The sequence below is a fragment of the Myotis myotis genome, unplaced genomic scaffold, assembly GCF_014108235.1.
Source record: "Myotis myotis isolate mMyoMyo1 unplaced genomic scaffold, mMyoMyo1.p scaffold_m19_p_1, whole genome shotgun sequence".
NCBI lineage: Eukaryota > Metazoa > Chordata > Mammalia > Chiroptera > Vespertilionidae > Myotis > Myotis myotis.
The window spans coordinates 204,266,465-204,337,648 of record NW_023416313.1 but is presented as its reverse complement, the minus strand read 5'-3'; the positions used below and the strand labels follow the sequence as shown (position 1 = coordinate 204,337,648).

Sequence of the window (71,184 nt, the reverse complement as noted above, 5' to 3'; positions counted from 1 at the left end):
CCTCCTCCATCACTCAAGGAGCACCCCCCTAGACTTGGGACCCCAGCCATTTAAAGAAGACTGGGCTTTCTTTCTTTTTTAAAATATATTTTTATTGATTTCAGAGAGGAAGGGAGAGGGAGAGACAGACAAAAACGTCAATGACAGGCTGCCTCCTGAACGCCCGCCTCCCCCTCCCCGCACTGGGGTCCAAGCGCACAACCCAGGCATGTGAGCTTGACCGGAATCAAACCCAGGACTGGTCAGTACGCAGGCTGACGCTCTATCCACTGAGCCAAATCGGCTAGGCTGGGCTTTCTTTTTGAATTTGTTCTTCTGATCATGTAACTAACACATGGTAAGTGTAGGAAATTTGGACAATGCAGAAAAATATGTCAATCAAACTGTGATAATCTCACCACCCAGAGAAAGCTGCCATTAGTTAACATGTTAATGAGTATTCTTCTGGAGATATGTAGAAATAGATGAATATTTAGATAAACAAACACATACAGATATACATTGACATATTTTTTGGTTTGGGAAACTGACATCAGTCAGCATACACGCTTTGGTGGTCCACTTTTAAAAACCCAACTGCAACAAAAATATATTTATGGCATTATTTGTCCAAGTGTCTCTCACTTCCTCACCTGTGAGCTTCTCAAAGGTCAGTCTCCACTGCACCCAGCAAAGAGGTGATGGGACTGGCACTGGGACGGGTGAGCAGGCAGGAGCAGTGACCCCTGAGGTCCGCTGGCCACTCTGATGGGTCTCCTCAACCTGGGTCTAAGCTTCCTGAAATCTTGGGGGAGAGGCGTTGTGGAGCCTTTCAGTTAAAAAAAGACTCCACTGAATAACCAGGTGCAAGTTCGTTGAATTTCATCAAAATGAGTCACACTGAAGGTGTGAAGGAGTGACAAGGTGGACGGGGTTACCACTTCCTGGGTACACACCAGCACATCATGCTTTTGCCAGCGACAGAGGCGCTTCCAGAATGGGGGGAATCCAGGCAGCAGTCACAGGCACTGCTGCTTTATCTCCAGGTGTGACCATGCCTTCCCCCTAAAAAAAAACCCCACACATCAGCATCCTTACTTTCCGACCCCCTCCATCATTGTTGAATGAGCTTCAAACCTTAAAAAAAAAACCCACCTGAAAGTACAGTGGTGCTTGAGTTGGGTCTTTAAAAAGACGCTGTTCACCAGGTGAGAAGAGGGGGCATCCACCACCTGGATTGATAAGCAAGACTTGTTTCATTCACCGGACCAGATGGCACACGGCTGGTCCCCTAAGGAAATTCTCTTTGGCCTGTGCTTTGTAGTGAGACAAGTCTGGTTGTGAATCAACTCTATCACTTTCTAATTGTGTGTCCTTGGGCAAGTCACACAATCCCGGGCATTTTAGGATAGGGCAAGGAGGAAACGGAACAGTGTGGGGGAAACATCTGCTGTGCAGTCTGGCGAGAGCGTAGGATGAGAGGAAGACAGAGCAGGAGGGAGCTAAGGGGTGGCCTTGAATGCCACACCCACCCGGGAAGGCCACCAGGAGCCCTGGCACTGGCATCTTCCCTTTCTATCTGGTGAAGAAATTGACCATTATTGGCTCCCAGGTGCAGCCTGGAGGGTTCCCCACCCTGACTCTCCATCCCAGTCATGCCCAGCAAACATTTCCAGTGAACGTGGTCCGCTCTCTCAGACCCACGTGGTCACACTCACAGCTCAGATGGTGCTTCTCAGTCATGCTTGAGCCTAGCCAACCCGGGGGAGCGGGATGCAGAGGGAGAGAGAAGTAAGCCAGAGGGAGGAAAGGAAAGAGTTCTCCTTTCCTGGCAGTTGGGGGCATCTGGGCCCTGATGATCAGAGGCAATGTCTCCCAAGAGCTCAGCACACCCAGGCACCCACCTGCTCCGCGGGCAGGGAGAGTTAGGGCGGAGCCTTTTGCTCATGCCTCTGCTGCAACAGGTATTCCGTTCTGCCTTCTCTGCTGCAGTGGGGAGGCAGCCCAGCCAGGGAAGAAGCCAGTCATGTGGGCTGAAGACCAGGGTCTGAGTCCTGCCCCTGTCCCTGCCAAGTCCATCACGGTGGGCAAGCGATGTCAACCCTCTAGGCCTCAGTTTTCTTGCTTGCCAAGTGAAAAATGATATAATTTACAAATTCTTGGATTGTTGAAAGACTTCCATGAGATAAGCAGCACTCAACACATCCACACTAGGATTATCATGACTCATATCAGTTGCTTTGTTTTCCTATCTCTTCCCCTGGACTGGAAGCTTCTTGGGCGGCCAGAATCATATCAGATCCAGCTTCCTGTGATAAGCAGTGTGCACAGCGGCCGGGCCCATGATACTTTCAGGAGACCATGAAAATGTTTTAATTTCTTCTAATATCAGAAGGAAAATACGAATATACCCCAGCTTTGGTTACTGTTGTCTATGCCCATGCGGTTGTAAAAATACGATTTATGTATATATTTTTTTTAATGGAGGAAGGGGCGCACTAAGGTAAAGTGCCTTCAGCTCAGGAATGTCACCGTGTGACCTTGAGCGCAAGGGCATGGAGTGGCACAGATCAAGCTTGGACCCAGCTCTACCACTCAGCTAAGAATGTGGCCTGGAGAAAGGCACTTAATATTTGGGGGCTCCAGTTTCTTCACCTGAAGAAGTGGTCATCTGAAAAATCCTACCTGTGGGTTCATTGAATTCCACTCCTTTTTTAAAAAAAAAAAAAGTCACTCGTTACATCTCTAATTCAGTGTCCATCTTTCCCCACTAAGCTGTAAGCTCCGTGAAGGGAGGATCTGTCTGACTTCATGATTCATATGCATAATAGCTACAGGGCTCCTATTATGTGCTGTGCATTGCTCTAAATGCTCTGAATGAGTGACAGCAGATATGAAGGGTTTTAGCCCCATTCTACAGAAGAGGAAGAACCTAAGGCTGAGTGTTTAAGTGACTTGGCCAAAATCACCTGCTAGGAAGTGGCGGTGTGTGTGTGTGTGTGTGTGTGTGTGTGTGTGTTGGCACCTGGGACCTGTGCCCTTGGCTACAGCCTCTAGCTGTGAAGCTCAGCCCAGAGCCTGGCAGACAAAAGGGGGAAAGGAGCAGGTATCTGGGCTGCCTGGCCCAGAGAAAGCCACCACTCAACACGGTTCTGATAAACGGAAACAGGGCTTTGTTCCTGAGTAGGTGGCTGTGAAATCGAGAGGGTGGGGAGTCATCAGGGAGAAGTCTTCCTAGCAGACAGGTGTTTTCCATTCACCACGGGGAAGAGTCCAGGTAGAGAGGATGATCTGACCACATCAAGCGCGATGGCGGTTCTCGCCGCAGAGGATCGAAGGCTCGGTCACCCTGGGAAGCCGGTCACCTGGGCTCTCCCTGAGGTTGGGGAACTAACGAGAGCAGAGGGGGCTCCCCAGAGTTCAAGTGTCATCCAGGCTCAAGCTGAATGAGCAGCACGTGCTGCTCAGCTGGACCCTCCTTGCCTGCTCACTTTATGCAGCTCTCACACATATGGAGGAATCGGATTTTTGTACTATTTTTATAATTATTATCTTGATTTTTATAATAGTATTTATTTATATAATAATTATCTTTTTTTTCCTGCTGACAAAATAACACACAAATCTTCATCTTAGAGAAATTGGAAAATACAAATAGACAGGCACTGATCATCTCACCGGGCAGGAATAACCTTGTTTAATATTTTGGCATATTTCTTCCTGATCTTTATTCATGGCATATGAATACATAGTTCCTCCTGCACCATTGAGATCATGTGTAATACAGTTATTTTTTTGTAAACAATTTGGTAGAAGCTTTAAGAAAAATAATCAATAAAACAAAATGATCATTACAATTAAAATGTATGAAATAAAATGTAACTCTGGGTTTAGCATTCCTTACTTTCTCTTGCACGTCAAAGGCTGTGGCCATGCCCATGAAACAGGCGACGACAAGGAGTCACAAGTGAGCACTTTGGCTCTTATCACGTCTCTGGAATTGATGGAACTGACCTTCGTTTCTGCCAAGAGCGAGTGGAATCCCGGAAGTTACATGTGGTGGCCACACTAGTCAGCTGCTCAGCAAACCCATTTCCCTTTCCTCTTGGGGACACAGCAAGACTATATTTTCCAGCCTCTCTTACAATTAGATGAGGCCATGTGACTGAGTTTTGGCCAATGACATACAGGTAGAAATGTGTTTTAGTTATATACTAGTATTGCTGTGTAACAAATTATCCCCAGAGTCAACAGTTTAAAACAGGGGTGGGGAACCTTTTTTCTAACAAGGGCCGTTTGGATATTTATAACCTCATTCGAGGGCCATACAAAATTATCAGCTTAATAATTAGCCAGCTCTAGTTGGCCACACATTTAATTAACTCACCCCCAATGCATTGGCAGGGCCAGACCAAATGATTTCACAGGCCTTTTATGGCCCGTGGGCCGGACCTTCCCTATCCCTGGTTTAAAACAAAAAATAATTATCTCACACAGTTTCTGAGTCAGGAACCTAGGAATGGCTTCCCTGGGTGGTTCTGGCTCAGGTGACTCACGAGGTAGCAGTCAATCTCTTGGGGGGCCTGCAGTCTCTGAAGACTGGGTTGAGCCTGGAGGTTCTGTCATGTGACTGTTGTACTCCGTTCCCCTCCCCATGGGCTCCTCCATAGGACTGAGCACCCCGGAGTGACTACACCCTAAAGTGGGGTTCAGGAGCTGAAACATAACGTAGGCCAAGATGTTATCTTTCTCATAGGTACAGAAAACATGCTGACAGCTGTCAGAGGGGAGAGGGTTGAGGGGTGGGTGACAAAGGTGAAGGGGTTAAGCAGGAAAGAAAGAAAGAAAGAAAGAAAGAAAGAAAGAAAGAAAGAAAGAAAGAAAGAAAGAAAGAAAGAAAGAAAGAAAGAAAGAGAAAGAAAGAGGAAGGAAGGAAGGAAGGAAGGAAGGAAGGAAGGAAGGAAGGAAGGAAGGAAGGAAGGGAGAGAAAGAAACTCATAGACACCAGAGGGAAAGGGGGTGGGGGGAGGTAGAAGAGAGTAAAGGGGGGATAAATGGTGACAGAAGGAGACTTGACTTGGGGTGGTAAACACACAATACAATATACAGATGATGTATTATAGAATTGTACACCTGAAACCTATATAATTTTATTAACCAATGTCTCCCCATAAATTCACTTTAAAAGAGATGTTATCTTTAGCCTGCCAGAGGTCCAGGCCCTGTGACCATTAGTCAGGTCTGGGCTACTGTCTTCTGCTGCTGCGGGGATTGCTGATTATCAGAGGGAAACGCTAGGTCTCTGAGGGGTACAGCGAGATGATTTCTAGAGCTAGGACTTAAAACTAAATTTAATCAATGTCATAAGGACCCTCGGTTTCAAAGAATTTGTGGATCTATTTTAATACCACTGCAATCACCCTAGCTGGTTTGGCTCAGTGGCTAGAGTGTTGGCCCATGGACTGAAGGGTCCCAGTTTGATTCTGGTCAAGGGCACGCATACCTGGATTGTAGACTCGATCCCTACCAGGTTGGGGCACCCTGCTCTGAGGCAACCAAACGATGTGCCTCTCTCATATCAATGTTTCTCTCTGTCATTCCCTCTCCCTTTTATGCTCTCTAAAAATCAATGGAAAAATATCCTCGGGTGAGGGAAGAACACACCACCATAACCTACTACGCACTCAAGCTTGGCCATAAAAACCCCTGTCCTCTCTCTCTTTCCACACAGGCTGGCTGAGTGGAGAGAACTCAACCCTAGAGAAGAAGAGGCACAATGTGGAAGGAGCCTGGCTCCCTGGGAGGGACGGCACTGGGGAGCCCACTCTGCAGCCATTTGAACTTTAGAAAATGGGAGTCAGGGTCTTCTAAGTTGAGCCATTGAGATTGGGAGCTTGTTACCGCACCTAAATCAGGGCCTAAAGTAGATTTTTTTTGTTTCCTAGGCTTACACCTGGGGGTGTAAGTCCTATCAGATCACAGTCCTCTTTAAAATAATAGACTTGCTTTAGAGAAATGATCCCTTTCTTTGTGCAGAGTCCTGACCCCAGAGAAGAGTAATCACATTCCTTCCAGTTTGGAGGAAGAGGGTAAGAGAATCAAGACACAGAAAATGAGAGGCCAGTGGGGACTGCGCTGGTGCAGAGAGCTGGAGGGGAGGCACGTTAGGGGATGTGAGGGGAGAACACCCAAACCCTACCAGGAATGTGAGTGTCTGAGCAGAGCAGTGCCTCACAGGGAGTCCCCAGCCTCCTAAAACACAGGAAAAGAAGGCACAAAAGACAGAGCAAGAAGAGCAAAAGGAAGAGAACTGGCCCCATCTTCATTTGAGGGGTGTATGCCACAGAAACAACGTGTGAGGACCTGAAGGCATGTATCTGCAGACGCTCGCAGTGGCCAGGTTTATAGCAGCAGTGGGGGGCGGGGCAGGAATAACCTAGTGGTTTAATAGAGATGGTTCCACAGCATGCCATGCTGTGAGGGTTGATTCCAGCGGGCCTGGGAGTGGCACCAGCCGATTTACTGAAATAAATGACACGGGTACAGCCCATAACATAAGTGAAGTAAACAAGTTGCAGACTAGTATATAAAACATGATTTCTTCTTTTCTTTTAAAGAGAATTTGTATGACTTTGCTTGAACCAAACTGACAATTGCCAGGAAACAAAATCTCAATAGTTTGAGAAAATGCTTCTCATCTCTATTTTTTTAAATGTGTGATTGTGGAGAGTAGCTACAGCGTTTGGACATGTTCAAGCCTGGGACTAATGAGAGGGCACGATCCTCTCGTAGCAAAGCCACGTGTAAGTCCCAGCACAATTATAGCCAAAGGCTATAGTTGTAAGCTTGACCTTATGGTCCAAACCTGTGGTCCCACATGGCTAAGTGATATAGGCTGCAGGAGGTGCAGCAGGTAAACAAAGTTTGATCAGGTGTATGTAATTGAGTAGATGCAATACCTGCGAGAACATTGTAAACATCTTGACCACGCCCTTACTTTACCTCGTGGAATCTGGCTATAAAATAAAGACTTGGCTTGCAGGCTGTGGTGCTATCTCTCCATCAGAAAGGGCAGCATCCCACCTAGACCCAGCTTTCTTCTCTTGTTTGTCTTTTCTTAATCCTTCACTGCCCCCTCTCAGGCTCACGAAACCTGGCTGTGCTAGCTTGGCATATATGGTGCCCAACGTGGGGCTGAGTATGGGGAACAGAGGCCTGAGTTCGAGAGAACTGCAGGTTCACCCATAGCCATGCTGGCTCGGTACATGTGATGCCAGAGAGATAGCTGATAGATAAATAGATTTGTAGAAACTAAGAAAAATATCAGGAGACACACACATCAAATTATAAATAATGGCCATCGGGGAGGTGTACCATGGAAAATGAAATGGGCTGGAATGTTTACTTTTCACTTTATGTGATTTAAACAAAAGACAGTATTATAGATCTTTTTAAAAATGAATAGGTTTTATTGTTTAGAGCAATTTTAAGCTTACAGAAAAATTTAGTCAGAAGTACAAACTTTCCATAAACTCCATCTTCTACCCCCTACACGCCCTCCTCAACACTTTCCCCCACTATTAATATTTTGCATGAGTGTGGTGCATTTGTTACAATTGATGAACCAATACTGATATTATTAACTAAAGTTCAGTTTACATTAAGGATCACTCTTTATGTTGTATAGTACTATGGGTTTTAAAAAAAACCATATTTTTATTGATTTTAGAGAGGAAGGGAGAGGGAGAGATAGAAACATCAATGTTGAGAGAGAATCATTGATCGGCTGCCTCCTGCATGCCCCCTACTAGGGATCAAGCCCACAACCCAGGCCTGAGCCCTGACCAGGAATCAAACCTTGACCTCCTGGTTCATAGGTCAACGCTCAACCACTGAACCACGCTGGCAGCACTATGGGTTTTAACAAATGTATAATGTCACATATACACCACTACAGTATCACACAGAATAGTTATACCACCCTAACAATCCCCTGTGCCCTCATTTATCTCTCCCTCCCACCTGCCTGAATCCTTGGCAACCACTGATCTTTTTACTGTCTCTATAATTTTGCCTTTTCCATAAAGTTACATAATTGAAACCATATACACACTAGGACCCCTTTTCACATTGGCTTATTTAACTTTGTTATATGCATTTAAGGTTCCTCTATGTTTTTTCATGGGTTGATGGCTCATTTTTATTGCTAAACATTTCATTATCTGAATGTACCACAGTCTGTTTATCTGTTTACCCACTGAAGGACATCTTGGTTATTTCCCATTTTTGGCAATTGTGAATAAAAGTGCTATCAACTTTTGGAGGGCATAAGTTTTCAACTCATTTGGGTAAAAACTAAGGAGTGTGATGGCTAGATTGTATAATATATGTTTAGCTTTGTAAGAAACTGCCAAACTGTTTTCCAAAGAGCTTGTACCATTTTGCATTCCCACCAGCAAAGAATGACCGTTCTTGTTGCTCCATATCCTCACCAGAATTTGATGTGGTCAGTGTTTTGGATTTGGCTGTTCTGATGGGTTTGTGGTAGCTCATTATTGTTTCTTTTTAAAAAAGAAATATGCTTTTATTGATTTCAGAGAGGAAGGCAGAGAGAGGGAGAGATAGAAGCATCAATGATGAGAGAGAATCATTGATCGGCTGCCTCCTGCATGCTTCTTACTGGGGATGGAGCCCACAACCTGGGTACGTGCCCTTGACTGGAATCGAACCCGGGACCCTTCAGTCTGCAGGCCAACGCTCTAGCCACTGAGCCAAACCAGCTGGGGCTCATTATTGTTTCAATTTGCCATTCCTTGATGACATATGCTGTTGAGCATTTTTTTTGAGCATTTTTAAAATATATGTTTATCTCCCATCAGTATATCTTCTTTGATGAGGTGCCAGTTTAGAACTTTTGTTCATTTTTAATTGGGTTGTTTGTGTTCTTATTGTTGAGTTTTTAGAGTTCCTTGTATATTTTGGCTATATGCCCTTTTTCAAATATTTGTTTGGCAAATATTTTCTCCCAGTCTGTGGCTTATTCTTTTGTTTGTTTGTTTGTTTTTTGTTAATCCTCACCCAAGGATATTTTTTTCATTGATTTGTAGAGAGAGTGGGAGGGAGGGAGAGGAGATAGAGAGAGAGAGAGGGAGAGAGAAAGAGAGGGAGAGAGAGATGAGAAAGACACATTGGTGTTGCCTCCTATATGCACCTCTGACCGGGCTGGGGATGGAACCCACACGTGCCCTTGACCAGAATCGAACCTGAGACCCCTCAGTGTGAGAGCCAGTGCTCCAACCACTGAGCAAACAAGCCAGGATTTAGCCTCTTCATTATAGACTATTTTAATCACTTTTCTATTTTTCAAGTAAATGATTATGTAAAGAAGACGAGGGTGAGCGGGAATGAGTCAGTTTAGTCCTCCTGGCCTGGCTAGGTTACTCCCAGAGAGGAGGAATTGTCAGCAAATGACATGCACACCTATGTGTCATCCTGGTGAACAGTTTTTGTATGTATGTAACTGATTTAGTAAGTCCTATTGTTTACCTATAGTTTGTGATAAAAGAAACCCCTTTTTTGCAAGACCCAATTAAAGAGGCACAGTCCAGTATGTGGCAGGAATAGAGACTGTGGACTCCAGGGGACCCGCGAGACTCATCTGCTCCTTGGTGGGGAGCCCGGTCGGGGTGGAGGTCAAGGGCCTGCACCCCCACCTCCCTGACGACGAATGGAGTACCGACCAGGCCCCGAAAATCAGGTCCCTGAGAAGCTGAATGCTTCTCATTTCATGAGACAGTTGTGACCTTGGACTCCCCTCTACCCTAACGAAGGAAGGGAAGCCTCACAGTGGTTCTCAACCTGTGGGTCGCGACCCCTTCGGGGGCCCAACGACCCTTTCACAGGGGTCGCCTAAGACCATCGGAAAACACATATATAATTACATCTTGTTTTTGTGATTAATCACTATGCTTTAATTATGTTCAATTTTTAACAATGAAATTGGGGGTCACCACAACATGAGGAACTGTATTAAAGGGTCGCGGCATTGGGAAGGTTGAGAACCACTGACCTAGAGTGTGAGCTGGAAGCTCCTTAGAAATGCAAAGGCTCGGCTACTTGAAGGGAATGCCTCTGAGGGAAGTCTCTTCTGGTTTCCCCTTTGCCTTCAAAGAGGAACAGAGCTTCCCCGAAACGCTGTACTGCACCCTAGGAAGGCAGGGGGTTCAGAGGCTCAGGTCCCTGGACCCAGAGGAGGGTTTCTCCCAGGCAGTGTTATGCAAATCTGGCTTCATAGACTCAGACTTCAGTTCAAGCAAAGAAAGGCAGCTACGGAGAATACTAACTCCCTTCACATGTGGGCTGTACACACCACCGTAAGGAGGGCTGGCGAGAAAGCAGTTGGGGGCCTTGGGGAGCTTGCATCTGCAGTGAGGCCTGGGGCCGGTAGTCAGGGTTTCCTCTCACAGGAAGGATGAGACAAGCTGGGATGGAGAGACTGTGACGGGCACCAAGTAGGAAAGGCTCCCCAAGGACACGGCCACAATCCAGGGCAGTCTCTTGGTCCCCTAAGATGGTCAAGGACAAGATGGCTGAGAAGAAAGCGGTGCATGCCCTGGCGACGGGCCGTCGGGGTGGGGCCACAACATTAGTAACAAAGAAACAGAATTTCTGGAGGATGAGGCCCAGAAATCAGGATTTTAAAAAGATTCCCAGGTGATTCTAATGTGCAGCCAAGGTTGAGAACCACTGCCTTAAAATAAGAGTATCCTGTAGTAACCAGGTATGCACAATATAATCACAAGGGTCCTTAAAAGATGGAAGGGGGAAGGCAGAAGACTCACTGTCAGAGCCACATGAAGTGAGAAAGACACAACCAGCCATTGCTGGCTTGAAAGATGGAAGGGGCCACCAGCCAAGGAATGTGGGCAGCCCCCATAAGCTGGAAAAGGCAAGAAAATGGATTCTCGCCCTGGTCGGTTTGGCTCAGTGGATAGAACATCAGCCTGTGGAACTGAAGGGGCCCAGGTTCAATTCTGGTCAAGGGCACATGCCTGGGTTGTGGGCTCGATCCTCAGTGGGGGGCGTGCAGGAGGCAGCCGATCAATGATTCTCTCATCATTGATGTTTCTATCTCTCTCTTCCTCCCTCTCCCTTTCTCTCTGAAATCAATAATATATATATATAGAAATGGATTCTCTTTGAGAGCCTGCAAAAGGTATGCAGGCTTTCTGACACCTTGATTTTAACCCAGTGACATCCATTTTAGACTCCTGACCTCCAGAACTCTACCATATTAAAATTTGTGTTGTTTTAAACCATTATATCTGTGGCAATTGGTTACAGCAGCAAGAGGACATGAATTTACCTGTGAAAACTTGATTCATGTCATTTAAACACTTCCCTTTTGCTTTGCTTTTAGCCTTACATGTGCAGTGGATTGCATTTTACATAGGGGTTGAGTTAAAAAGTCAGCATATAAACGAAAAAAATGTAGATCGAAATTAGCCTCGAATACGCTTTCAATTGTTCAGTACGTTGAGTGCACGGACCAGGATCCACTGAAATGAGCAGATGAACATGCCCCAAGGTGTCCTCATCCCGGGATCAGCTCAACAAGCCACACTCTTGGAATCCTCTCTCCCTCTAGGCATAGAATTAAATCTGCATCAGTTCAAAGACCCTCTGCTGCAACTCCACCATAATTTCAGATTTTGCTTTTTTCCCCTGAGTTGGCTAAGGAACGTGTGGAAAAACAAAACCTTCTATTTGTGTTGTGGCTTGTTCTCTTTTATTACGAAAAATATCAAACATTCAGAGAAGGCTGGAGAGACGATAACCCATGTCTGTGAGCACGTCACCCACCTCTGACAAATTCTAACATTATTCTAATTTGATTCAGATTAGACATGAATGAAATGAAACGTTGCACACACAGTTGAAACCCAGTGTCCTCCTTACCTTTGCAGATACCATCCCCACTTCCCCTTCTCCCACCCCCAGGAGCCTCTCCCCTTACCGGTTTTGCTATTTAGAGCATTCATGGGCAAGCTTTTCTACCTCTAGTACTCAGATCTGTTGGTACCCATCAACAGTAAAATACCAATTTACATGTTTAGGAAGATTCCATAAATGGTACACTTGCCTCTGTCCCTCTTCAGTTTGCCCCTTTTACTCCAGCTCAGCATTGTATCTGAGATCTGTCCACATTGATGCCTGTAGCCCTGGTTCATTCCTTTTAACTGCTGAGTAATATTCGGTTTTATGAAAACACAATTTGTTTACCTGCTCTTCTGTTTCTAGCTATTTAGGTTGTTTCCAATTTCTCTTTATTACAAACAAAGTGCCAGCGAACATTCTTGTCCATTGCCTTGTGCCCCTAAGCTCGAGTTCCTCCAAGGTATGTACTGAGAAGGGGAATTGCTAGGTCAAAGGATGCGCTTAGCTTTAGCATCGCTGGTTATTGCCAAATTGCCTGAGAGGGTAGTCACACCAGTTTCCCACTGGCGCTGCATGTGCGGTCTCTTTAATCCGTATCCTGGCCAATATGTACTAGTGTCTGCCCATCTGATTGCTACTAAGCTTTATCCTTCTCATGTTGCACAATTGATTTTCATGGCCACTCAGCACAGAGGACACCTGGCGGGAGGGCGTAGGGAGGCTCACGGAAAGAATGATGAGCCCAACAAAGCTAGTTGTGGCCAATCAGGAGCCAAACAAACCCAGGAGTCTTGGATCCCAGGCACTCATCACCATGGGAACCAGACTCATGGCCAGAACACATACTCTGTCTGCAGCCACCTTTAGAGAATAAAAGGTATTTAGAGAATAAAAGGTATTTGCATAATCTGTATTCTGTGGTAAATATCAAGAACTGTCCACACTAACAGAGGACAAGAAATTACCATCTTACGGAGTTTTGTATTTCACAAGACAATATCCTATGCGTTCCTCACTTGAGCCTGACAACCCCATAAACAAGGCTTGGGTTACATCCCACCTTTCAGATAAACGTGAGGCTCATGGCTAGTCAGCAGAATATTGGCTTTGAACCCATTTACCTTTAAAGTACGTCTTCTTACGTCCATTTGGAGATGGGTATCTGAGAGTTGGGAATTCTCAATGTTTCCCCCCACAAGTTTCACTGTAATGAGGTCACACCACAAACACAGAGCTTTCCCCAAAGGGTGAGGCCTGGCCCTTGTGTTTGTACACCTGGAGTCAGACTGTAAGAACATCCAGGCTCTGCCACCCAGTAGGACTGTGACCTTGGGCAAGTGACTTCTTTTCTGTGCCTCTGTTGTCTCATCTGTAACATGGAGATGATAGCACCTACCTCCCAGCAAGGTCATATGGACCGGCTGCAGTAACACACCTAAAGGGACAGGCACAGCCCTGGCTGGCATGGCTATATTGGTTGGGCATTGTCCCATGTACTGAAAGGTCACCAGTTCAATTCCCAGTCAGGGCACATGACAGGGTTGCTGACTTGATCCTCGGTAGGGGGTGTGAAGGAGGCAACTCACTGATGTTTGCTCTCACATTGCTGTTTCTCTCTCCCTCTAAAAAGAAATCCTATATAATAAAAGAGAAACATGTAAATTGACTGTCCCCCTGCTACACTCACCAGCCAATCAGGCGTGAGTATGCAAATTAACCCAACAAAGATGACGGGCTAATTTGCATGCACAGGCACCAGTAGGAAAGCAAAGCGGGAGAGCCGACAGAGAGTGGAGTGGCTTGGGGAACTTGGCTCCCCAAGCCACCAAATGGAGAGCAGAGAGGGAAAGCTGGAAGCTTGGAGGATTTGGCAGAGTGGGAGGCCATGGAACAGAGACAGAGCAGGAAGGGGAAACCAAGAGTGCAGGGAGCACCAGGAATGCTGGGAATCGTAGTTCTGGTGGCAGACGGATCTCCTAGACCTAGACACTAGAGCAAAGTGAGCCTGGAGCAAGTTACTGTTGCGGTGGAGGATGGAGGGAAGGCAAAGGGAAGAGACATAAGTAAAATCAGAGTGTCTAGGAAAAATTAAAGGGTAAGATATCCTAAAACTTCCAGGAAATCTCCACCAATGAAGCAAAGCAAAAAAAAAAAAAAAAAAAGCCTCTATTATTCTGTGAGCAACAAACCAAACTGCGTTGGGGTCTCAGACAATTCACTCATATGATTGCAAAGACAGACAGAAACTCCCGGATTGGAGAGGGCTCCCCTGAGGGCTCCCAGATTGGAGAGGGCTCCCCTGAGGGCTCCCAGATTGGAGAGGGTGCAGGTCGGGCTGAGGGACCCACCCCCAGTGCACGAATCTTTGTGCACCGGGCCTCTAGTAATAATAATAAAATTTAAGTGCCAGGGACACAGAACACATGCAAACGTCAGCTCTTATGAGGAAGACTGTGATTGTGACTCTGGCTACCCCCAGGGAGGGGCGGTCCCGGTGAGGAAGAAACACCAAGGGCAGGCCTCGGCCCAGCACAGCTCTGATCCTGGCAGGCAGCCCATCTGCAGAGGCTAGGAGGGCCCTATCCTGGAGGTACAGGCTCGCAGCATCCAAGCATAGGACCAGGGGAAGGCGGCAGGAACTTCTACCAGGTCACTCGAGGGACCCTTGTAAGTCTACATCTTTGTTTTTCTCACAGCTTGAAAAATGTCAAAGGATTTATCATCCTGAGGATTGACCGTGGCTGCCACAGCTGACAGTGAGCTGACCAGGCCCTGCTTCCAAGGCAGGGCTCAGGGAGCCCACACCAAACCAGTTGGGTGAAGAGAACTTGAGTTGAGTAAGGAACCAAACATATAATGACCTATTCTCATTTCCCATCCATCCCAGAAGGCCTCACTCATGATTTGGGAAGCAAGGCACAGTCATTGCTACTTGGAACCTCATCATCAGTCACTAGTTATCTAGCCCCAGTGACGGAAAAGAGCGAATACACCATAGAAAGTAGGACAGCAGGGTTCAGCTCCTAGTTCTGCCTCTTTTCAGGTGGGTGAGCTTTCATCTTTGTAAGCCTCAGTTTGCACAACTAGACAATGGAGCTGAAAACACCTACCCCACCTACCTCACAGGGCTGTGATTGGAAATGAGGTAACATGCATGAAGTGCCTGGTGAACTGTTGTGTGCTGAGTTGATGGCAATTATTGCCGACCACACCGAGCCACCCTTGCTTTTCGGAGACATGTATTCAGCTGCGGAGGTGAGGACCTGGCTGAGTTATCCACACCCTGTCTTCTGGGTCAGGCACGCATTTCCCTGGGTCACTGGGTCACTCCGTGAACATGACATAGCCTGAAACTCTATCCAGCCCTTCCGGAAACTAAATCTGTAAAACCGTGGCCTCACAGGCTTCCTGTTCTAATCAGATGAGACAGCCAGCCACGGGGAAAACCACACAGTCAGTTGGCGACAGGTGGAGAGTCATGGATCTTGGAGGCAGAGTTCAGACACCAGCTCTGCCCCTCGCTAGCTGGGTGGCCCTGGATACGTCACTTGCCCTCTCAGTTCAGTCATTTGTAAAATGGGGCAGTGATGCCTATTTCATGCGTTGGGAGAAGTAAACGAGACCATATATGCCACACTGTAAGCCAACAAATGGTGGCGGCAACTTCATCTCCCAGGGCCTCTAATTCGTCACCTGCGAATGGCGGCCATTGCCGCTCCCTGGCACAACCGTTGTGAAGATGAACTGAGACCATGTTTGCAGCAAGCCCAGGATTTAGCTCAGGACTGGAAGCTCTACCGACGCTGGCCCTAGGTTTGTTTCATTCCCCAGTGACTGCCCTGTGCCTTGCAGGGTGCCTGGCACACACGTGGAGGCACTCACTGAACATTTGTGGAGCGAATAAACGAAGTACTGCAGGTTTCATTAACTTCTCTGAGCCTCGACGTCCTCATCTGTAAAATGGGCACATCAACACTTACCTGCGAGGGCTGCTGTGCAAACCAAGGGGCCTACAGCAGATATTCCAAACGTTCTGGTACACCACACACTGGGAGGCCCACTGAGCATGCCCTGCACCCCACCCCCTGGGCAGACACCACAAGAGGCAGCTGGGTAAGTAAGAGTAATGTTTACTGAACGATACAGGACTGAGTACTATGAAGGGTTTACCAGGATGGAAATGCACCCCACCCCCACCCCTGCCACCCCCAACACCCAGAGACTACAGTACTTAGGAGTTACACGCAACGGCCATAACTGCTGAATATCTGTTCGTAACAAACAAACCATAGCATATTTATACTGTATCACATCGAGTGATTATAGAAATCCATTTATATATTGCTTGTATAAAATCTTTTTTTTGTAAAAAATATTAAAAAAACAAAACAAAAGAAAGTATAAAAAAACATGTGCAGTTGAAAGCCCTGCCAGGACAGCCAGCCTGTAAACATTCAGTGAGTATGTGCTTTGGAAGGGCGCCCGCGCCTCGTGCCCACAGCAACTCCAGCAGGGCCGGCGAGGGTGCGCCCCGGCTGCCACTCCGGGCAGGACCGAGCTGGACCACGGTGGGTGGGTACAGCAGGGCCTGGCACTGTGCCCTTCTCCAGCCTTGCATCGGGATCAGGGTCAGGGTCAGGGCTGGGGGCAGGCAGACTGCAGTTTCACTTTGAGTTCCATCCTCAGCCGAATTTTGGTTGCAACTCATGGCTTTTCCTGGCTGCTCAGAGGTCCTTTGGGTGGGTGCCCTGGCGGAGAGGCCGGAGAAGTGCCCACAGCTGCCTGGTTGGGCGTCTCTCCGGCCCAGAGCCTCTGTCCTGCCTCCTGCAAGCCTGGCCCCAGGCAGAACAGGCCCCCCTCAGGACTACTTTGGTCTCAGCGCTTGGTCCTGGGTTTCATCAGCCTGGGTTTCTTCCCCTGGTGTGGCTGATCGGAGTTTCACAAAAAAGCCAGGCTGATGCTGGCTGTGCTGAGCCTCACTGAAGAGTTTTTCATGCAGCAAGGACGAGCCCTCTGGGACCCTCCTCCTCCTCCTCCCTTCCCCATCTTCTCCTCCTCCTCCTCTTCCTCCTCCCAGCCCATGGTCACTTCTTCTCCAGCTGCTCCAGCAGTGGGTTGCCGTCTGAGTCGGGGGTCTTAACGCTGTCGGTCCTGACGATGCAGGTGGGGCGATGCCGGTTGAGCATCAGGATGAGCTGCTGTCGCTCCTGCTTCAGCTCCTCGATCTGGGTTTTCAGCTCCGCGTTCATGAGCTCCAGCCGCTCAGATTCCTGTGCGCAAACACAGAGACGTGGCGGTCAGCTTTCATGGGCTGGGGACCGGCTCTGGGGACAGGCTCAGCCTTTGAGTAGGAGTAAGGCTAGCATTTCCCTGCTTTCTCTAATCCTCACCTGAGGATATTTTTCCGTTGATTTTTAGGGAGAGTGGAAGAGAGGGAGAAAGACAGAGAGAAACATCGACGTGAGAGAAACACATCAATTGGTTGCCTTCTGCACGAGCCCCAACCAGGCCGGGAAGGAGCCCAGGCCGGGAAGGGCCCAGGCCGGGAAGGGCCCAGGCCAGGAAGGAGCCTGCAACCAAAGTTGCCCTTGACCAGAATCGAACCCGGGACCCTTTGGTCCTCAGGCCAACGCTCTATCCACTTAGCCAAACCAGCTAGGGCAACATTTCCCTGCTTTCTGTCCGCCAGGTTCCCACTGGAGGAAGCACAGAACCTGCTCCTGAGCCCCTGGGATAAGTGACTTTCTGGAAGCAGTGTCCGTCACGCTGTGACACTGCCCTGCGTCCCCAGGGAGATGAACCCAGGCAGGCTATGCCTGGGCCAGCCTGGCTCATGTCCCACCTCTCTCCCTCACTCAGTCCTCTCCAAACACAGTGGCTTCCTTGCTGTTATTCAAATATGCCCAACACTCTCCTGCTTCGGGGCTTTTGCACAAGAAACAAAAGGTGGGAGAAGACTGGAGGCCGAGTGGGCCTAGAACAGGTGCAGAGAGGGTCCACAGAGGTGGCCCCTGGGTGGCAGGGAAATGGCCAAGTGCTTTGAGGGGTGACAGATGCATGCTGCGGAAATTCCGGCCTATGGAAAGAACAAGGATGGTCGTGTAATTCCTTCTACAACACGTGCTCCCTGGTTATTAGCCTATAATTGTTTGAACAGCTTCTTCCTACCCTGTTAGCTAGAAGCTTTGCCCATTGAGAGGCAATAACAGTCATTCTTCTTGACCCAAAGTGAGGTTTCCACTAGACCTCAGGAGAGATTTCCAACGACCTTCCAGCTCAGTTGGAGCGGCTCCGGGGAAAGGAAAGAATGTTGGTTTGATCTGGGGATTTGTGTGTTTATCGTGTGGATAGTGAGGGGCATACCAATTAAAGCCTCGGGGAGCAAAACAATAAAACAGAAAAGCTCCTGAATGATTTTCCTTGGACTGAGTCTAAAAACTTATCACCAGTCTGGGAGCTGGAATTTATTCAACTTTGGCCGGCAAAGTTTTAGGCCAGTAGTTCTCAACCAGGAGCCATGTTGCCTCCCAGGAGACATCTGACAATGTTTTCGGTTGTCACAACTGGCGAGGGGGCTGCTCCTGGCACCTCGTGCCGGGAGCCAAGGGCGCTCCTGAACGCCTGCCTGGCAGTGCCCAGGGTGGCCCCACAGAAAGAACTGTCTTGTCCCAAGTGTCAACAGTGCTGAGGTTGAGCAACCTGTATTAGACAGAGAACATGCTGCGGTTGCAACTGTGTGTGTGACAACAGGCCGTGTGGCCCTGGCTCGGGCCCATGACTGCCCTCCCCGGGGGGGCGGGGGCACACACACCCTGGGCGCTGTCTTCCCCACACCCGCCGGTCTGACTAAGCTGTGCCTTGTGCTCGTCCCTGAGGGGCCAGCGTCAGCGTCCAGGGACCTCGGGACTGCGGAGACGTGTGGTCCTCGTGACTAGATGCTGAGGGAGAACAGCTTCACAGAAAGGGGAAAAATTGCTCAGCGGGAAAATATTAAAACTCAGCTATGGTGGTTTTTAGTTCAACAGGATGAGGTACCACAGGGGGGCTGGCCTGGGCCACTGTTCTCGGAAACCCTGAGAGAAGTCCACCTCTGAGGGCCAGGAGCAACCCCACGTGAAACCATGAGGCCCTGACCCGTCAGTCTGGGGCCGGGAGGTGGGCATCTTAGCCACGGGCTCCCTGAGTCTGAGGAGCTGCTGACCTTGGGAATCTCACCAACCCGCTGCCCATCTGGCTCTCCCCAGCCCAGGCTCTGACTCTGGGTCATTCTGAGCCTCTGCCCCACACGCCCATGAGCATCTGCTGAGGACCTGTGTGCACAAGGAGGGCTCCAGAGAAACCCAGCCCGTGAGCCCCCAACACGGCTCTCGTATGGCTTCCACTCTGAGGGGAAGAAGAATCCACACAGTAAGGCAGAGCCTACTACGTGCCCGTCAGCCAGGCTGCGTCTGGGAGACCTTCGGAGGGGACTGAACGGCCAGGTCTGAGGCTGGGTTTGGAAAACCGGTGGACTCTCTGGTTGAGGAGAGAAGGTGGTGGGAGTGAGGGATTGCAGGAAGGGAGCCCCGAGTGAACAAGGACACAGACATGGAAACGCTTACGATGTGGTTAGGAGATAAAGTCGCCCATCATGACCACTGGTCATTTTAGGACAGAGTGGGGTACGTAGAAAGCTGGGAAGGTGGCGTGGAGCCAGCCTAAAAAAAGCTTTAGGATTTCAAATAAGAGTCCACAGCAAGTTTCTTAACTTCTCCAAGCCCTGGTTTTCTCATTGGTAAAAAGGTGATGATCCCGCCCTAACCGGTTTGGCTCAGTGGGTAGAGCGTCGGCCTGCGAACTGAAGGATCCCGGGTTCAATTCCGGTCAAGGGCATGTACCTAGGTTGCAGGCACATCCCCAGTACGGGGTGTGCAGGAGGCAGGTGATCGATGTTCCTCTCTCATCGATGTTTCTGGCTCCCTATCCCTCTCCCTTCCTCTCTGTGAAAAATCAATAGAATATATATATATTTTTTTTTAAAAGGTGATGATCCTGGACTCGCGTGGGAAAGGGTTAGGGAGGCTTAAGGAATTTTACTTTAAGCAGTGAGCAAGAGAACAGGAAGCAAGAGAAGGGGGAGAAGAGGAGGAGGATTTCCAGGGAAGCTTGGCAGGTCTTGGAGAATGAGAGACAGGGACGAGAGCTGCCTGTGAGCCTGGGGAGGGGCTGTTCTGGAGAGTGGTGGGGAAGGACAGAGAAGGGAATAGGTGGTAGGTACAGTGAGTGGAAGTTACATAACCCAGATGGTGTGGCTCAGTGGTTGAGCATCAACCTATGAACAAGGTCACAGTTCAATTCCCTGTCAGGGCACATGCCCAGGTTATAGGTTTGATCCCCAGTAGGGGGCGTGCAGGAGGCAACTAATCAATGACTCTCTCTCATTATTGATGTTTCTATCTCTCTTTCTCCCTTCCCCTCTGAAATCAATAAAAAATAAAATAAATTTTAAAAAATGGACACGTAAGGGTCAGGGCCCAACATGCAGCGTTCAGTACTGTGCACAGATCCACCTCCTTAAAATGAATGTATGTCAACCCAGCCTTATGTGTGAACACCTGCATCACATGGGAAGACCAAGCAGGTGTGTGGCGCCTTGCTTCACACATGCGTTTATCACAGGGACGCCGTGGCATTTTGTTGGCCAACCTGGCTTTCTCTCCGCACCTCCCACAGAAAGGACCATGTCTGCTCCTGCATGTGTATCCCCCAGTGTACATAGCACAGTGCTGGGCACCTCGTACATTCTTAAAAATACTTGTCCAGCCAGCATGGCTCAGTGGTTGAGCGTCGACCTATGAACCAGGAGGTCACAGTTCAATTCTCAGTCAGGGCAGATGCCCAGGGTTGCAGGCTGTGGGCTCGATCCCCAGTGGGAGGTGTGTAGGAGGGACCCAATCAATGATTCTCTCATCATTGATATTTCTATCTCTCTTTCCCAATCCCTTCCTCTCTGAAATCAATAAAAATATATTTTTAAAAAATAATTGTCAACAAATCAGTAGATGAGTAAAAGAATAAACAAACAACGAAATGAATGCACAAATGAATGAATGCACTAGAGCCAGTACAGCAGAGTGTTAAGAACAAATACTTTGAAGTTAACCTTGGGCTCGAATCTCAGTTCTACCACTTAGTTGCTGAGGGACCTGGGCAAACTAACCTTGCCATGCCTTAGTTTCCCCATCTGCAGAAAGAGAATCATGAGGGCATGTATCTCATAGTTATTATGCCAATAAAATGAGATAACAGACACGCAGCAGTTAGCACAGTGCTCCACTTTACAAAAGTTAGCAACTATTGTTCATTGTTGCATGCTGCAGAACAGAGCCTGGCCCATGCCGTTATCATTATATATTGTTACCCTTATTATTTAGAAATGAAGAAGGGCTTGGGGGCGGGGGAGCTGGAGATCGCTGGCCTGGACTCTCTGGTCACGTTCCTTCACTGCCATCTGCCATTTCTGAGAATCAGGAAAGGCCTCTCTGATGGGACCCAGCAGAGAAAGAACAATCGCCTGCTTGGTACGTTCCAGTGAAAGGGCAGGGGCCTGCTCTGAGGGCCGAGAGGAAAGGCAGCCCACCTCTGGCCTTTGCATCAGAGCTGAACTCTGGTCCCCGGGGGCAGGAGCAGAGGCCAGCCAGCTGGGGGCAGAGCTGGAAGAGCCTCCTGCAGCTAAGGGAGGAGCTTTTCTCTGCCCAGGTGTCTGTGTCCATGGCCCATGTGCATGGTGTTATCACCAACTTCACCAGCACCCACCCTAGACAACTTTGGTAGCCACCAGGGTACCAAAATGGGCAGTACCAGTCCTGGGCCAACTGGGTCCATCAGCACCAGGGTCTAACCTCAGTGGAGGGAGTGTGGCTGCTCCCACCTTCTCTGGCCCCCCAGGGATCTGGGTGGGCTGGGCTGGAGCTGCTGCAGGCTGCCCTTGGCGGTCCTGATTCAGGATGGGGCATCAGACGGGGGCAGGGGAGAGCAGGAACACATCGATTCCTGCAGCGTTTGATGACATCTTTTGATCCACACAGCCCCCTCCCTGCCCGGCCAGCTGCCCTGCTCACCCGCTGCAGAAACTCCGTCCGCTCCTTCTTCTTGTTCCGGCATCGGGCTGCCGCCACTTTGTTCTTTTCCCGGCGCCTTTTCCTCCGCTCCTCTTCCTCGTCTAGCTGTGAGGGCCGAGAGCCACTGATTAGACATTTGAGACAGGCCTGGAGCAGAGCTTCCCTCCTGCCACACAGACAGGCAGATGGACAATCCGCTTCCTAACTCACGTCTCAGCAGTGAGGGAGCCGTCCCTGTCTGCCAGCTCCCTGGCCTCTCAGCTGGTGACGTGGAAATACTGCCCAGCCAGCCCAAGGACCATCTTGGAGCAGGTGGGCACCCCTGGGGGAAGTCAGGGTGCCAGGCGGGCAGGGCTGCCTGGGTTCTGCCAGAGTTCAGGAGGCCCGAACCTGGGAGTCTCCTCACACAGAGGTAGCACCCAACGGTGATGGTCTGCTATTCTGCCCAGCCCAAGCCCTCTGGGCACTATTTTCCAGGCCAGCAGTTCTCAGGCATTTCCTTCAAAACCACCTTGGGCGTGGGTGCAGCTTTTGCATTCTGCCTTCACCTCCCTGAGGTACCTTCTTCCTCCCTCTTGGTCCTTCTAAACACTTGGGTTTATCTCCTTGTCAACTAAACAGTCTCCCAGCCTCCTCACCTGGCTCTAACTCTCTTACCTGCATGTTCTCCCTCAGGACACCCACCTGCATCCCAGGGTCCCAAGGCTCCCTAAAGTGCCCTGCACAAGACACAGGCAGAAGGGCCTCCTGAGCCTCTGGACTTACTTCTCCTCAGGACAAGTTAGGAAATGCACCATGCATGAAAGAGGGCCCAGGACATGGGAAGGAGGAAACTCTGCCCACCAATACTGGCTTTCAGTCGAAGCAGCAGCTCTTGTGTCATCTATATATAAAAAAAAGCCAGTGTCCATGACGACCAGGACAACCAAACGACCGGTCACCATGCGGTGCAGTGAGCACCTCTCGGTCCCTTCTCCCCACCACCACCACCGCGAGCAGCGGCTGGCATGGCGCTGGAGGGCGGGGGCGGCTCACGGAGGTGGCGGGTCATGCATGATTCTGTGTGCTGGGCTTCTAGTTAATAATGACAAGAGCTGCTGCTTGCTGCTTACTTTGCTAAATGCTTTAAATATAGGCCACATAATTCTCAAAATGTCTGATGATGAAGGTCCTATTACCGTCCCATTGGACAGATGGAGATACTGAGGCTCAGCAGTTCAATATATCCAAGGCCATTCATCTAGGACCATGGTCGGCAAACTGCGGCTCGCAAGCCACGTGCGGCTCTTTGGCCCCCTGAGTGTGGCTCTTCCTAAGCTTTAGGAGTACCCTAATTAAGTTAATAACCATGTACCTACCTATATAGTTTAAGTTTAAAAAATCTGGCTCTCAAAAGAAATTTCAATCATTGTACTGTTGATATTTGGCACTGTTGACTAATGAGTTTGCCGACCACTGATCTAGGAAATGGCGCAGTCGGCATTCCAACTCGGATTTCTGTGACTTCAACCTTCCTGCTCTTGCCCACTGGCTCAGCCCACCAGGATTACTTTGATGTGATGCCTCTCATGGTCTGTTACCTGCAGGAGAATCTGGAGGACACACGCCAGCTGGGGTGGGGACAGCCTAGGGTCAGAGGCCATTAGAGAGGTCATGGATTGCTCTGGGCTTGCCAACTCTCTCACTTCTCGAGCCAGTGGGGGTGATTCTGGCAGCCCGAGACCTGGAACAAGGTCTCAGCCGAAAGGGCTTTGGGCCAGGAAAATAAACAGCTTCTCTCCATGCACTCCCAGCATGCTCTGGGAGGTCAGGACCCAGGGCCTGGGCCGGAGACCAGCACCCAAGGCCATTATCACAGCCCCTGGCAGGGCAGCCCCTTCTCTTTCTCCACCACCTCTGAGCTCCTCTCTGCCCCACTCGCACTGCGCCTGGGAGGCTGGCTGGAGAGGTGCCTTGTCAACACGGCCGCGCCCACGCACCTCCCAGCCCCTCAGCCTCCTTTGAAACAGAACCAGAAGTGACAGCTCCTCTGGCTGACCCGCATCTGGGAAAATAGAAACCTGGACAAAACTGATTCCGCCCAACCTCAACCTCACCCCCAACAAAGCAGAGGTAACCGTGACGACAGGCAGAGGGAAGGAACTGGAGGAAGTGGCAGGCGGTGCAATCTCCCCTCGGCCAAGAGGGTTTGCCCACAAACTGCTAAGGTGATGTGTGCAACCTGAGCGCTGCTGGGCTCCGGGCCCCTCCCCGCTCCCCCAGAACACCCTGGGTTCTGGCAGAGCAGCCGTTTCCTAGGAGACACAACCTCTGTCCTCCAAGACCCAGCTTCCTACCCCACCCCAGTGCAGGGCCTCATCCTACATCAAGTTGGGGGCGAACAGAAGCCGCTCTGGCAGCAGGCTCAACGAGGGCCGAACGCTGCAAGTTTAAGAAATCAACTGGGCCAGGCTGACGCCAAGATAGAGAGGGCTGCTCTACCCGCTCCTCCAGCCACAGTGATCCCCTCCTGCCATCACCCTCTGCCCCAAACCTCTCATCTTTCTGCGAGCTAGCCAGGCCCTCCTGAGATGGCCTTCCTTTCCCATTTGGAAAACTCTCACTCAACCTTCAAGAGAAATGTCACCTCCTCTAGGAAGGCTCCTTTGGCTCCGGATAGAATTAACGGCCCTGGCTGTGCTGCAACAGCACTCTGAGTGCCCTGCTGTAGGAGTCTATCCTCTCCCGCCATAATTCTCTGTTTACGTAGGACCTGACTTCCCTGCTGGGGACCTCGGCATCCCCAGCACCTGGCACAAAGCATGGCACTTAGTAGGAGCTCAGCAAATATTAGTCGAATGAATGAATGAACAAAGGATTATGGAGAAAAATGGCACAGGCTTGGATTCTATCATATAAAAGTAACTTATGGCTGGTTTGGTATCTGCATAACCTTTTCCCCAGTGCTCACAGGAGCCTTCTCTGCTAGGATAGTCTCTCTGTCTGCAGGTGGCCAGCAAAGCTTGGGAGTTGGGTCCTGTCTTCTCAGAAGCACATTGGCTGAAGGCAGAGCCTAGACTCAGGGTGCAGGGCCCTGCTGGCTGCGGCAAGAATGCTCTAAGCCTGAGCAGGTCCTCAAGGTATCCAGGCTGTGCACTGAAGCCCAAAGCCTCCAGTTCCACAGCCACTTGGCACGAGCTCCCAAGGTCATCCCCAGGCCTTTCTGCATCCACGCCCCACCTTGGCTGACATCTCCCAGTGAGGCAAGAAATGACCCCAACGCTCCATCACCACACCTTCCCGAATGGCACTGCTCCATCTCCCCCCAATCCTCCTGCTGCTGTTTAAGAACCACCCAGAGGACTGGAGAAAACAGCTGCTGAGGCCCCACCAGATACATGGCACTGGGCGGTACCCCTCAGCCTTCTCCATCCCCACGGGCTGACTCTGGCTCCTTTTGCCTGGGCCTGTGTGGTCTTCACGCCCCAAATGGGACCGTTTGGAGACCCCCCAGCCCTCCTCAAGCCTTCTTTCATCCCCAGAGTCAAGGCTGCTGCCCCTCCTCCTGCCGCTCCCTGGATTGAAGCATTTGGGATGTGAGTGGGTGAGAGACAGCAGACTCTTCTCATCACACAGTTCAGGCATCTAAAACCGGAACCCAGAACGGGAGGTGACAGGTTCTTCTGCAGATGCAGCTGGAAGAACCAGGCTGCCTGAGGAGGAGGCAATTTGACATTCAAGACATTTAAAGAACTAAGAGACGGGGGTTAGGGGATGGAGGGGAGCCTATCTTTTCTGTTCTCAAACTTAGTTCTGACTCTGTTTTTCCATAATTTCCAGGCAAACCTGGGGCAAAGCAGTGAGGGACTTGGGGGTCCATGCCAAGAGGGCCTCCTGCTGAGCCGTCCCACCTCAGGGAGCCTGTTCTCAAGCCCCTGCTGAGGGCTGGGGGACCCCAGCCCCTGGCCACAGCTGACTGGACAAGGGGTGAGTGGCTGACCCGAGCTGGGCTGCATTTGCTTCCAGGAAATTTAAAATTGAACTGCTGGACTGGGGAGCAAGCCACCTCAGCCATGTGCCCAGAGGAGCAGGGAGATCAAGACGCTGGAGCTGAGCAGAGACTAGAGACCATGTGATAAGAGAGACACGCACTCAGCTCTAGGAGGGAGCCAGAGAGGCAAAGAGAAGGAGGGGTGACAGAGAAAAACAGGGCCTGGACCAGGACGAGGCAAGCAAGGTGCCAGGGACACACATTTAAGGAAGCACTCAACTCTGGGGCTCATGCAAGGACAGGGTCAGCAGCCAAGAGTGAGCGCCTCCTTAAATGCCATGCCCTGGGCATCTTACTTGCCTCAGCCAAGCTACAGACTTGGAAAGGCAAAGACGGAGACAGAGAGGAAAGAAACACAGAAAACAGAGTCAAAGGGAAAGACAAAGAGGCAGAGCCCCTGAGACACACACAGAGACACAGGCAGAGGCCAGTGGTACAGACAGACTGCGTGGACAGACAGGAAGCACACACAGACACAGAAACTCACCTGGTCCTCCAATTCCACCCCTAGAGAGGCCTGGCGAGCTTCCTGTCCGTGGGGTCCATGGTGCACACACCCCCCTGACTCTACCCAGAAAACCTCTGCCTGGAGGGCGTCTGAGGAGGTGCCTGCCTCTTGCCACTGAAAGATGCCAGGACACCAGGGCCCCCCTGGTGAAGTCACGTGATGCCGGGTGAAAACGGAGGAGTAGAAGGCGGTCCCCAGTGAGCCAGGGGAGAACCACTGCTACCCAGCAGCCAGCTTCTGGAACAGCTGGAAAGCGGCAGCCTGGGTGCAGAAGGGTCTCTGGACAGGAGAGGAGGGCACCTCAGCAGGAATCAAGTACCAGTGGGCTAACTGGCCTCAGTAAACACCCAGGACAGTCTCCTCCCCACCTTCACAGATGAGGACACTACAGAAATCAAGGCTTCCTGGAAGGTGACAGCCTCTGGGCCCCAGGGTCTGAGGCCTCCTGCTCCTCGCAGGGCAGGTGGTCTGTGTGAGCCCCCACACCTGGTAGCAGGCCCCCCGCACCCTTTCAACTCCATCTGAGGGCAAGACCATTTTGTTTTTCCCTATTTGGGTCTTTTCAAATAAAAACTATTTACTGCACAACTAACAGCGAATGTGTAGCACTGCAGCGAAGTGGTTTCAAGGAGGGGCCGCGCCGCTCTGCTCCTGCCTCACCCTCACCGGGTCGTTTCCCAGGCCCATCTGCAGGCCACGTGACTGTCACACGGGGGCACCAGTTACACAGATGTGACTGTGAATTCTGACATTTCATAAGCCTTTCCAAAAATGTATCTTGTGGGACCCACAAATAGATGAGACGAGAAAAGGCAGTGGTACTGTTTAACCTGAGGCACTGAACATACAGAAACTGTCACATGGACAAAGCAGTAGAGAAAAGAGCAGTCAAGCTGGCGACAAGCAGAAATAGTAGAGGGGGGATCAAAGCCCCAGCGCTGACCAGAGCAGCGAAGGTCTGGAAGGCTTCTCTCGGAATGAAACTAGCACACGCAGAGAGCCAGGCTCTCCCGAGACTCACGGCGTCAGGGCTGGCAGCATGCGCTTTAGGGTCTAAGAGGTCTGCATGCCCGAGCCGCCCTGCTTTGGACTGGCTGTGTGCTCCTGGGCAAGTCTCTCAGCCTCTCTGAGCCTCCATTCCTCACCTGCATGAGGAAGGCACCAAGCACTGCTGCACAGGTTTGCAAGGAGGCCTGCAGCCTGGGACACAGGAAGGGCTCAGCTTCCCTGCCTGCCTTCCCAGGTGAGACAGGGAGGCAAGGAGAGTGCTGCCTGGGGTACACCCAGCCTCCAGCTCCCCTGGGCAGAATCTGCCATAAAAGGACACCTGAGCCAGGGAAGCAGGTGCATCAGGGCATGAGGGCTGTCGAGCAGACCTGGAGTAACAGCTCTGAGGCTTCTAAATCCAGCTCTGGCCAGGCCCACTGGGTCCCTGCCACTGCATGAAGGAGACAGATTTCAACACCAGGGACCCATGAGCATCCTGGGAAGTAAACACCCAAATACCAAACATACCAGACATTCCCCAATATAAACAGGCTGCTCTGGGCAGTCCCTCCCCACTTCCCTGCACATCCCCCGCCCCCCTCCCCCCCCCCCAACAAAAAAGTAGGGCAGGCCAGGGACAAGACATCATTGGACATGCCAGCCAGCCTGGGCCCATGAATCCCTCTGCCTCCTCCCACCCCTACAGGAGGAATGAGGAAACCCCAGGGCCCTTGTCCAATACCCCTGCTGACCCCCTGCAACCCACAGGGGCCAGGCCCTCCCAACCAGCATCTCCCCTGGGGCTGAGCTGTTGGAGACTCTGCCCTCCTCTCTTTCCCATCTTCTCTAGCCAGGCCCTGCTGCTCCTAATGCCAAGGTCTTGACTTCAGCTGTGAAATATTGGACAGTTTCTGTGAACACAAGACAGGGCCATAAGGGAAAAGTCAAGACAAATGGTCAGCCTAAGGCTGCAGTTGCAAACTCAAGTCACCTCCAACGGGCCAAGTAAGTAACCATTAGCGAGGGAGGAGGGCTAGAGGGGGCCATGGCCTCTCAACTAGCCCCAGGGCAATGCAGGCTCAGTGTTGTCAAATCTCTCAAGGTTTTAAGACTAGCTGAAAATGTGGATTTTTAAGTTAACTCCCAATTTTTAATGTTGGCAACGAATTCCATTTTCAAAAGGACACTGAGTGAGCCAAACAAAACACATCTGCGGGCTGCTAATTGATGACCCTTGGCAAGCGACCCCACAGGGGTTGGTCATCAGACACCTGGTTCTAGCCACCATGGTGCTCTATTCCTCATGACCTCGGGCCACTCAGCTCCTCTCTCCTGTCCTGAGGCTCATCGGTAACAAACACAATAGCTTCCACTTCTCACTAACCTTCAAGCACCTCTGCAAGATGGGTAATAGGGATCTCATTTTACTCTCCATCCCCAAGGTGACGTGCCTGCCCTAGGTCACCCAGCTGGGAAACGACAGGGATTCCACTCCATTGCATCATGCTTCCTTCCAATGGGTGGGCTGGACTAAAATCTCTGCCCCAACTCTGACATCCCTGGGTTTTCATTCATTCACTCTCCAGAGGTAGGGTTGGCTTAGCAACACCTCCCCCCTTTTAAGAGGTTTCAGAAATAGTCACTTCAGAGCCAGAGAGGGGCTCTTGGCAAGCCCCCAGGCCAATCTCTAGATTTTACAGATGAGGAGACTGAGGTCCAGGGAAGGGAGAGAATTATTTCACGGCTCACACTTGAGGACAGGACCTGAGTCCTCTTGATCAAGTCCAAAAGACAGTGCTGGTGCGACCCCATGGACTTCCTGGCTCCACCTGACTGCGCATCACCCCCTCTTCCTGGAATTTTCTACTTCTCTGACCTCTCCTTTCTGTCTCTTGCCTGGGATCCTTTTTCAGAGTCCTCTCCTTGGCCTGCTGCTTCCCTCACACACCACTTATGGATCATCATTTCTATGTGGTTTCCATGGCCACCTACACATCAATGCCAACCTAATTTTATCTTCAGGCCCATACATCCAACTGGCAATTGGACATTCAACTTGGATGCCCCTCAGCCCCTCAAAGTCTGTATCTTCAATTGGTGACTTTGTCTCTGTTCTCCACCCCACTGGTACCACTGCCCACCCATTCACTGGAGTTAGAAACTTGGGGCCTACTCCTCACCTGTCCCTCTCCTTATTTCCAATTCTGACCATACAGGCCATCCAATTTTACATCCTACACCTTCCTCAGAGCTGCCCCCCACTCTCCATCCCTATTACTACTTTCCAGGCCTCCTCTCTTTCCTGCACCACCGCCTGGGCGATCTCCTAACCTTGCAGGACCATCTTCCATCAAAAGCATCCCAAGGGATCTTTCTAAAATGCAAATCTGATCCAGTTATTGGTCTTGGGGCCGGGGGGGGGGGGGGGGGGAGAAGGGTGGTCATTATCCTCAAGCCCAAGCTCCTTAATGAGCCAAACAAGGTTCCTCATGACTTGTCCCTCCTGCTATGGTCTCACCTCCTGTCTATCGCTCCCCTACACTCCATGCAGTGCTAAGCCTCTTTTTGCCCGACACTCCCCTAGCTTCATGCCTTTGCCCCTGCTGTCCGCTTGAGTTACTCTAAGCCTGTACATTCAGCTCAAGCATCACCACCGATAGGAAGCCCTCCTTGATGCTCCTCCCCTCCAGGGCCAGGGAGGTGTCCCTCTGCTCTGGGCTCCCATAGAACTTAGAGCTTACTGACCCTACTGTGCTGTATTCTAGACTCAACTCCTAACTCCCCCACTTAACTGGGAGTTCCATGTGGGCAAAGTCTGTGTCTTCCTACTTTTTGTGCGCCCGGAACCTTGCTAAGCTTGTGGCCATCAGTAACGTTCAATAAACTTTTGCTAAAGGGAGTCCTGATCCACAGAATTGGTGACCTGGATGAAACCCAGGACTCCTGCCTCCCAGTCTGGTGCCCTTTCCACTTCAACCGCCCCCGATGCCAGGCTCAAATCAAACACAGTCACCTACAAACAAACCCACACACTGGATGCCATGCTCACTCAAGGCCTCAAACCAGCCGAGCCAACCACCAGGTGAAGGCTCTGAACAAGAGCTGGCAGCGGCAAGGGCTCCACCTGCCAAGATGATTCACTCAGCTCCCCTGGCTGGGGGCGCAGGTGGATAAGCAACTGCGTGGTGCAGCTGGCATCTGCAGGAAGCGGTGGGAAGCAGCGGGGCTGTCCACTAAGCTCTATCCTGAGGTTCTGGGACCGAGAAGACCTAGAGATCCTAGGTCCCTGCTGCATCCGCAGCCCAGGGAACTCGAGTTCAGAGACAGGGAGTGAGTCTGCCCAGGTCCCTGGGTCAGGCAGTGACAGTACCAACCAGAGCACACTGCTTTCTGCAGAGGCAGGGAGCGCCTTCTTTATGATCAGAAAGCCTGACTCTGCTGTCATTGGGCTTCAGAGCCCACAGGGGGACCCATCCGAAAGGCTTCTCTGTCTGCTCACATCTCAGCAGGATGCAGCATTGACCTTGGCCTTCTCAGCCCACCCCCTGCGGTGAAAACCTTCTCCAGGGTTCAGAGAACCCATAAGACAATAGGCCGCTGGGGTTCAGGGCTGGTTTACAGGGACAGAACAGGGAGAGGCCACTCTCTCAGAAAGCACTGGCGGACAGCTCGCTGGTCTCCACTGCTGAGAAAAGACGGCATTGTGTTTGGAACAAAGCCCCACAAAGCCGCTGGCAGGGTGACACCCATTGGCGGACGGTCCTGTTAAGGACAGAGCAAACACTGTTACTGCAAAAGTGAGGTAGAGGCCAGGAGACAAGGAAAAATCACCCTGACGCGGGCAGAAAAGCTAACATGGAAGAGGAAAGGGGACTGTGATTAACTGGAAGTTCTTCTGCTGGAGAAAAGCTATTTGGAGAACGATGGCTCTTTTTTGTTGAAATACGTCTATTTCAGGCCCATTTTGTACTTCTGGTTTGGTTGAGGTTTCGCTTCCCACTAGGCAATCAACCGATTTTCTTGCCCAGTTGACAATCGCTTCCAAAGATGAGAAAAGGAGAGAAACGGTGGTCCTAACAAGGCTCTCCCCACCTCCAAAAGCCTGGTACAAAGCAGGCTGTATCTGGCTTCAGGGAAAAATCTGCTTTCTTTTCAAAAAGAGTTAATAAGACAGTCGAAACTGAGTCTTTAATAATAACACAAACAAGCAGTGTAATGCACCTTGATTACACTGGGGCAAACACACACACAAAACAGTAATAAAACCACCTGAAAGACAGAGACAGGAGCTCCTGCAAAACGACCATTTATAATTCAATGAAAATGCGGTTGTTGCAAAGAAACCTATGAACAGGGACGTTCTGAAAGCCCCGAGTTAGTCAACGTGGAAGAATATTTCAAGTCCCACCATCCTATTAAAGCCTGGGAAGTCATTTGTCTTTCAGCGTGAAGGTGAAAGCCAAGGTCCTTGGCGTAATTATTCTCCACCAACGCAGTTCCTTTTAATCTGTATGCAGGCTGTGCAGCTAACAGACGGAGTTCAGCCAACTTCTTCCAGGCACGAGGCACAGATAACAGACAAATCGCTGAGCAAAACAGCGACCTCCACTTTGCTGGTACCGAACCAGTAAAAATCCCACCCAGGTGACGTGGCCAGACCAATTCACAACCAGGGATGCCTGGCTTGGAGGATGGAAAAAGGATTTCATCATGAATGATGTATGTGATGAAGTGGATGCAAATAAAGTTCAGGGATGGGGGAAGGGCTTCAGAGCACCCAGGCAGGCTGGGGAGGAGGAGGAGGCACAGAGCAGAAATCTCCCTCCTTCTGCCCCCCAGTTCTTAGACCAGCGCTGCCGGAGAACTCCCAGCAAATGGGGGCTCCTTTGGCATCAGAATAGTCGTCTGATTCTCCCTTCTTTAACAAAAGAGAAGCCGGCCTACTGATTAACGCGGCAGCTTAATTAATTAGGAAGTCCCTTAGGGTGTGCATGCTGGCAGCAGGGAGGATCTCTAACCTGGAAATAACCACTTTGGAAATGCGTCAGTGTTTGCTGACTCGGAGCAACCGTGCCTGACAAAGGTCCAGGTACCACACACATTAATGAATATCTGATGGTGTGAGGGTCCCTCCGGGGAGCCTGAGATCATAGGTTTGGAGAAAAATGTGGTGCTGGATCCTTGCAGCCATGCTCAGAGGCGATCATTCACAGTCAGAGCTGGGACGTTCAGGTCATCTAAATGCAGTGTTGCCTGGAGGACTTGTTATATCACAAGTTTCTGGGCACACCCGCTGGAGAGTCTGCTTCAGACCCAAGAATCTGCACTTCTGACACGCTCCCAGATGCTGGTGCCGCTGGCCTGTGGACCCCACTCTGAGTAGTGATGTAAACCAGTGGATTTCAGATTGGTTTCAGCAGTAGAAGGCTCTTGTTGAAAAGATACCATAATATATTAAATAGATAAAGGCCGTATTTTATTAAGGGGCTCACAGTTGTATTATATACTTATAGTCCATCATCAACACAATGAGTTGTGGTTGATGCCTTTAACTCAGAGGTGATGGGGGATGGTTGCAGATTTCTGACAGTCTCAGAATCCAAATTATTTGTCTTATGTTTTCCTTGCACACAGAGATCAGTAGTTACAAACAGTGTGTGTGTGTGTGTGTGTGTATACATATCTATGTGTATATATGTACGTACACATACAGTCATGCGTGCCATAACGTTTTGGTCATTGATGAATCGCATCTATGACGGTGGCCCAATAACATTATGTGGGTGTTGAAATATTCCTATTGCCTAGTGATGTCATAGCCGTCATAACAGTGTAGCACAAAGCATTACTGAGGTGTCTGTGGTGATGCTGGTGTAAACAAACCTATTGTACTGCCAGTTGTATAAAAATATAGCACATACAATTATGCATAGTACACAACATTTGATAATGGTAATAAATGACTATGTTACTAGTGTGTGCATTTACTATATTTTTTATCATTATTTTAGTGTGTACGTTTCTACTTAGAAAGTTTGCTGTAAAAGAGTATGCCGTGTTATGCCGACAGCAGCCTCATGCACCACGTGTTTACTGTGTCTTGATTGCCTCGTTTTCTTTCGCGTTTGACCTACTCTTGTGTTGTTTTCTACAAAAACACGCTGTACAGGCTTGTAGCCTGGAAGCAACAGGCGAACCCGCACAGCCTAGGTGGGTGGCAGGCTGTACCATCCAGGCTTGTGTAAGCGCACTCTGAGATGTTCGCACAATGACGAGATGGCCTAGCGACGCATTTCCCAGAATGTATCCCCCGTCATTCCTTAAGCAGCGCTTGGCTGTGTATGTAAATAATGTCTTATCACCTGGCCTTGCACTCTCAGGATGCTCATCAGTTAAAGTAGCAGGAAGAGCTCTGTTCAGAAGCCTGTGCAAAATAGATCATCCTGGCACCAGAGGCCACCTTGGCGGTGCTCTCCAGGGTGTGAGGTTTGATAACTAATAGGTATGAGCATGTGTGTGGATTTTGCTTTCTTAAAAAAGCAAAAACAAATAGATAAAATTATGCTTTAAAAATGAGACCCTAGCAACTTACTTCATCTCTCTGAGCCTTGGTTCCCTAACAACTAATAACACCTACCCCACAGAGTTATTGAACAGATCAAAGGAGGTCATTACTATAAAAGTAGTTTGCAAACCATAAAGTGCATTGCTCAAATGAGCCTTCTATCCTGAATGCAGATATCCTCATTCCTTCAAAGACTTGGGCCAGTTTATACTATACCAGGGGTTTCAACCAATGGCTACAGGCTAGAACCACCTGCCGGCCCCACCCAGACCAACTGAATCAGAATCTCTGGGCTCCACGTCAATATGTTTTAACTGCTCTCCAGGGGACTTTAATGAGTAGCCAGGATTACTCCATATTTCCTCCTGAGTTTCATACAAAATCCTGCCAAATTGCTCTCATTGCTTCTGGATGGCCACTAGCAATAAAAAGAAAGAGGAGAAAATGCCCCTAACCAGAGGCTGACTTTTCCACTGCTGTTGGCCGGAAAGGGGGTTTGAATAACTACAGCTACTAATTCTGGAGCACTCAGAGATGCTGGGCGACTTACAGACATTATCCCTTTTAATCCTCCCCACACCTCTGTGAGGTAGATATCGTTCTTCCCGGTTTCTAAAATAGCTTTGCCCGGTCAGTGTGGCTCAGTGGTTGAGCGTTGACCTATGAACCAGGAAGTCACGGTTCGATTCCGGGTCAGGGCACATGCCTAGGTTGCGGGCTTGATCCCCAGAGTGGGGTGTGCAGAAGGCAGTCGATCAATGATTCTCTCTCATCATTGATGTTTCTATCTCTCCCTCTGTGCAATCAATAAAAATATATTTTAAAAATAAAAAAAAATTGGCTTTATTGAGATACCACATACTATACAATTCACCTACTTAATCACTGTGGTTTGGATTTGCTTTGCTTTGATGGCTAATGATGGTGAGCATCACTTCCTGTGCTTCTTAGCCATTCACATATCTTTGGAGAAAAGTGCTTCCAGACACTTTGCCTATAAAATTCAGCAGCTTTTAGTACATTCACAAAGTTGTGACTATCACTGCAATCATTTTTAGAATATTTTCATCACCTCCAAAAACACCCCACACTCCGTAGCTGCACCCCACACAACTTCTCCCATCTCCCCCAGCCCTAGGCACCAGGGAACTGGCTTTCCTTTCTGTCCCTATGGGTTTGGGTATTCTGGACATTTCACATCAATGGAATCCTGCAATATGTGGTCCTCTGTGACTGGCTTCTTTCACTTAACATAATGTCTTCAAGGTTCACGCATGTTGTAGCGTGGATCAGTGCTTTATTCCTTTTTATGGTCAAATAATATCCCATTGTATGGACATATCATATTTTACCTACCCATTCGTCATTCATTGGACATTTGGGTTGTTTCCACTTTGGAGAGATTATGAGTAACACGGCTATGAACATTCATGTACGAGTTTTTGTGTGAGCATGCTCTCCTTTCTATTGGCTGCATACCTGGGAGTGTAGCTGCTGTCATATGGTATGGGTCTATGCTTAGCCTTTTGGAGAGCTGCCAGACCCAAAGTGGTTGCACCGTTCGACATTCCTGCCAGCAGTTTGAGGGTTACCGCTTCTCCCATCCTCACCAACACTTGTGATTATCTGTCCTTTCTTATTACAGCCGCCCTCATGGGTGTGAAGTGGAATCTCTCTGTGGTTTTGCTTTGCTTTGCTTTGCTTTGATGGCGAATGATGCTGAGTGTCGCTTCCTGTGCTTCTTAGCCATTCGCATATCTTTGGAGAAATGTCCTTTCAGACACTTTGCCTATTTTCTAATTGGCCTGTTTGTCTTTCTATTACTGAGTTGCAATAGTTCTTTACATAGTCTAGTCTAGATACTAGTTCCTTAACAGATCTATCATCTGCAAAAAATGTTCTCGCACCCTGACAGGTTTGGCTCAGTGGGTAGAGCGTCGGCCTGTGGACTCAAGGGGTCCCAGGTTCGATTCTGGTCAAGGGCATGTACCTTGGTTGCGGGCACATCCCCAGTAGGGAGTGTGCAAGAGGCAGCTGATTGATGTTTCTCTCTCATCGATGTTTCTAACTCTCTATCCCTCTCCCTTCCTCTCTATAAAAAAAATCAATAAAAATATATCTTTTAAAATGTTCTCGCATTCTGTGGACTGTCTTTTTGCGTTGTGTCCTTTAAAGCACAAAGTTTTTCATGTTGATGATGTCCAACGTATCTATCTTTTATTTTGTTGCTTGTGTTTTTGGTGTCATATCTAATACAAAGTCAAAGATTTATTGCAGTTTCCTTCTAAGGGTTTTGCAGTTTTAGCTCTTACATTAGGTCTTTGATCCATTTTGAGTTAATTTTTGTATCTGTTGTCAGGTATCTGTTGTCAGCTCCCCCCTCCCACTTTTATAATGGAGGAAATCGAAGCTCAAATGGCTAGTCACCTTTCCAGAGCTGAACTGTTCCAATGCAGCAGCCCTGCGTTGCTACACGGCTTCCAAAGAGCCAAGGTTTGTCATTGGTGGTGGTTGGGAGAGGAGGCGGGGGAAGGGCTATGGAGGCAGATCCCCCAGAAGAGCTTGTCACCCAGAACATGCACATGCACTGTTCTTAGTAAAGGGACCAGCCACTGAGCAGAGCACAATGAGCAACAGCACAAGGCAGGATGTGAGCAGCCTCAAGGGGTCGCTACACCCAGAGGAGGCCTGTGACCTCACTCCCAGCACCTCTGCAGCCGGCCCTAATCTGCTCAAATGTCCTCCTAATCACTGAGCTCTAGCCTCAGGCCAGGTCATCTGTGTCTTTTATTTTTTTGTGTTTTGTTGTTGTTAATCCTCACCAGAGGATATGTTTTTATTGATTTTTTCTTTTTAAGAGAGAGAAACATTGATGTGAGAGAGAAACACTGATCAGTTGCCTCGGCTGTGCACCCTGACCAGGGATCGAACACACAACCTAGGCATGTGCCCTAATTAGAAATCGAACCTCAACCTTTTGGTGCACAGGACACGCTCCAACCAACTGAGCCACCCAGCCAGGGCTGTCTTGTGTCTTTTGGACACAGAAGAGGGGAAAGAGACTTGGCCGGCTCCAGAGTTGTTCAGCCAGAGGAGGTCCCCTGTGAGAGGACTCAGTTAGTTTCCCAACCCTGAGTCCTTGTTGACAGTGGATCCGGAGACACCAAGGTCAGGTGACCAGTGGCCTTGGTAGTGCTGTTAAAAAATTGATGGTTCTTGCCCAGCCGGTATGGCTCAGAGGTTGGGCATCGACCTATGAACCAGGAGATCATGGTTCAGTTCCCGTTAGGGCACATGGCCGGGTTATGGGTTCAATCCCTAATGTGGGGCGTACAGGAGGCCACCGATCAATGATTCTCTCTCATTATTGATGTCTCTAGCTCTCTCTTCCCCTCCCTTCCTCTCTGAAATCAATAAAAATATATGTTTTTCAAAAACTGATGGTTCTGAAAATCCAGCAATGACCTTAAAACCATGGGAAACTAGATAAGAGGTTACACGAGGCAGCTGAGGGGAAACCAGAGGGCTGAAGAGGAGCCTCCTCATTTACAGTTTGTGATGGAAACGACAACTGGGCTGCATCTAAACTGCATAAACAACCAGAAACAGGAAGGTCTGCTCACTTTCCTGCAACCCAGGTTACAGGCACAACACACCGGGAAAGCCGAGACGGTCACAATTTGTCGTGTCATTCACTGCAAACGGACTCAGTCTTAATAAAGTAAGCTATAGATGCTCTGCGCTGTCGTCAGTCATCCTCACACACAGATGAAAAAACAGATGCTCAGAAAGACCAGCTGACTTGCCCAAGGTCACACAGAGAGTGAGCGAAGGAGCCAGACTTTGAACCCAGAAGCTGGAACCAAGCCCAGAGCTCTTCCCAGGCCCCAGAAGCAGTCCCTCTGGGTAGAAGCCAGGATGGTGTCCTGCTCCCATGACACCTGGGCCGCTCCACACACTCAGGCCGCTCAGCACCTCCAAGGGCAAAGTGCCCTCCAGGAAATGAGAGCCCAAGTAACAGTGTTTGAATAAGTTATAACACTAATTTGCATAATCAACACATTTGAAAAGTAAATCAGAATCACATCTCACACTTCTTGTGCATCTCAGTAAGTGCCAGGCATTATGTGAAGCCCTTTACCCGCCTGCGTTCATTTAATCATCACAGCAACACTGAGAGGTCGGTACTAATGTTACTCCCATCTTTAAGACAGAGAATCTAAGAAGGCAGCACAGGACTCTGAACTTTCCAGAGGTATTTGATTTCTGCTAAGAACATACATGTCCAGCCACATCCCCACCATCAGCTCTCCAAGGTGACCCCATGCGAGGATGACAGCAGGTGTGGCCAACCTGTGATGTTAAATAAGAGCTTCGGAACCCCTGTGAGTGCTCAGGGCATGGCCTCAAATCAGACGCAATTCCACAGGGGGCAGTGTTAAACAGTCAGAGCTGCTCTGAGCTATCACTCATTCCCCCACCCCCCACCCCCAAATTAAACTACCAAAGGGGGGGGGGAAGCTAACAGCTTCTTAAAATGTGCTAACACAGTGACGGAATTAAAGTGGAAATTCAGGATTTCAAAGACGAGTCAGGAGATTCTGTTCCAAGTGAGGGACAGATGGGCTCTCCCTGCCAAACAAGCAGGAGACAGAAAAAGCGTCTGAGTCAGGGGGAAGCAGGCCAGCGCCACTCCGAAGAGCCGCAAATTAAAAACCAATTATGCAAGGCTTGCTGCAAAATCTCAGCGGGCTGCCTTTATGTGTCAAATCACTAAAAACACAAGCATGCGCATGCCAGCATTTACCCAGCACATCAGCTGGTTGGGGGCAACTCTTTCTGCTCAGGCTAAACATGCTGAACATGTTGGTCTTTTTGGCGGAATGAACTCTGGAGACCCACCTGTGGCTGACAGTGAGCACACCTTCCAGGGCCACCCTACCGTCCCCAGATTCAAATTCACGTTTCATGCGGTAAAAACTTTCTAAATGTCCTCCGAGTCCCTGGGAGAAGTTGGGAAATGACCACCGCGAAATCCACAGACAGCTAAGTCTCCTCTCGGGCTCTGAAGACGACGAGGACCTAGGGAACGAGGACCTGGGCAATAGGCGCTGGAAGGGCAGTCGGCGATGGAATGCACAGAATCCTGAAGGTGAGGCCCTCGGAATGCGCCCTGACAAGGATCAGAAGAGCCCGAGGAGACGTATAATGAACAAGGTCATCCCTGAGCTTCCGAAACATACCGGTTCCCGGGACTGCCCTCAGACCTTCTGCGTCCATGGGCCTGAGCGGGGTCTGACATTTTTATGTATAAGAAGTTCCCCAAGCGGTTTTGGCAATCAGCCAAGTTTGGGAATCGCTGGTTGGATCTTCATTGTGTTCTTTTCTTCTGCCTAAAGTCGCTAAAGGTCAGAAACAGAAAAGCAAATGGACACTGCTCGGAGGTAAGAATGGAGAGATATAGAAATCAAGGCAGAGGATGTGTAAGTGGCTTGCCAAGCTGACACAGCTAATTCATGCTCAACACAACAAGCCTATATATAAAACTACCGTCTGTGCAAGGCAGCGCACACAGGCTGGTAGAAATAAAAAGAAACGTGAGATCTAGTCCCGACCCTTGGGACCTACAAACAGGACTCAAACTCAAAAGCAGGCTGGTGACACAGTGTGAAGTGGGCTGGGTATAAGGCAACAGGGAGCACTGGGGCCTGTGGTAAACTGAAGACTGCATGCTGACGCAGTGAGCATCTACTACTCAGCGGTAGCTTTCATTGCCTATAAGGGTATGGGCCTAGAGTGGCCAGATAGTCTGGTTTTTTAAAAGAAGCCAAAAAAGTTCACATTTCCTGGCTTTTAAATATAGCAACTCATTCCATTTAAAAAAGCAAAAAAAAAGCACTGTGAGGGCCAACAAGATTCATCTGCAGGCTGACTCCTGCCCATGGAATGACAGTTTGCAGCCTCTTTCCTAAAAGTTCATCCAGTCCAACTTCCCTTGAACTTGAGACCCCTCTAGAGCCCTGCAGTGGCACAGAGAGTGAGGGGGTCCCATCTAGCAGGTGGTTAAGTAAGTGCCTGGTTTGTATCTGTGTGTGGAAGGATGGAACTTCTGGCCTTCCCATCTGCCCCCTGCCCCCACCAGCCACACTGAAAATGCATTCCAAGCCCAGAGGCAGGGTGTGGCCCCTGCAGCCACAGCAGCCCACTCATAGATGACCCAGGAAGGACCACAATTTTCAGGCCAATAGGGACTGGTTAAGGAGTCCAGCTGAAACAGTAGAAAGAAAAGTGTGTAGAAAGAAAAGCTCTAGAGAAAGCCAGAGAGCAAAACTGTCTTGAGAAGGAATATTGGAAAGGAAAGAAGAACAAAAAGACAAGAAAGAAGAGAAAAAGGTGGGTGGAGGGAGGTTTAAGAGGGTAAAGAGGGGATAAATGGTGATGGAAGGAGACTTGATGGGGTGGTGAACACACAATATACAGATGATGTGTTATAGAACTGTACACCCGAAACCTATATAATTAACCAATGTCACCCCAATACATTCATTTTTTTAAAAAAGGCAAGAAAGAAGCATGCGCTCACTCTAAAAATCCCATAACCCAAAATATAGCATCCCCAGATCCTAGCCAGCCATCAAAACCAGCAGTCTGGCCACTCACCACCCACTTGGTCTGCTTAATTTTTCTTCACCATATTGACCTACTACATGACCTTTTATTTCTAGATGCCCCCACTGCACTATACAGTTCCAGGAGAAAGGACGGGGGAGCTTGTCTACTTTGTTTATGGCTCAGTTCCCAGTGTCTGGCACAGTGCCTGGCACATAGTAGGTGTGCTTAGCAAATATTTGTTGGACAAATGGGCTGCAGGCAAGCAGTTGGCACCAAAACAGTTTAGCGTTATGTGTCAACCACCTAATAATAACATCAGCACAGAACACCTATCGTTTAACTTAATTCAGCCAGTTTTCTTTTACCAAACTGCTTCGTGGATTTGCACATGGCCCAAGAGACTACTGGTCTCTGAGGTGGACAGTCCAAGAGCTTGCTCTGACAGGGCTGCCTGCACGGCCGCCCGGCCCACTCTCTCTCCACGCCTGGGAGACAGTGCGGCCACAGAACTGCCAGACTCAGCACTAATTGGGCCATGTCATCAAAATGATCCAATGTCCCAGGCCGGGTTCATTCCACCCCACCCGCTTCCTCAACCTGATAGAGAGGCAGCCACAGCATAAGGTTAAAAAGCTTTGGCTCTGAAGTTAGCTTTCCAGCTGCATGACCTTCGCCCTCTCCAAGCCTTGTTAACCTCATCCATCATGTGAGCATAACAATGATAATAGTAACAGTAATTACTTCCAAGGGCTCTTGTGCAAGTTCAATGAGATATTTCACAAAGAGCGCCCAGCACCGTGCCTGGGGCTTGGCTCAGGGCATCTGAGACGTGGCTATTGCAGCAGCAGCGTCATCATCCCCCCAGACTCCAGTGTTGCCACTTTCCTGAGTGACTTGACCCCCTCCTCCTAGGACCTCATATTCCTCTTTTCTAACATGGGAAACACCCAGTCACCAGGATGGATCAGGAAGGGGATAAACAAGATCACGCATGTTAAACAGCACAGGTCCTAGTATACAGTCAATGCCTAATAAATGTGAACTGGGAGGTTTTATTATTCAAGGGACTTTACTAATCTAAGATGCCTGTGTGAAAACCCACCGAAGGCAGTTTGCCATATGCAAAGAAGTATTTGGGGCATGAGGTTCTGCAACCACTTTATATGTTTCAGTTGCTCTAAGAATCAGCACCAGCACCCCAAACACCCACCCACCTTGAGTCTAACCCAGGAAGCATTTGGAGGTCAGTTCCCAGTGCAGGGCTGACCTTACTTCCTGCCAGCACAGTCTACTTCGCCCTCCCCGCCACCCCCTACCCCACCCCCACCCCCAGCGATGCTGCAGTGTGACGGGAGGGAGAGGCATGCAAATGCGCCCCAGCAATGGCTTGTTATCTTCACGGCCCGGGTGGCACGTGTTTGTGGGCACCTGTGAAGACAGCACGTCACTGTCAGGTACAGGGCCTATGTCACCAATTTGGGGGAGGCTGTGAAATGTAAAAATACTCAACCCAAATAAAGTCTGCCCCTTCCCCTCCACCCCCGCCACCACCAAAAAAAGAAGGCTTCTCCAGCACCTTTTGTAGAGGGAAGAGGTGGTAACTCCACTTCCCAGGCAAGTCTCTGGTGGGCCAGCCCCTGACTAAGGCTTTCATAAGCACTGAGGCCTCAGCAGCCCAGTGATGCGCCTCAGGTACTGGTTTAAAGAGTGATCATACTGTGGAACGACCCCAGAAACTGGTGCTTTTGAGATATGAGCCTGGGAAGGTGCATAGCAAAGGACCAAAAGCAAGGGCCCTCGGAAAAGAAAACAGAAGTTCCCAGTGCAGGTGAGCATTAGTGCTGGGAACACCCCCAGCCCACGCTCCCAGGGCTTGCCATTTGGCCAAAGGCCTGAGGTCCCCATCTGACAGCATAGCTGCCCACCTGGAAGGGAGAAGGAGCCAGTGGTGGGAGGAGGAGAATTCTAAGTAAGCCAAGAAGTGCTATCGACAGCACATTGACCTACAACGTTAATTCACAAGAATGTCATTACCATCAACTCTCATCTTGAAACCATTAGTGGGCATCTATAATGCATCTAATCTAGGTGTTTCAAGTGCAAATGTCTACAATAGGGGCCAAGCAGTTAAGTAAATGAAGGCAGCTGGTGGTAACAAAAGCAAAACCAACAGTGGAAGAAAAATTAAGAATAATAGGGAGGTGTGGGGGCCTGTGGCAAACTGGAAAGAGGAAGGAAGTGAGGGGGGTCTCGGCATTCTGTGTAGCTATTGCCTGAACAGGGCACCTGTGAGCAGATCTTCCACGGTTTTAATCAAAGAGTAAAATCCAACTTTTTAAGTGACGTGTTGGTTCAAGTTTCTTTTAAAACATTGTGCAGGCCAAACAAAACACATCTGAGAGCCAGATCCAGGATGCAAATGGCCAGTTTGCCACCCCTGGCCAAGCCCCCAGCAGCCCTTCTCTGCAGTTTTTATGGTATTCCTGGGGAGAGCAAGGGCCGAGCAGTAGCTGCATAACATACCCAACTCTCCCCTGCCAGTACCCAGACACCCTTCTCCACGCAAGAGCCCCTCTCTTTGGAATGTCCAGCCCTCCGAGCTCCATCCTAAAGCATGAGCCCCCTCCAGGGCACCTTTGCCTGTGAATGCTCCTCATCAGAACTGCTGAGCTCCTGATACTCAGCTGCTTCCCCCGTCCTGTCCCCCACACCTGTCCGCAGCCACCTCTCCCCTCCCACCACTGGCTCCTTCTCCCTTCCAGGTGGGCAGCTATTCTCTCAAGCCTTTGGCCAAATGGCAAGCCCTGGGAAAGTGGGCTGGGGGTGTTCCCAGCACTAATGCTCACCTGCACTGGGGACTTCTGCTTCTCACCAGCCCCCAGGGAAAAGCAGCTCTTCTGCAAGCGAGGCTCATGAGAGCTACAGCTGCAAGGGACCCGAGGAGGGAGTGCTCCATGTGTGGGTCCCCTGCAAACATCTAAGGCAGATATGGGTGGCTGAGGTCAAGCCCAGCTCTGGCAGCTCCTTGAGAAGAAAGGCCTTACCATCCTTCCTCCAAGTTCCCAGGTTCAGCTGCAGCCTGGGGCCAAGGGTATTAGAGCAATGACATGACTAATGATAATTTTAAAGATAATGCAATATTAGTGTTCTCTTGTGTGCTTTTCAAAGCATGTGCACAGTTCCATGATCTCCCTTGGTCCTCCCAACACCCCAGAGAGACTGACAATTTATTACTATTACCATTATTATTTTTAAAGACATCGAATTTTTTATTTTATTATTTTTTTCATCCTCACCCAAGGACATGCTTAGAGAGAGGGAGGGGGGGAGGGAGAAATATCAATGTGAGAGAGAAACATCGATAATTTGCCTTCTGTATGCTCCCCGACTGAGCATCAAACCTACAACCCAGCCCTAACCGGTTTGGCTCAGTGGATAGAGCGTCGGTCTGCGAAGTGAAGGGTCCCAGGTTCGATTCTGGTCAAGGGCATGTACCTTGGTTGCTGGCACATCCCCAGTAGGGAGTGTGCAAGAGGCAGCTGATTGATGTTTCTCTCTCATCGATGTTTCTAACTCTCTATCCCTCTCCCTTCCTCTCTGTAAAAAATCAATAAAATATATTAAAAAACAAAACAAAACCTACAACCCAGGTATGTGCCCTGAGCAGGAATTGAACCAGCAACCTTTTGGTGCATGGGACAACATTCAAACAACTGAGTCACTCCAGCTGGGCCCAATATATTATTATTCATTATTGTTATTAATTACTCTTCCCTTGGCCCCTCAAAGAATCAGAGGTTCAGCATCCTGTCCTCACCAGACCTCTCAAACTTTACCATGTCCATGAGTTCCCCAGGGGACCGTACTAAAATGCAGACTCTATTTCAGAAGGTCTGGGGTGGAGCCTGAGGCTCTGCATCTTTCACAAGCCACCGGGCTGCATGGATGCTACTGGTCCTCAGACCCCACGATGAACAGCAATGCTGAGGCCACACAGCGGGTGTGGGGCTAGTCCTGGGACTCGAACCCGGGCGTCCTGCTCCTGGACTCTGCCTGGGAGAACCAGGCTCACTCACCTCACTTTTCACAGGTTGAGGCCTCTTGCCCAGTTTCACCTCCAGGAAGTGCAAGGGGGCGATCATGGCCCCGATGTTGCGGATGTCAGCGTATTTCAGCTCCTCTGCAGTCAGGGCCGAGCTGGGGAGTCCGGTCAGGGGGCCGAGCCCTGGCAGAGAGCCCGCAGTCACGGAAGGGTCCGGGATCTGCCCAGGCATCATAGCAGGAGGAGTGGCAGTCCAGCCTGGAGTAGGCGGGAGAAGAGGAGCGTGCTGTCAGCCAGAAGAAGTGCTATGAGGGGCTTAAGCCCCCATGTCTTGCCAGGACCTCATCCTGTCTTTCACTAATAGCCCCCTCACCCCTTCCCGTCCCAGTGTCTCTCTCTCTGCCCTTATTTTGTTACGGAAGGAATCTTAATCCATTAATTCATATCAAGGTTCTCCTTGGCACTTAAGGTAATGCTTACTCCAACCATCGGCTCATTGATTCAGCATTCGCCATGTGCTTGGCACTGCACAGTCCGCCTATCAGCCCCATAGGACTGGGGCAGTGCCCCTAACACAGAGGAAGAAGCCGGGGCTTAGGAAGATAACTCACTCAGACTGTGCACAGTTGAAACTGTGAGAGCTGGGATTTAAACCACAGCCTACTGCCTCCCAAGAGGGTGGTTTAAAAGAGTGGAATCTCAAGCATCTTCGCACCTGTTTAAGAGGGAGCTATTTTGGGCCTGGCACGGTGCCTCCCCTCAAATCACACATCCCGTTCTGCATTCTTGTTAAGACACCCTGAATATGAAATGAAGCAAATCGAAGTTAAAGGTGAGTGTGTGCCTCTGGTCTCTATGAGGAGGAGATTGAGGCAAAGGAGATGCAATTAATTAGCCTCTGCTTTCCCCAGCGGAGCCCAGTACCAGCAAAGTCCTCCAGGGTCTCCTGTTTCTCAAAGCAAACACGTATTCCGGCTGTGCCAGACCCAAAAGGTTTGCAAGGGAAGACAGATTCAGGCATGAAAGAAAGACAGAAATTAGACAGGTCAACAGCAAGAGAATTATTTCTTCCCTCTCTTTTCTGGGAGAAGCTCGTGGGTGAGAAGCGGTTACTTCAAGGCACAGCTGACGGTGCAGAAAGCTTGTCTTCCAATAAAGCCAGACTTATCAGGTCCCTTTCAGGGCTCCTCCCATTCATTCATTCGTCCACTTAACCATCCATCCACCCGACGATGAGCAGGAAGGCACATCCTTTCTCCCCATCCGGAGCACCCAGTGTCCCCCAGGCCACCTCAGAAAAGGATCTGAGACTCATTCTCATTAACTTATAGTCTTAGAGCTGGAGGAGGCCCTGTGCTTATCTAAACCACATCCTCATTTTGCGCATGAGGAAGGTGAAGCTCCGAGAGAGTGAATGACTTGCCAAGGTCACACGGCTAGAACGAAAGAGCCAGAGCTGAACTCCTGGGCCCTGGATTTCAGGTCCTGCCCTTTCCTCGCTCCTGGGTTCCGAGTTAAGGCAGAAGGGATGACCTTCTAATAGATGTTCCGACACCAGCCCATAGTGGAGGCTCATCCTCCTGCACGGAGGGCCCTCTGCTTGGCCTCCCATTAAGACCCAGGCCTGGGAGGTTCCCTGAATAACCCCATGGCAGTCTGGGTGGGAGCCCAGGCATAGAAATGGCCCCTGAGATGCCTCACATGCGATTGGTCAATGTGCTGTGACCCTCCCTAAACCTGAGCTGGACTTGAGTCCAGGATCAGGAAGACAGTCTCTCCTCCACTCCCTGGAGCTGGGCCTGCAATGCAGAGGCCCACAGGGTGCCACAGCAGGAGGCTGCTCCAGGGCATGGTGGGTGAGCTGCACGGCTCCCCAGCCTTCCTCCAGGGAAAACAAGAAAAGGGCCAGTGTAAGGACTCATTCCTGTGTGGCAGGGGGATGCCTGGCAGGCAGAAGGAGTTGGTTTTAGGCTACCTGAGCCAAAATGACAGAGGAAACTCACCTTTCCTTCCCAGAAGAGGAGAAAACCCTACAAAATCCCCTTTTCTAGACCTGAATGGATGCCCCCAAGAAGTCACTGACCCCCAAAAGATGCTTAATTGAGCTAGTCAAAACAGACAGGAGATGTGAGGCTGGAAAATGCTCTGTGCCTGGTGCTTCAGTTGAATACAAACCCCTGAGAGGGGCCGGGGGGGCCACACTCCAGCAAAAACACAGAGCAAAATCCCCTCCTTGGCCAGAAGCCCCGGACCTCCCTGAACTGGAAGGACCCATTCTTGTGTAGCCAAACGTGCCACGTGGGCACTTAGCAAGTGGAGGGGTGACTTCAGGGGGAAAAGCAGCAGTCATGGCTGGTTGAGCCACATGACCCCAGCGCGTAGCATCATTTCTGGCATAAAAAGAGTAATCGACAAAGACTTAGTGAATTCTGAATAAGTGAATGAAGGAAGGAACAAATGACAAACTCACGGTGGAACAAAATTCAGTGAGCGGGGTCAGGACCTATCTCTGGAAGTCTGGATGCTCGTCGCCAACCTCCCGATGATTCGTTCCCACAGTGGACCCCAAGAAAAACACCCCGAGGCTCCTGTGTGCTTCCCTGCCTAAGCCATCTCTGAGAGATGGAAGCCAGGCCCCACTCTGTTCCGGGAATGATAGGCTCTGCCTGCAGCTTCTGTTTATTTTCATACAGATGGTATAAATGAGACACTAACAAATGGTCCCAAAATATCTGCTACTGTGAAATCCCCCCTCCGAGAGGGGTAGCCACTCTCTGGGAGCAGCAGCCTCATAAATTCTTGCCATTCCTGCTTCCCTGTGAACCCAGCCCAATGACAAGCCTCACTCAGGGGATCAGGCTCCAGGCTTTCCTTTGCAGAAGCAAAAAATAAAAAATTTAAAAAAAAATGCCCCTCTCTTTCCTTCCCCCGCAAGGGCGCCCCTCACTGCTCAGATACAAACCACAAAGTCCTTAACACATGCCATTCCTAGGAGACAACCACAGCAGCTGACATTCACCAGCGAGAAGTCATCCTAACGGCAGAAGATGGAGGAGGTGGAGCGGCTGCCTCTCATAAGTGGATCCTCATTAACTGGGAAGAGCTGGCTGATGATCCGAGGCTGCGAGGCCACTTTGGCGATATGAAAAATAAAACAATTTGATGTGATTTAGAGATCTCTAAAGGGGGCGGGGGGAGAGACAGTGGCGGGGAACCAATAACAGCCAGGAGGAATTTACCCACTTCAAGGAAGACATAGGAAAGATGACAAGAGGTGAAATCATCTCCCAACTGGTTGTTCCATACGGAAACAATTTAGTAGGAAAAGGAGAACTAGGCACTAAAAGCTTTAGGGGAAGAACCCAGAGGTTTTTTTCTCCCCCTTCGGGGCCCAGGAGGTCCAAAAGGCAGATAAACACCCTCCATGTTTCCATTAGTAACTGGGATGCATAAATAAAGAGCAAGTGCTATACATTGGCAGAAGACCAGAACTGGCCAATGAAGCTTATGCCTCCAAAGACAGGCTTAGAATCCAAGAAGACTTTGGCAATTTGGGACACTGACCAGGAATAACTTGGAAACGAGCCCATGAAGAAAAACTGGGTAATGGACAGATCAAGATGGGACCGACGAGCAAGGCATGGATAAGACAGAAAGCGTGCAGGAGGTCCCCGTGAGAGCCGCTGCTGAGCCCCAAGAGCATGAATGATTTGATGCAGGTCCCTAAAAGCCAGCTTCGGAGAAACAGGGAGCGAGTGGATCCAGGGGGAAAGAACCTGAAGACCTGGTATTGGTATCGCTCTATTCTGACTTCCTCAGGGATGGTAGGCACACCGTCAGGGGTGCTGCCTTGTATAAGCAGAAAAGCCAGAAAACATTTCAAGTCCAGAAAATGGACCCTACTGGGAGATATTAACATGAAACATCATTTTTTAGCTGAAAGAAAAAAAAGATACAGGTAATTTGAGTTTTCCCCCTCTTGTTTCACTGTATGTAAATCTATAAAATATCATATTTTTTAAATGGGAGTATCTGCAAATAACAGTCTTGCTTTGATGGGTCAATTTTTACGAGAAAGTGCCAGTAATTGGTATCTCCATCTAGAATGGCAAAGATGGATAAAAAAAAAAAAAAAAAGACAGGTTAAGAGAAAGTTAGGATCTGCATCATGAAAGTTAGGATCTGTCCATAGAAACAAAAGTTTAAGGGAGGCTTTCAAGTCCCTGGGCCTCTTTGAGAAGGTCAGCTCCGCTCCAGGCAAACAGCTAGCTAGGCGGGCATAAGGGGCCAGGAATGAGTGTGCAAGTGAGTGCAGGGTTCGAAATAGCGGAGGTGAGTGAGGACAGACAAGGAGCAAGGCAGTTAGTTCACAGGATCAGGCCCCAGGAGCACTATGGAGTTGGAAGAGCAGGTAGCCAGCCGGCTGGTGTGGCTCAGGGATTGAGCATCGACCTATGAACCAGGAGATCACTGGTTCGATTCCAGGTCAGGGTACGTGCCCCAGTAGTGGGCGCGATCCCCAGTAGGGGGTGTGCAGGAGGCAACTGGTCGATGATGTTTCTCATCAATGTTTCTATCTCTCTCCCTCTAAAAAAATAAAATAAAATAAATTTTATATATATATTTAAAAGAAAAAAAGAGAGAGAGAGAGAGAGAGAGCCAGTAGCTAGTACCTGGGAATCATCAATAGCAGATGGGTGGTCTTGGGAGCCGGAGCGTGGCAAGATTCCCAGGAGGACACAGTGTGTGTGTGTGGGGGGGGGGGGGGGGGGTTGTGGGAGGGGAGGGACAGGGGAGACAGTACAGGAAGATGCCAGGCCAGTGATCACAGAACATAGTAATAACTATCATGAATCTTGGAGAATTAAACAGTAAACTTGTTCTTGGAGATAAGGAATTATCTGAAATGATCTCTCTCCTGGAGATGCAGAAGGCAAGGAGCAAATGGGTGGAGAAAGCCCCTGAGAACAAGGACGAGCTGAAAAGGGCCTCTCCAGATGGCTGTCCCAGCTCTACAGGCAGGAGAGTGAGACGGCTTACGGGTGGGAGCTTTGGAGCCAGGTCAGCTCCATGTGCAAACTAGCTCTGCCCCTCCCTCGCTGTGTGACTGGGGCAAATTCCCTCACCTCTCAGGGCCTCGCTTTCCTCAGCTGTAAAGTGGGAATAATAGTGTGATTTGCCCTATAAGGATGAAAGTGATGAAAACTTGGAAAGCACCTGGAACAGTGCCTGCCCCAGTGAGCATGAAGTCAGTGTAGCCACAAGGCCCTTCCTTCCTGAAGGACACACGTGCTGGCCGACCCCGCAAGGTCATTTCTAACACTGGTCTCCTTTTCCTACAGCTATGAAGAGGATCCCCCCAGAGGATTCACTGCTCTCCCACTTTCCAGCTCTAAACCCCCAGGGGCCAGGACCATCCTGTATCCAGTCGGTTCCTGCAGAATAGCAACAAAGGGGGGCCGGTCGGGGCTGTGCACAAGGGTGCAGAACCCAGGCCCAGCACTTGGCCTTTGCCCCAGTTTCTCCAAGGTCTCCCCCATCCTACATTCCAGAACACAGCTGCATAGATCGCTGGCACCACCAGCTGGCTGGGTTTCCACCCCTGCCTCCAGGAGCAGGGGGCCAGCATCTTCTGTGTCCTTCTACCTACTCTATCCTTGTACTGCTTAGAAGGGGTGGCTCCTCAGATCTGCCTACGAAGAAAAAGAGGGGTGACTGCGGTCAGAAGCCACTGCCAGGCATGGGCATGCGTGACCCCTGCACAGGCATCCCAGCTGTGGAAGAAACTAGAACCTCTCCCCAGGAAAGGCTCCTCCCAGGAGACCAGAGAAATGCTTCAACAAGGCCTTGTCTGTCGGCACGGTCTCCCCTGCCTGGTGTAATAGGTGTTCAGCAAACACACAGGAAGTTCCTTCCGCCAGGAATCCTTACCCCGAGCTGCAAGATGAAGCTGGGAAAGTACTGCCACCCGACAAGCCTCTATCCTCTCTTCCCTCTTCGCCCCATCTCTGTTCCTTGGCTGCAGGAGCTCAGAGCATGATACATTGCACAGTCATACACACAGTGTGTGTGATAAATCCGTTGGCACTTTTTTAAAAATGCCACTGGCCCTGCTGAAGCTTTGGAAACGAAGCTCCACGACTGGAACCCCAAGGGCTGCAGCAAGAAAACAGACTTAAAAAAGCCCCAGAACGGTGGGCTCTGGCCGGGCCTCCCACAGCCAGCAATGAGTGTAAAGAAACACAGGCCGAAATTCCAACCTGGGTCGCTAAGGCATTTGTCTCTGCTGAGCTCCGAGAGGCCAAACCACACACACGCACAAGAGTGCGCACACACATACACACACAGGCACACGGAGCTTGGCAGCCCGTAAGTTCCAGAGCTGGTAACACAAGCCACGGAACCGACTGCCAAGACAAGCAACAGAAAGAGCCAGGCCCAGTTTCATTGGCCACCATACGCTGCATATGGCCCGGGACGCAGCCAAAACAGTGTTCTCACCCTCCTCAAAGGCATAGGAGACCCTCTGTTTTCAAACACACCTCCACAGAGCCTTAATTAAAGGAAAATGGAAAAATAATGTGTCTGCTGCTCTCCCCCTGCCTATATAGGTATACACACACACACACACACACACACACACACACGCATATTCATACACACTCACTCTATGTTTCTCTTCCTCCCATTTCAGTTTCAAACATAATTCATTCGCATGGAAAAAAGCAAACTGCATCCTGCAGCAGAAAAGCAGAGAAGAATGTTGCCTGCCCTCAGCCCTGGCTCTGAGTGCTCCAGCTGAGCTGGGGCTGAATGAATACAGAGCAGGCCAGCCTAGAGTCTGCACTGACCCCTCTCTTCCAGAGCAGAGCTGGAAACAGAAGCCCTGGTGAGAGAGACAGCCCATTGCAACACCGGCAGACCCACGGCAAACAAGGCCTGGAGAGCCTGGCCCCTCTCATCCTGCCAAGGGTTCTGCAGGTTGGAAAAGATGCCCGCACAGCTTGCAAACAGGTGGGGGAGACAGACGCTGGTGGCTGCAAAAGCTTAGGCAGTGAGTGAGTGAGGAGATCCTGGTCCAAACCCTTCCCTAGGGGACACCATTACCACTTATCAACCCATCTCCTTAGAAGTGGCTGCAAACAACGAAGGAGAAAAGTCAGAGGCCTCCACCCCCACGCCTGCCAGCAGCCTTTCAAATCTCAGGGCACCCAGCTCTTCGGGAGGATTCTGGAGCTGCCTGCAGCTCTGAACCACAGCCAAAGTGGAAGGGGAACAGAAGACTCTTTGAGAAATCCGTCCTCCCTGTTTCAAACAAGGCAAAACCTTAACCAGCCAGAGGCAGGAGAATAGACCTTGCTTCTCTTCCCAGGTCCTCGGGTTAATCAGAGCCATGCTCACACCTGATACCGGGCTAACTCTCCCCCAGAAACCTGCAAAGGAAGATCAGGCAGCAGTCCAAGCTGCAGCCAGATTTGCTGGAAAGATGAAAGCAATGGGAGGTGTTTTTTAAAACCTTCAGGAAAGGGAGGTTGGGGAGATGATATGTGAACACAATTCACAGCAAGGCCTTCCAGGACAAGCAGGCACCAGTCGTGGCTCAAAGCTATTTCTGAGGCTCCTCAAACCTGAGGAGAGCCCACCAACTTGGCTGCACGCACCCTCAGTCAGCAAGCCCCTTTTTTGAGTGACAGGCCTGGGCTCATCTGCATTAAGCACATGTGCTCAGGACACAGGTTGATGCCCTCGATGCCAGCAGGGAGGTCTGCCCACCGGGCCAGGATCAGGCAACCTTGCAAGTGCAGCTGACCCAAAGGGTGAGTTAATTTCCTTCCACCAGCCTCTTCATTTCCAGCCTTATGCATGGCCCGGCCATCCCAGCAGAAGAACCAAGGCCTCCCCATCTTCCCGGTCTCCCAGGGTCTGGGGTCCTGGCCTTAAGACCCAATCCCTCAGCCTCCTTTGAGGGGAGGGGCATAAGAGAGCCTGCTAAACTGGGCTGGTCAGGAGAGGAGGGGCTGGTTACCTAGAGGAGCCGGCCTGCCTCCTTATGTAACCTGGCTTGGGAGCCCCCGCCAGGGAACGCAAAGGGGACCCGGGCCACCCGCTAGGCCTCCTCGCATCCCAGAACCCGGGAGCAATGCCCCAAGAGAAGCATTCTTCATTGGATGGGGAGGCCCGGGCCTTCTCCAGTCCTCAGGGAGGCACGCTTCCTCCCTTCGAGGGGGTGGGGGCGGCACACTTGCCAGCCGGTCACTGTCATCCTCCTCCTACCCCCCCCCCCCCAGAACCGTGACCTCCCTGGCCTTTCACCCTCCATCTGCACCCCCAGGCCCGTCTCCCCCAGGCAGTGTTCTCCCCACTCACCGCCTTCCCTGCCGCCCGAGGCGAGCACCTCTCTGCAAACGCTCGGGGGAGAAGAGCGCTGGAGGGAGGCGGAGAGAGAGCCCGGCTGCCTGGGAGCAGACGGAACCTCCCGTCCCAGGGCGGGAACCCAAGGGACGCCACCGGCTTCCAGGCGCTTCTCGGGAATGGCCCGGGCTGCAGCGACCCGCGCCGGGGCTGCGGGAGCCTCCCCGCGGGGCGGCGGGTTCCGGAGCTCGGCGCGCTCCGCCCGCGCGGGGGCGGGCGTCCCAGGTGCCCGCGGCCGGCGCGCCCCACCCCGCCCGGCCCGGGCGCCCCCACGCGCGCGCGCGCACCCACCGTGCAGAAGCCGCGGGCGGAGGCGGCGTCCCCGGGGCCCGGGCCCGGCTGCAGGCGCCGTGCCCGCTCAGCGCCGCTGCCGCCCGGCCGCCGAGCTCCGCCCGGTGCCCAGGCCCGTCCCGGCCCGGGAGCCGCCGCGGCGCCAGCCCCGCCGCCGCTGCAGCGTCCGCCGCCGCCAGCGCCTCCCGTCGCGGCCGCCGAGCGTCCCTCCCGCAGGCTGTGGCGGGCGGCGGGACGGGTTGCATCAGCCCCGGCTATATAGCGGCCCCTGGGCGGCGGGGAGGGGTCGGGAATGCGGAACCCGCCGAGCTGCCAGCTCCAGACGTCAGAGGGGGACGGAGAGGAAGGGAAGGAGGGGACAGGGGAGGAGGGGGTGTGGATCCGGCGCTTCACACCCACTGACCTTCACCTCCCCCGCCGCCTTTCGCGCCCTCCTCCCGCGGCCGCTCGCACTGCTCTCCCCGCCGGGGCGGCTGCGGCCCCGCGGCACCAGCTGGGGCTCCATCGCCGTCCCAGGCTCTCCCAGGAGCGCGCGAGAAAGCAGGACGCGGCGAGCGGTTATGTAAGAGCATCCCCCCCACCCACCCCGCGCACAGCGGCCGGTGGCCACCCGAGACAGGAGACAGAGAAATGAGAAGGCGGCAGCAGGACCGGCCGAAAGCCCCTTGAAGCCTACGCAGTCTGTGCTGAACCATCTTCCTAGATCCCAGCGCTTTTTGCCAGACCGAGAGAGAGCATTTCAGCACATTTTCATCCTTGGACACTTCACGACTGAGTCAGCGAGGAAGTGATCTCGCAAGCCGGCTTTATTTTCCCACGAGAAGGATGAGCAGAAATGAAGGCATGTGGGTGCCTCTACCCCACCCACTAGCCCACCTGGCCGCCATACGTGCCTTAAGCCCCGGGGCAGCTCGCTGCAGGAGGCCTGCCCTCCACTGCTTTCTCTTTCTGGGTGGCCAGCACTGTTTGACCTGGGCTGTTAGTCCTACTCTGTCAGCTTCTCCTTTCCTCTCAGGGCCAGAGCACACCCAGCCCTCCTCCCACCGCGAATGGCCTTCTTCCCCATTACAACTTCCATTGCCAGCTCGACTCCCACCTTTCATCTTCCCAGAGTGGTAGACGGTTCAGGGAGAGTCCAGAGGACATGTGTGTTCCATGGTGCCCTCCAGTAAGTATGTAAAGCCCGGAGACCTCCAGCACACGTGTGGCACCTGAGACCTTGGCACCATGGTTGGCATCTCCTTACCTCCAGACGCCCTGGGGGCTCAGCCAACCCCTTACCTCTCTGTGGAAGCCAGAAAGGGGTGACTGTTTATATTCAGTGACTGTCGGCCTCCTTCTCAAGAGTGAGGTCAGGTCATCACCCAAAGAAGAAAGGAAGTGAAAGAAAAAGTTCATGCCTTCTTGGAGTGCAGATGTTCAGAGTGAAAGAAACAACAGTACTTGAGACAGATGGGAGCAGTAAGCAAAACCAAGTGAGCTTGTCTCTGCAATGCAAGTGTAGTGAGGTTTTCTTTTCCTTCTCTCCCCCGTGCAGTGAAATCCCTCCGGGGAAGAGGCCTGGAAAGGCAGATCACATCCCCGATGACATTGCCTGGCCGTTTTCACCTTCACGGTCAGATCTCTCACTCAAAGCATTGAAGTTAGTAAGTAAAAAGAAAGTAAGGCCCTGAAAGACTCTACAATGCAAAATGAGTAGTAATTTGCTAGTTTTGTGGACGAACATGGCTCTTGGCATCCGAAGGGCCAACTACACCTTTACGGCAGCATAAAGATCAAAGCTGGGTTCAATGAAACTGCCTTATGATGTTTCCCCCATGAGATGGAGGTCTGGACATTTATATGGAAGAAAACACTGAATAGGGACAGTGTTACTTTATGCATCTTTGTCTAGGACTTTGAGAAAACTAACCTGATCTATGTGTGGGGACTAATAATTAGTATATGTGGTTAGAGCAAGTCCTTTCCAGGGATTGTTTTGCATGTAGCTAGGCCTTTGCTTCCCCCACAAATTAAATATGCTACAAGGAAAGCACCAAGGGATGACTTGGGGGGTCACTAGCCCCCTCCATTTCCCTGTTCTATCCATCAGGTCTCCTCCATTATTTGATGTGGATGGTTTTCAATTTTATATAGCATGCTATATGCATATCACTTCAGAACCTCCCTTCTACCACATTGCCCCCCACTCGGCCCCTCCACATGGTCATTGCCTCTGGAAGTGGCTGGAGGGCGAGGCCATAGTGGGCCCATTTATGTGGACATGGGCCTGCTTCTCCCTGCTTTGCTTGGATGGAGCTCCTCTACCACTGGCTCTTAGGGGTGGACAAGTGACCCCTAAGGCTGTTCGAACTTAGGTTTCCTATCACTTGCAACTAGAAAAGCCCTGATTAATACACCCAGCCCTGGCCAATGGTCTGGTCAGAGATTGCCAAGTATCCCAAATTAGTCCAGTGAGACTAGGAATTTTGTGGATCTGCCAGGAAGAGAAGCAGCCAGAAACTAGACCTGAAATTGCCAGAAGCTACCACATGGAGGGAGTCTACTGAGGCTGAAGCTAATGCAAGGAAGGGTAGAGCCAAGCAATGGAGGCAGCGAGAGCTCCAGTTCGGATAGCATTGTCTGAGCTCCGGAGCCTGCCATGCCCGGCATTCTCCCCACCTCTGGAGGTTTTAGTTCTAGGAATCAGTAAATTAGATCTTACCGGAGGCAGTTTGAATTTAGGTTTCCTATTACTTGCAACTAGAGAAGACCTGGTTAATACATTGGTTTTTGCATTTCTGGCTTATTTAGACAATTACATTTTTTAAGTTGAAACTTTATTATTTCTTATTATTTTTTTTAACCCTCACCCAAAGATATTTTTCCATTGATATTTAGAGAAAGTGGAAGAGAGAGGGAAAGACAGAAACATTGATGTGAGAGAAATACATCGATTGGTTGCCTCCTGCACACCCCAGACCAGGGCCTTGGCTGGGGAGGAGCCTACAACCCAGGTACATGCCCTTGACCAGAATCGAATCCAGGACCCTCCAGTCCGCAGGCCAATGTTCTACCTATTGGGCCAAACCGGCTATGGTGACAATTACATTTTGAAGCTTAATAGACATTGGTGAATCCCATGCTCTTTGCAAACAGGAAAATATGCACAGGCAAGACAAAATAATTAATTCCCTGGAGGTGTTCCTCTGTTATCAAAGGAGGAGCTGATAGTTCTGAGTAATCAACCAGTCTTTATGCTAATTTTTTGGAGCTCTATTATGTGCCTGGGAGGTACATAAAGTTTAAGACATGATCCCTCACCTGTCCCCACCTCCTACCTCGTTAGAAAGAATGACCTGAACACTAATGAACAGCAAGACAAGGATTAACTAAGAACTAGTATGTGACATAGACTATAAAAACAGTAGGAGTTGCCCTCATCGGTTTGGCTCAGTGGCTAGAGTGTCAACCTGCGGACTGAAGGGTCCCAGGTTCGATTCCAATCAAGGGCATGTACCTTGGTTGCAGGCACATCCCCAGTAGGAGATGTGCAGGAGGCAGCTGATCGATGTTTCTCTCTCATCGATGTTTCTAACTCTCTATCCCTTTCCCTTCCTCTCTGTAAAAAATCAATAAAATATATTTTTTTTAAAAAACTGTAGGAGTTTAGGTAGGATTGCTGCACATAGAAAAATCGTTCATTAATTGATCCATTCTCTACTCAAACTGGGCAGACACAAAACTGCAGACTAGTAGTTGGCAGGCTGAATTTGGCTATGTTGGTTCAACCTTAAATTCTTTTTATATATATATCAAAGATTTCTCACAAAAATCTGAATTTCTAATTTCTCTTGAAAACAATCAGTCAGTTTGACGCAATCTCCACCCGGCCTACCAGGTCATTTCCATGGCCTGCCTAGCCCGTCGGGGCATTTGATTTTACAGCTTCTGATACAGATAAAGCCAATGTGGTCGTTATCAGTCTTTCAGGTGTCCCTGGTGTTCCCTGGCATTAAAACATTTGCTTTGATTTGCTAATTTAAAAATAATACTATAGAGAATTCATAGGTGAAGGGCAGATGGTATCATAAGATCCAACAAAAAGTTGAGGCTAGCTGTTATATTTTCTGCAAATTGCACAGACCTGTTTACAATGGTTTTTTCCTCCTGCTCTTCCCTTGCTCAATCAAACACCTACCAGGAGAAACCAAGGTAAATGAGCCTCTTGAAAAAAAATCAAAGTCGGGCAACATGAGAGGAGAAGTGGCATGGTAGAGATTTGGGGTGTGTGGGGGGGGGGGGGCGGGGGGGAGCGTCTAGTTTAAAGTTTAATATATTTGAAATATTTGAGAAGAAAATATGTAAATTGGGAATGAGATGACTTCTCTGTCAATAACCACCAATGAGAATTTTATTAAACAACAGTCAACATGTCTAAAGGTTTAGTAATAAATCAGCACCCATAGAAATGCAGCCGTCTCTGAGGAAAGCCCAGTATCTTTAATCTCCTTACACAATAAGTCTTTGGAAGGTGAAGAGATAGTAAATTCTCTGGTAAAATGCTGGCCAGGTGGGGTTAGGGAGAGGAGGACTGTGGTGGATGTATGTTCTCCTCAGTATTTCTTTCTGGGTTTTTTTTGTTGTTGTTGTTGTTTGTTTGTTTGTTTTTGGTGTTTTTTATTTTTGTTTTTGTTTTTGAGCATTCCTTTCTTTGGAGAACATTACTCTCCCTCTCCCTGTGTCTCTGGAGAGGTGCCAATCCTGGTGTCCCATCATCTCCAACCAAGTGTGGGTGTATGGCCTAAGCTGGCCAATTAGAGTAGTTAGTCCATTTCCAAAGCTACAGTGATTGGTTCAGGGATTGGCTCATGACCCAAACAGGGCCAATCACAGTCTTCCTTAAGATTTGATATGTGAATATTAAGGAAGAGGGGAGCAACCTTCCTCTAAAAAAAAAAGGTTTTTTTTAAATTCATTTTACAGAGGGAGAGAGAGAGATAGAAACATCAATGATGAGAGAGTATCTTTGATCGGCTGCTTCCTCCACACCCCACACTGGGGATCGAGCCTGCAACCCGGGCATGTGCCCTGACCCAGTATCGAACCATGACCTCCTGGTCTACACTCAAACACTGAGCCACACCCACTGGGTAGCAACCTTTCTTTAAAACACCTGTGCAAGAATGTAGTTTATGTCTGTCCACCGCCATTTTTCCTGCCATGTGACAGAGCCTGACTGAGAATGTAACTAATACACAGAGGAATAGAGATCTAAGACATGTAAAGAGGGAAACAGCCATGAGACAATCATCTGAGTCTCTGAACCTAATACACATGTTGAATTGGTCTTCGGACTTCACAGTGATGGAGTCAATACTTCCCCTTTCTCTTTCTGCTAAGATGGGTTACATTTTCTGACACTTGCCACCAAAAGAAGGCCGAAGAACACATGAGTAAAATGGCCCGAAGTCCATCTTGTACAGGGCTGCTGAACTGGCACCGTGGAATTTTATCTGCTTGCTATTCTTGCCTCATCCATCAAATGCCACTCAACCATCTGAAACTAAATACAGAACTGCACTGAGTTGCCTTCTCAAAGCACAAGGTTCAGTTAGTCATTTAAATAATTTAGTCAGCCTTGTTTAAATGTTTTCTATGAGCCATGTACCAGGTGTCCCCCTATTGGAGAAGGCAAAGCAAAAAAGTCATTATCCCTGCCCATAGAGGATGACAGACAAGAGGCCCAGGAAGATGGATGATATTCATAAAAATGGGGAATGAGGACTTGAGTGATCTAGGGAAAACCTAATGCATTCTGCTTCCAGAATATTATGCTTCCAAAATTAGTCCTGAAAACACCTGGAGAGGAGACGAAAGGCCCATGTTGGGGATATCACTGTGTAAGTCATCCACACGTGGGTGCTCCCTGAAGCCGACACCAGGAGTGCAGGTAGAATCACCAAACTCCTTCCGACCAAAGATGATTCTTAGATATATTAAGTTTCAGATAATGGGTAATTAACAAATACATTTTGAGTTAATGAATGAGTGAACGAAAGCTGGTCTAGGACTCAGTCTTAGGAGATGCTGACAATGAATAAGCTGAAGAAATCAGAGAAGACAAAGAAGATAGCAGACAAAGGGTGCCCCAGAAGACAGAAGAAAGGTAGGCACAGACATTGACTCAGAGAACCTCAAGGCTCTTCAAATCCCTTTGCCCTGAACAAGGAAGTGGGTTCAATCACTAGTCAGGGCATACACAAGAATCAACCAATGAATGCATAAACAATTGGAGCAACAAATTGATGTTCTCTCTCTCTCTCTCTCTCTCTCTCTCTCTCTCTCTCCCCCAAACAATAAATAAAAAATTATAAGTAAATAAATGTGATACTTATAGAGCACCATATGAATACCTACCACATGCTAAGAGTTCAATAAATTTGGCTGTATTCATCATCACCATCAACATTACATTTTAGCCAACTCAAGCCCTACTGTTACGTGGCCTTCTTAGATCTGTCAACCCCTTGGTGATTTCTCCCTCTTCTAACCTTACACACGTAGCACTTCCCTGCCCGCCTAACATTAATTGTATGCTATTTTAAACTGTTCTGTTTATTCATATATGTCATTCTGGTGTGCTTGAAGTTACCTGAGAGATTAGGGACAATGTTTTACATTTTTTAAAATATATTTTATTGACTTTTTACAGAGAGGAAGGGAGAGGGATAGAGAGTTAGAAGCATTGATGAGAGAGAAACATTGATCAGCTGCCTCCTGCACATCCCCTCCTGGGGATATGCCCGCAACCAAGGTACATGCCCTTGACCAGAATCGAATCTGGGACCCTTCAGTCCGCAGGCCAACGCTCTATCCACTGAGCCAAACCGGTTAGGGCTGTCTTACATTTTTAAAATTCCTATAGCACTAACCATGAGCTTATGGTTGGCACTCAATAGGTACTTAAATAAATGATAGTCAGGGGCCAGGATTTTTTTTTTTTAATCTCCAATAATGTCAAAAGCAGTCTGGGCTCTTGGAACTGAAAGAATATTGGTTGAACAGATGCTGAGCAGAAGGCAATACTCAGCGCCCATTGTGCAGCGCACACTGGTAGAATACTAACATTAGAAAGGGGCCGTATTTTATAGGTGAGGAAATTGAAGTCCACACTGATGACACAGACCTAGCCGAACAAAAGTTATGATGGGATTAATTCTCAGGACTCTTTTTATGCTATGTGTTTTAAAACAACCACCAATAAAAAGTTATTTCAGCAAATGTTTATTGAAGGGAGGAAAAAAGTCCCTTAGGTTTTCTGCGGGAGGTGGCGTTTCCTCTTACACTCAGCAATCTTGGTGGTGTGGTAGAGAGAGGTGTGGGAAGGAGCCAGGGGGCCCTATGACTGGGCTGTTGTGTGGCCTGGGTGGATGGGGGAGGGCTGGAATGTTCACTTCTAGGGAAGCTCTTCCAGGCCCAGACAATCTGGGCCAGGTTTTGACACCTGCTTTTGTAAGCACTCTGACAGGTTGGCTCCTCAGTGCCTTCCAGACAGTCCCACTGTCCCAGCTCAGTACCTGGGACGAGGGGGGCGGGGACGGGGGAGGGGAGCCCCAGGCCCAGCTCACAGACACTCACGCCAGGGGCCAGGAAAGTTTCCTACCCTCAGAACCTGCTGTCCTTGGGCAATGAGAATAAAATGTTTACAATTAGAACGCATCTCGGGGAGCCTCAGGAAATCTAAGGGAGGCCAGTGCCCTGCCCAGCGAGGCCTCGGACAAGGGCTTCTTTGGTAGCCTGGCCAGGCTCACAGGCTCCCTTTCAGGCTTTATGCCCACATTTCCCTCCCCTCGCCTCCCACTAGTGTTTCTCTATCTCTTAAATACACCTCCCTAATCCTCTCCTTCCTCCTTTTTAAAGCTTGCCCTTCCTTTCAAATACTTCCTCAAATGCCAACTTGTTATTTGTGTGCCCTCCCCTTCCAGAGCCCTCCCCAAGAGCTCTGGCTGAAAGTATACTTTAGACCTCAGGGCCGGACTTTCACTCATACGTTCACTCAACAAATATTTGCTTAACTGTATGTGCAGGGCTGCGGCGATACAATCCTGGACCGGGCTGGCCCGGTTCTTTAAACAATTACAAGGGTGCAAAGAGAATGAAAGGGTGCTATGAGACAGGGAGAGAAACCATCAGAACCAACCTTTGTCTCCTTGTCAGAAACCATATTCAAGTCAGCTTGGTGTCCAAGACCTTAGTTACTCCCGGGGAACAGGGCAGGTGTCCTTCATAAAGCCTTTCTCCTTTCTGGGACTTTATGCTCCTTCCGTCAGGCAAAGTTCCAGTGTGGTAGGGGGTCTCCTCAGACCCCACTGTCCAGCCCTAACACTCCCAGACCTGTTCTCCATGTTGGAGGTCTCAGGTGGTCGTCCATCATCATATACACAGCTTCCACCTAGGTACCTGCTCTTTTAAGGTTAACACCTCAAGCCGGGCAATCGAGCATAGCAATAAAGAGTGTGGACTCTGAAACCAGATGTTCCCTGTTTACATCCTGTTTCTGATGCATGCTAGCTGTGTGGCCTTGGGCAAGTGACTTAACCTCTCCATGCTCAAGTTCATCATCATTAAAATGGAGTGTATGTGATAATGCCCAACCCTTAGGGATATTCTAACCATTTAAATATGGAGATATACAAACAGTTACCGCCTGAAAAGCCCTTAGAACCCTGCTCAGCACGAGTAAGGGCTCGGGGAGGGAGCTATTGGACATTTTAGTTTGGATTCCCCCCGACCAGGTGTCCAGCCTTGGCTCCTGGAACCCAGCCTGGGTCAGAGTCTCAGGCTGCTGCTTGCCTGGGAGGAGAGGCTGGAACTTTTAAAAAGAGACAAGGTACTGGCAGCACTGAAGACTGCCCGAAGCTAAGTAGACAAGGGCACTGAAGCCAACTGGCTGTGCTACATGTTGATCCTCAATTCCCTAATGCCGGGAGCCGTTCCAATTGTCCATTGCTCGGGCAATGAGAAGGGAGCCCAGGGGCCTGGCTTTGAGCAGGGCTCACCTACCTCTAGTCTCTTATGAGGCCCCCGACAATGATCATTTCCGTGCTTCAATCCCATCTTTTAATGGCAGAGGATAATATTCATAGAGTCATAGAGTTCGAACTAGAATTGACCTTAGGGAGTCCATCTTGCAACCCTCTTATTTTCCATCGAAGGAAATTGAGACCCAGAAATATCATGTGACATGGGCACAGGGGCTAGATTCCAATCCCAGCCCCACAACTTAGTCTCTTCTCTGAGATTCATTACACTCTTAGAAAAGTGAAGATAGAGCCCGGCTGGTGTGGCTCAGTGGTTGAACATTGACCTATGAACCAGGACATCATGGTTTGGAGGTCATAGTTCAATTCCCAATCAGGGCACATGCCTGGATTGTGGGCTCAATCCCCAGTGTGGGGCATGCAAGAGGTATCTGATCAATGATTCTCTCTCATCATTGATGTTTCTATCTCTCTCTCCCTCTCCTTTCCTCTCTGAAATCAATAAAAAAAAAATTTTTTTTAAGTGAAGATAGGAATTCCTACAGCATAGGTCATGATGAAGACTAAATGAGACCACATATGATGCACCTCACCCAGGGTCTGGATAGGGTTGAGTAGGTATTAGGGCATTTTCCAGTGTCACATCCCTTTCTTACCTTCTTCACTGGGTTGACAAAAGAGTAAAGCAAAGCAATAGAAGATTCACTCTGAAAATAGAAATGTTATGTAATCATTACCCTTCCCATTAAGATTTACTGAACCCATTTGGGGAGCTGGCCAGGGTACCAAGAACTTAGGGGTTCATGTCCATGTGTGGAACTTACTTTCTGGTTCTTGGAGGTTTCTCATTAGGGATTGGGCCTCTCAAAGAAGAAACACCTTTTCCCCGCCTGAGTGCTTAGTAACCATGGTCTCATGAAGAAAGCTCACTGCTATTAATGTAGCATGAGGTGTGGGGCTTGGCTTTCGTCCTTCTCCGAGAGCAACCGGGGGGCCTGAGTCCACAAATGTTACCATTGGGCCAGCCACTCGGGCACAACCAACTGGGACAGCTGCTCCCTGCTGTGTGGAAGGGCAGCCAAGTGCCATCAAACTGCAGATCCAGCCTCGGTGCCGTCAGAGATGAGCCAAAGCTCACAGGCCCAGAGTCAAAGGCCGTTAGCCAGGTGCTCTTTAAAAGAGGACCAGGAGCAGTAAAGTAAGAATCAAAATAAAATGAGTCGGATAGAAATACAAAGTCCTCACTTAACATGGGTAGGTTCTGCAACTTGGAGCGAAATGATGACTAACAAAACCAATTTTACCGTAGGCTGGTCAATATAAACAAGAGGTAAGTTCCTATGGCATCTCATCAACAATATGGTAAAAGGATGTCGAATGAGAAGTTATTCCAGGACCTGAGCTCTGCCCATCAGTGGAAGAAGACAGTTTCTTCCATAGTCATTGGCCAGACTCAGTCACATGTCCATCTCCAAGCCAATCCCTGGGCAGGGTGCTGAGGTACCCTTGTGATTGGATTAGTCACTTAGAATCCACATAGGTACCTGAACTAAATGAATTGAGGCTCTGTCTGCAGGAAAGGGGCAGGTGGGCTGTGAAAGGCACAAGCAGTGATAACCTACTCCAGCGACCAGGTCACAGCCACAGGAGAAAGCGTTAAAATGTAAAGGATTGAATATGGCTTTGAAGCCAAAGAGCTGAGTCCAAATTATGCCTCTTACCAACGGGAAAGCCTTGAGTGGGACTTTGGCCTCGGAGAGCCTCAGATTGATCTAACAAGGCTGCAGTAGGTCAGATGAGGTAATTTAATGTCCATGCGAGCCTGTGGCGGACTTGAACCTCCCCCACTATAGGATGTCCTCTGTCTCACAGTTGTCATTAGCGATGAAAGTGGGGTGGCACAGATAGATCTTCTATGGAAGGGAAAGTGTTTGTCATTGCCTATTGGGGGCACGCACTCCTTGGTCTTTACAGACTGTGGCTCGGTGACCCTTTTTTGGCCACGATCAACTGTAGTACTTGTTCTTACTTATGCTAATAGTTCTTTTTTTAAAATATATTTTTATTGATTTCACAGAGAAGAAGGGAGAGGGATAGAGTTAGAAGCATTGATGAGAGAGAAACATCGATCAGCTGCCTCCTGCACACCCCCTTCTGGGGATAGAGCCAGCACCAAGGAACAGGCCCTTGACCAGAATCGAACCTGGGACACTTCATTCCAAAGGCCGATGCTCTATCCATTGAGCCAAACCAGTTAGGGCCATGTTAATAATTCTTTATCTGAAAGCAATATATGCCATAGAATGTACAGCACCAAAAGTAAATCCTAATAAAAGGGTCTTTTATTAGAGTCTTAAGACCTAAAAAGTATGTGTCCTTTTTTAAAAATCCTAAATTGCAATGTAAACTACTTGTATTAATATGTACATGTATAAATTCCAAACACAATTATGCCATTAGAGCTGTTTGGAAGAATTCCAATAAATATTAAACGCATTTAAGTACAAAAAAAAATGTCGAAGTTCATCAGTGGTTCTCAACTAATTTCTCAGAGGCCATGATACTCAAGGCTGGTTGCTAGGATCAAAAGGAGTTAAGATCACCTTAACCTTGAACACCAGCCTCAGTTTAATCCAGCACAGAGCTTTCTTTCCCAGAGTGACATCAGAAACAAACAATGCTGGTGAAGGAAAGAATGGGGCCTGGAGGATCTGCCAAGTCACTCAGGAAAATGAGACATGGAGAGAGCCCTGTTTTCCCTGCCTGATCCACTGGCATGGTCCATTAAGAGGCACTTCCTCTAGGCCTTGGAACATGTGTGGGCTTGAAAGCTCTGGCTCTGCAAAGATCTACCCCAACGCAGAGCGAAAGGAAGTCATCCCATCACGCATCTGATTGTCTGTCCGAGTGCAAGGGATTGCTGTGGCCAAAGGCTAGTGACAGCCAATCGATTGGAATCAGCTCTCTAAAAGGTTCACTCCATGAATAGCTAATATTGATTGAGAACTTACTATATGCCAAGCACTGTGCTAAATGCTTTGTATTTATTAATTTACTTAATCCTCACAAAACCCCATGAAGCAGGCATTATTATTATCCCCATGTTACAGATGAGGACACTGAGGCAATTTATTTGTTTTTATTTTATTTTTTTAATAGACTTAATTTTTTTTTAGAACAGTTTTAGATTCACGGCAAAATTGAGGAGAAAATACAAAGGTTTCCTATATATCCTTGCCCTACCCCCACCCCTACTTTCTCTACTATCAACATCCCCACCAAGGTGAACATTTGTTAGAGTTGATGAATCTACATTGACACATCATTATCATGCGAAGTCCAGCTTTCTTAGGGCTTACTTTTCGTGCTGTACATTCTGTGGGTTTGGACAAGTGTATAACAGCAGGCATCCCCATTGTAGTATCACACAGAATAGTTTCACTGCCCCAAGACTTCTCTGTGCCCCACAGACTCTTCCCCCTCTCCTCGCCCCTGGAAACCCTGCTCTTGTGACTGCCTCCATAATTTTGCCTTTTCAAGGATATCATAGAGTTGAAATCATACAGTACGTAACATTGGATAATAGTCCGTTGTCTGCATGTACCACAGCTTATTTACCCATTCACCTACTGAAGGACATCTTGGTTACTTCCAAGGTTTGGAATAAAGCTGCTACAAGCATACTCACGCAGGCTTCTGCGTGGACATAAGTTTTCAGCTCATTTGGGTCAATGCCAGGGAGCACAATTGCTGTGTCGTTTGGTAAGACTGTGTTTACCTTGTAAGAAACCAGCCCACTGTCTTCCAAAGTGGCTCAGCGACCCTTTCTTGGCCAAGGTCAGCGGTAGTGCTTGCATTCCCACCAGCAGTGCGTGAGTTCCTGTTCCTCCGTGTCCTCGTCAGCATTCGGTGTCACCAGTGTTCTGGATTCGGGCCCTTCTAATAGGTGTGTGGTGGTATCTCACTGTGGCTTTAATTGGCAATTCCCTAGTGACACAGGATGTGGAGCATCGTTTCCTATGCTTATTTGTCATCTGCGTATCTTCTTTGGTGAGGTGTCTGTCCAGGTCTTTTGCCCCTTTTTTAATCAGGTTGTTCCTTTTCTTATTGTTGAGTTTTACAATACACTGTTTTTAAGGGTGCACTCATGGATTCATAGAATGTCAGCGAGGGGAGCACCTCAGAAACCATGCAGTCGACCCCCCTTATTTTAGAAAAATCAGGCCCAGAAAAACTTCAATGGGGCTAAGCTGGAGCCAGAACCCAAGAGTTCAGTGATCCTTCACCGAGTGCATGCCATCGGGCAATTTTCTTTGAGAGCAGTTAACTCCCCAGAGCCAGGAGTCACACCTGGCCACCTGTCTGTCCCTCCCCCACACCATCCTGGCACACATTTAGCAAATGTGTGTGGGAGGGAGGAAGGAATGACTGTCCTCTGGCCTCCAGGCACCCTTTCCAAAGGGAGGCTCCTCTGACTTCTCTCATCTGTGAGGGAAGGAGGGAGAGAAGAGAATGAACATTCTAGATATGCTATGGTGCAACAGTGGGGGCAGAAGCCAGGTCAGAGTGTAATTCTTAACCTTGACTGTGTGCCAACATCCCCTATTGGAGCTTGTTAAAAATTGGATGCCTAGCCCTAGCCGGTTTGGCTCAGTGGATAGAGCGTTGGCCTGCGAACTGAAAGGTCCCAGATTCCATTCTGGTCAAGGGCACATGCCGGGGTTGTGGGCACTCAATCCCCAGTTAGGGACTTGTGGGAGGCAGCCAATCGATGATTCTCTCTCATCATGGATGTTTCTCTCTCTCTCTCTCTCTCTCTCTCTCTCTCTCTCTCCCTTCCTATCTGAAATCAATAAAAATATATATATATTTTAAAATGGATGCCTAAGCCCCAGACATTCTGATTCCATACGTTGCTTTCGTGTTTACTGTGTACTGTGTGGGAGAAGCCCTTCACACACGTTATCCTATGTAATCCTTCCTTATGCAGTTCCATGATGTGGGCCGTATGAGCTTTCCCACCCTGTGAATGAGGAAACTGTGGATCCGAAGGACTAAGGGACTCACCCAGGTCACACAGCTAGCATGTGTTGGAGCTGCGTGCAAATAAAAACAAGCCAGAATTGTGGGCCAGCCTCTGTCCCTTGCACGTGAGCGTGCACACAGGCGCTGAGGTCTTCGCACGCCACCTTGTGCGAACCCCACATTGGGAGCCTCTGAAAGCTAAAAGGCGCGTACACAAGACCCCCAGGAGCTGCCACGAGGAAGCTGCTCACAGGGGTATGAGAGCCGGCTGTGAGGCCGTGAATTAGAGCCCATCGGCTCCACCAAAAACAGACATGGTGACCCCGACCCTTCGTTCTCATAGGCACACTGCTCAGGCAGCTCTCACCTCTTTACTTTTCTCATGCTTCAGTGAATTTTTCATTGAACAGTGACATGCAACCAAAAAGTGCACACATCTTAAGTGTTCAGCTGGACGTGTGTTCACAAAGTAGATACATCTAGTAACCTACTCCACTGATTTCAGGTAATATCTTTAGACATCTCTGGTTACCTTAAGGGGTCTCAATGAAGACTTCAAAGCAAACATGTTTTAATTGAATTTCATATCACAGATACATATCCTTTTACAAAAGGGATATTTACAAAAACAAAAGAAACAGCCGCCACCAAAACAACAGAGAATTGCAAACCCAAAAAGACTGGAAATCACTGTGTTGCTATTCTGAACCAAATCTGAACTTTAAAAAGGAGGAGGCTGATATTTATTCCAGATAATTTAATCCTGACAAGGGTGCCTCTTGCTCAGGGCATGCCACTCAGAATGGCAGTGTGGGGCGGAACCCTCTCTCCTGGTTGCATTTGTATGTCCTCTGGATACGTTTCTACATCTCACCCTGTACCCTGCTTCCCTCGGTCTGCTCACAGGACCCAGACGGAGAGGCAGTATGCTGGCGGTTCCAGCTCCACACTCAGACAACTGGGCTTCCATCCAGTTCCGCCACAGCTGGCTCCGTGACCCTGGGCCAGCCACTGACCCACCCGGGCTATCAGTGCCCTCGCGTGTAAAATGAGCCCCCCTCTGTGCCTGATGTGGCTGCACTGAGGGTAAATGAGGCGTGGAACGTGCTGACCCCAATGCCTGGCATGCTGATGACCTACTCCTTAGCCCCTGTTCGGAAACCTGCGTCCCATGTCCTGGGAAATATTCAGGAATGAGAGCAGTCAATGCAGATCCAGTACCAAAGTGGGGGGAAGGGGCGTCCATGGAATATTCCTTCTATATTCAGGGGACATTTGTCACCTGCCTTCAGGCCCCGACTCAGAATGTCAAATTCCTGCAGGTCAGCAAAGAGACTTCCGCCCTGAGACAGAAATAAAAATATTGATTCTTGAGGTTGAGTGCAGGAAGCCTAAGGTGTCAAGCCAGAAATGCAACGGTCCCTATTCTAGAGGGGCTCACAGCTCAGCTTAAACGGAGGCTGTCAGCCAGGAAGTTATCAGCCTGCCTTCAGAAACACCCAGATCACCATGAGATTGGCTCAAGGAGAGGTTACCATGACACTCCGCCCACCCCCACCCTACATGAGCACACACCACAGGGTCAGACCTGCCTTGGAAAGACCAGGCTCTCTAAGCCTCAGAAGTTGTGTCCAGTGATTAAGAGAGAGCATGTGGCCCTGCCGCTCCGCCTCTGCACTCAGCACTGCAAGCTCAGGGCTCCTGGAAGCCTTACGGGTCTGTATTTGCGAGGAGGGTTGGGGATGAAGATACTGTGAGGATAATTGCCCTCCCAAAGTAGCTGCTGGAAATGATCAGCCTTAGGGCCCCTGGGAAATCAGGTAGGGAGCTAACCTTGGACTGATCAAGGCCCCAGGGAAAGAGGCAGTGGGCCAATTAAACACTTTCAATCTGCCCTCTCCTCCCTGCCCTGAGGCCCTCCCTTCTGGCCCTCCCACAGGACTGCTCCATTAAACCCCCCTACTCTTAGGCTATACGATAAAGGTTTAGGGGATTCATACTTCCCAGAGGCGTTTGCATTTTAATGGTGACTCTTAAAAATCGAAATGCTTTCAGTCTCAAGGAATAAATCTCTTAATAGGGAATATTTGGGTTCCTTGGGGGTGGGGGGGGGGGGTGTTGGCAGGAAAATATTTGGTTGAGAAACACCCTAACCAAAACTATAATTCAGGCTTAAAGTCCACCAGATTTGGGTTTGAGTCTTTCCTGCTTGACCTTGGGTAGAAGCCTCAGTTTCCATGTCTGTAAAATGGGGTCATAATGCCTAACTCAGATGTCTGTGTAATGACTGAATAACTCTACTTGGATAGATTGTGAGTTAAATGTCATGAATATAAAGCAACAACCAGGAACATATAGGTGCTCAACAAATGTTAACTTCCTTCTTTGACAAGCTAAGTAAACTCTCCCCACTATTTTCTCCTTCACCCTACACCTCTGCTGGCATGCCATCTGCTACGAATAATAGAAAACCATCTAACAATGGACTAAACAGGCATTCATTTCCTCAACTGAGGAGAATAAGAGATAAGAAGCCACTGGCTCTGGTCCTGTGGCTCGGCAATGACAAGACTATTGTCTCTGATTCTGTTGGTCTTTCCCTTGTGGTTAAGACATGGCTATCTCTCTCTCTCTCCCAATTTTTTTGGGGGGAGACAACCAAAATTTTTGGTGGCCTTAAAAGAACAACAACAAAAAAAAAAACCCAAAAAAACCATGTAGCTACTGCAGCTCCAGGCATCACAGCTCAATTCCAGGCAGGAAGAAGAAGAGAAAGGAGCAGAACCAACTGTGAGGTCTCCTTTTATAAAAAAGGAAAAAAGAGAGAAACCAAGATGGCAGCATAGGTAAACACCTGAAATTGCTGCCTCCCACAACCACTTCAAAACTACAACTAAAAGACAAAACGGACATCATCCACAGTGGTTCTCATCCTTCTGGCCCTTTAAATACAGTTCCTCATGTTGTGACCCAACCATAAAATTATTTTCGTTGCTACTTCATAACTGTAATGTTGCTACTGTTATGAATCGTAATGTAAATATCTGATATGCAGGATGGTCTTAGGCGACCCCTGTGAAAAGGTCGTTCGACCGCCAAAGGGGTTTCGACCCACAGGTTGAGGACCACAGAAAGGCTGGCTGAGTGGAAATTCTACAACTAGAAGGAAAGAGAAAAGCACACTGAAACTCAGAGGCGGTGCAGAAATAAAGTGCAGAGGTATGGAGGCGCACATGGAAAGGGCTGGCAACTGAGGACACAGTTGTCTTTTTCAATCAGGAGGGAGACACAAGCTCCCAACTGCTCTGAACTCCAGTTTTTGGTGAGTCTCTGGGGACCCAGACTCATACGGGGAGAAACTGGACTGTCTGGCATCAGGCGGAACTCGAGGGCGGCTTTCTCGCAGAGGTGCTTGCAGCGATTACCATGGGACACTGAGACCCAGGGCCTCTTAGGGCAGGGCTGAGGATCAGCCATAGCTGTTTGCTCTGCCCTGTTGATTCCCTGAGACCCCGCCTCACCCAAGCTGTGCGTTTTGCAATCTAAAATTACCTAACAGAGAGACCCAGAACATCCAAAAGAAGGCCCAAGGCCCCACAGAAGCTTGCATTGATTCACAGCTGGGCCTCATCTGGGCATCTCCAAACCCCAAACAAAGAAGAGGAATCTGCAG

General features: G+C 49.6%; 1 protein-coding gene across 6 annotated transcripts; it reads right to left on the bottom strand.

Annotated features, from left to right (window-relative positions):
* Positions 1 to 16,103: 16,103 nt before the first annotated feature.
* JDP2 (Jun dimerization protein 2) lies at positions 16,104 to 53,978 on the bottom strand. 6 transcript variants are annotated; one of them, XM_036313502.1, is made up of 5 exons: positions 53,464 to 53,702; positions 47,723 to 47,892; positions 44,795 to 45,018; positions 22,017 to 22,121; positions 16,104 to 17,186 (listed from the first exon to the last, which is right to left on the bottom strand). In XM_036313502.1, exons 3-5 carry the CDS (start codon positions 44,993 to 44,995, stop codon positions 17,001 to 17,003), a joined length of 492 nt encoding a protein of 163 aa, XP_036169395.1. In that variant the 5' UTR covers positions 44,996 to 45,018; positions 47,723 to 47,892; positions 53,464 to 53,702; the 3' UTR covers positions 16,104 to 17,000. The 6 variants fall into 6 exon arrangements, with proteins under 6 accessions (XP_036169395.1, XP_036169414.1, XP_036169404.1 ...); XM_036313521.1 differs by having other exon boundaries at positions 47,780 to 47,892; XM_036313511.1 differs by lacking the exon at positions 53,464 to 53,702 and adding an exon at positions 53,128 to 53,237.
* Positions 53,979 to 71,184: the final 17,206 nt, after the last annotated feature.

Excerpts from the sequence above, each read along its gene's own strand:
- JDP2 (XM_036313537.1), bottom strand. The coding sequence starts at position 44,995 with ATGATGCCTGGGCAGATCCCGGACCCTTCCGTGACTGCGGGCTCTCTG. Across the intron at positions 22,122-44,794 it reads CTCAACCTGTGAAAAGTGAG|CTAGACGAGGAAGAGGAGCG; the intron begins GTGAGTGAGCCT and ends CGGCCCTCACAG. Across the intron at positions 17,187-22,016 it reads GGACGGAGTTTCTGCAGCGG|GAATCTGAGCGGCTGGAGCT; the intron begins GTGAGCAGGGCA and ends GTTTGCGCACAG.